At 42.0% G+C, this 72,089-nt stretch overlaps 2 protein-coding genes across 2 annotated transcripts; both read left to right on the top strand.

The window, feature by feature from the left end:
- Nucleotides 1-42,825: 42,825 nt before the first annotated feature.
- On the top strand, nt 42,826-47,255 carry LOC128357751 (L-rhamnose-binding lectin CSL3-like). Its single transcript, XM_053318120.1, has 7 exons — nt 42,826-42,919; nt 46,218-46,262; nt 46,364-46,493; nt 46,581-46,690; nt 46,774-46,821; nt 46,924-47,056; nt 47,144-47,255. The coding sequence occupies exons 1-7, from the start codon at nt 42,826-42,828 to the stop codon at nt 47,253-47,255; spliced, it is 672 nt and encodes a 223-aa protein (XP_053174095.1).
- Nucleotides 47,256-48,299: 1,044 nt separating this feature from the next.
- Nucleotides 48,300-62,739, top strand: LOC128357750 (rhamnose-binding lectin-like). Its single transcript, XM_053318119.1, has 20 exons — nt 48,300-48,345; nt 48,949-48,981; nt 49,072-49,134; nt 49,677-49,812; nt 50,182-50,291; nt 50,693-50,737; nt 50,874-51,006; nt 51,141-51,244; nt 51,525-51,531; nt 53,543-53,574; nt 54,189-54,221; nt 55,535-55,633; nt 55,775-55,910; nt 56,428-56,537; nt 56,624-56,668; nt 56,771-56,903; nt 56,991-57,092; nt 61,594-61,691; nt 62,251-62,488; nt 62,607-62,739. The coding sequence occupies exons 1-20, from the start codon at nt 48,315-48,317 to the stop codon at nt 62,737-62,739; spliced, it is 1,821 nt and encodes a 606-aa protein (XP_053174094.1). The 5' UTR covers nt 48,300-48,314.
- The last annotated feature ends 9,350 nt before the right edge of the window (nt 62,740-72,089 follow it).

Below are 72,089 nucleotides of genomic sequence, written 5' to 3'. Positions count from 1 at the left end.
GTGTGTCTATAAATGACATCACCATAGTCCAGGACTGACTAAAACTGGGAGAGATAATTACTGTATGTTTCTGTAGAGATAACCAACTTTTTGATTCATTAGGTACACAAGGTTATCTATGTGGAAGTTTTTCATCTATCGAGGTACTGACATATTTATATTCTGTGACTCTCTCAATCATCGCTCATCATGCTGAAATCATTAAAGTCCATGTAAAGTAAGAATAAATATGTGTTCTGAGTTTGACATACCACAGAACAGTGTGTTGTTAACCACCCTGCCAAATTTGAATGATTTAAAAAAATCGCCAAATATATGAAATTAGGCTTCAAAGTTGTGTAAAAATCAGCCTCTTTCTCTGCTCCCAAACGCTGTGGGAGCGTAGCCTCCGAGTCCGCTGAAGCCCCGCCCCCTACCAAGTGTCACCTGTCAATCAAAGTCACCACCTCCACCAGAAACATGGACGCTACGTCTGAGAGCTTTCTGCTGCTAACTAAGCTGCTAGCTTTACGGCTAACTCGGCTGCTAATTCGGCTGCTAACTCGGCAGCTAACTCAGCTAACTGGCTAACTATAGACTGTGGTAGTAGTAGTGTGTGCTGAATGTATTTATACCACTACAGCAGCAGGGATGGGTTTATGCTAATGGTTGAAATGCTTTTTACACCTTTTTTAGAAATACATTTATGACCTATTTAATGTGGTTAGAAGAAAATGTCTGAATTCACTTTACACAGCCTTTAAAGACTATGGCTCTGGTTCTGGGAAATAACATGAACCTTGTTTGGCAGCATTAACCACAGGTTTTAGATCTTTAAAAGCATCTTGCAGAATATTAAATGAGCACTGTAGAAAATCAGAAATATAATACAATAACTGTGATCTGTGTACAGATGGGAATGACAGCTTGCCAAAGATGAAAAAATGTTATAAAAAGTGAAGAGAACTGGACCTAAAATTGAACCTTGTGGAACATCTTTTGTTACTGGTAAAAACTCAGATTTGACCCCACTGATCATCACATTCTGTTACAGAGGGAACATTTAATTGTATGAAAGGAACTGCATTAAACTGGTTTAAGTCCTATTTATTAGGTGGATTTCAGTTTGTAGATGTTAATGATAAATCTTCCATGCAGTGTCGAGGCAGATGGCTCTCCACCTAGAGCCTTGTTCTGCTTCAGGTTTCTTCCCATTAAAAAGAAACAGTTGACTCAAATTGTAGACAGTTTAGAAGACAGAATGAACATTTCACTATAAGAAAGAAATAAGTTTTTGAACATTCTCAGAAACATTAATAGATGTGTATCATCAGCATAGAAGTGAAGAATAGCAAGTTTATAGTTAATATCTGCTGATTAAACAAAGAATAAAGAAATAAAGTGGAACAAACTGGAACCTTGTAGCACATGTTAACCTGCTCAGTACAGAATCCAGATCCAGATCCAAACACCATCACATGTTTGCTGTCTCTGTGACTGAAGAGTAGATGTGGTCCAGATCCATGTCGGCTGCATCCAGACTCTGGTAGATGTCGTTGTAGACCATGTATTCACTCATGGAGTCTGAAGGACGGTCCTCATAGTGGACAGGAGGACGGTCCTCATAGTGGACAGGAGGATGGTTCTCATAGAAGACAGCTAACTGAAAATAAAACAGGAATAACATCAAACCTAAAACACAGCAGTGAGCAGTGATATTTTAGTTTGCATTCATTTCAATGACCCACTTTATGCAAAACAGTTTCTGGTTCCCTTTTCTTCCACTCACCACTTAAGACACACTGTACAGCTCTTTATCTCAGTACCTGCTGTCTCAAAGACCATATAAAAAAAACCTTTATGTTTAAAGCTCCATCTTACTGGAGGGCCTGATTTACTAAGATCCCAAATAAAGGCGTGCACAGTGCAATAGATAACACGTTTAGTTATTATGTGTTTTGCAGCTGATCTACTGAGAATAACTGCTTAATGAAAACAGGAGCAACAGGAGCAGACAGCAGGATTTAAATGAGGGTTTTGTGTCTTAATGGAGAGTTTGGACGAGTAGAAATGTGATCAGGTTCTAGTGGAGAGGTTAACTCCCTGAGCTACTACCCCCTCCCTGAGCTACTACCTTACCGTGGTGGAGGGGTTTGCGTGTCCCAATGACCCCAGGAGCTCAGTTGTCGGGGGCTTTATGCCCCTGGTAGGGTCTCCCATGGCAAACAGGTCCGGGGGGAGGGGCCAGACAAAAGGTAGCTCAGAAAACCCCGATGAAGAATACAATATTTGGTTTTACGTGTCCCTTGCCCAGACGCGGGCCACCGGGGCCCCCCGCTGGAGCCAGGCCTGGGGGTGGGGCTCGGAGGCGAGCGCTTGGTGGCCGGGCCTTCGCCCATGGGGCCCGGCCGGGCACAGCCCGAAAAAGGGACATGGGACCCCACTCCCACAGACCCACCACCAGTGAGAGGGGCCAAAGGGGTCGGGTGCAGTGTGAGCTGGGCAGCGGCCGAAGGCGGGGACCTTGGCGGTCCGATCCTCGGCTGCAGAAGCTAGCTCTAGGGACGTGGAACGTCACCTCTCTGGTGGGGAAGGAGCCTGAGCTGGTGCGTGAGGTTGAGAAGTTCCGGCTAGATATAGTCGGCCTCACCTTGACGCACAGCAAGGGCTCTGGAACCAGCCTCCTCGAGAGGGGTTGGACTCTCGTCCACTCTGGAGTTGCCACTGGTGAGAGGCGCCGGGCAGGGGTGGCAATACTTATTGCCCCCCGGCTTGGTGCCTGTATGTTGGAGTTTACCCCGGTAGACGAGAGGGTGGCCTCCCTCCGCCTTCGGGTGGGGGGACGGATCCTGACTGTTGTTTGTGCCTATGGTCCGAACAGCAGCTCAGAGTATCCAGCCTTTTTGGACTCCTTGGAGGGGGTGCTGGAAAACGCGGTTTTCCAGCCGCAGTTCGATGATTGACTTTGTAGTCGTGTCGTCGGACTTGAGGCCGCATGTCTTGGACACTCGGGTGAAGAGAGGGGCAGAGCTGTCAACTGATCACCACCTGGTGGTGAGTTGGCTCCGATGGTGGGGGAGGATGCCGGGCAGACCTGGCAGACCCAAACGTATTGTGAGGGTCTGCTGGGAACGTCTGGCAGAGTCTCCTGTCAGAGAGAGTTTCAACTCACACCTCCGGGAGAGCTTCGATCATGTACCGGGGGAGGTGGGGGACATTGAGTTCGAGTGGGCCATGTTCCGTGCCTCCATTGTTAAGGCGGCTGACCAGAGCTGTGGCCGCAAGGTGGTCGGTACCTGTCGGGGCGGCAATCCCCGAACCCGCTGGTGGACACCGGCGGTGAGGGATGCCGTCAAGCTAAAGAAAAAGTCCTATAGGTCCTTTTTGGCCTGTAGGACTCCGGAGGAAGCAGACAGGTACCGGCAGACCAAGCGGAGCAGCTAGGGCAGTCGCTGAGGCAAAAACCCGGACATGGGAGGAGTTCGGTGAGGCCATGGAAAAAGACTTCTGGACGGCTTCGAAGAGGTTCTGGACCACCATCCGGCGTCTCAGGAGGGGGAAGCAGTGCGCCGTAAACACTGTGTACGGTAGGGACGGTGTGCTGCTGACCTCGACTCGGGACGTTGTGGATCGGTGGAAGGAATACTTCGAAGACCTCCTCAATCCCACCGACATGCCTTCCGGTAAGGAAGCAGGGCCGGGGGACTCGGATGTGGGCTCTCCTATCTCTGGGGCGGAGGTCGCCGAGGTGGTTAAAAAGCTCCTCGGTGGCAGGGCCCCGGGGGTGGATGAGATCCGCCCCGAGTTCCTCAAAGCCCTGGATGCTGTGGGGCTGTCATGGTTGACACGACTCTGCAGCATCGCGTGGACATCGGGGGCAGTGCCTCTGGATTGGCAGACTGGGGTGGTGGTCCCTCTTTTTAAGAAGGGGGACCAGAGGGTGTGTTCCAATTACAGGGGAATCACACTCCTCAGCCTCCCTGGTAAGGTCTATTCGGGGGTGCTGGAGAGGAGGGTCCGTCGGGTAGTCGAACCTCGGATTCAGGAGGAGCAGTGTGGTTTTCGTCCAGGCCGTGGAACAGTGGACCAGCTCTATACCCTCTGCAGGATCCTCGAGGGTACATGGGAGTTTGCCCAACCAGTCCACATGTGTTTTGTGGACTTGGAGAAGGCATTCGACCGTGTCCCTCGGGGAATCCTGTGGGGGGTTCTCCGGGAATACGGGGTATCGGACTCCCTGATAAGGGCCGTCTGTTCCCTGTATGACCGGTGTCAGAGCTTGGTCCGCATTTCCGGCAATAAGTCGGATTTGTTTCCGGTGAGGGTTGGACTCCGCCAGGGCTGCCCTTTGTCACCGATCCTGTTCATAATTTTTATGGACAGGATTTCTAGGCGCATCCAGGGTGTGGAGGGGGTCCGGTTCGGTGACCTCAGGATTGGGTCACTGCTTTTTGCAGATGATGTGGTCCTGTTGGCTTCATCAGACCGTGACCTCCAACTCTCACTGGATCGGTTCGCAGCCGAGTGTGAAGCGGCCGGGGTGAGAATCAGCACCTCCAAATCCGAGGCCATGGTCCTCAACCGGAAAAGGGTGGAGTGCACTCTTCGGGTCGGGGATGAGATTCTGCCTCAAGTGGAAGAGTTCAAGTACCTCGGGGTCTTGTTCACGAGTGAGGGAAGGATGGAGCGTGAGACCGACAGGCGGATCGGTGCGGCGTCTGCAGTAATGCGGACTCTGCACAGATCCGTCGTGGTGAAGAGAGAGCTGAGCCGAAAGGCGAAGCTCTCGATTTACCAGTCGATCTTCGTTCCTACCCTCACCTATGGTCATGAGCTTTGGGTCGTGACCCAAAGAACAAGATCGCGGGTACAAGAGGCCGAAATGAGCTTCCTCCGTAGGGTGGCTGGGCTCTCCCTTAGAGATAGGGTGAGAAGCTCGGTCATCCGGAGGGAGCTCGGAGTAGACCCGCTGCTCCTCCGCGTTGAGAGGAGCCAGATGAGGTGGTTCGGGCATCTAATCAGGATGCCTCCCGGACGCCTCCCTGGTGAGGTGTTCAGGGCACGTCCCACCGGTAGGAGACCCCGGGGAAGACCCAGGACACGCTGAAGAGACTATGTCTCTCGGCTGGCCTGGGAACGCCTATGGATCCCCCGGGAAGAGCTGGACGAAATGGCTGGGGAGAGGGAAGTCTGGGCTTCCCTGCTTAGGCTGCTGCCCCCGCGACCCGACCAGGATAAGCGGCAAGAAGATGGATGGATGGATGGAGGTTAACTAATATATTGATTATAAATGTGATCAGGTTCTAGTGAAGAGGTTAACTAATATACTGAGTTATAGCAGTTGTATTTTGTCTTTTTGTATTTCTTGAATGTTTTCTGTTTGTTCTGATGATGGTACTGTTTACTTGTTTTGACAGTTTTCTTGTTAACTGTGTTGTATTTTGTTGTTAAGGACCCTCTCGAAAACTAAATGATTCATGTCAATCCTAACAAAGAATTTCAGTGAAATGAGTCAAATGAAGACAAAGGACTTATTTATGAATTGAATTAGATAAACAGAGTTAAAGAAAGTCACCTCCTTGTTTCTGCTGTCTGAAGTTTCTCTGGTGTTCAAACCAGAGTTTCTCATCATCTCCAGTTTGTAGACGAACATCAGAACAACAGCAACCAGCACAACAGTCACAAGCACACATAAAACCAGAGGCCAGTTTGATTTTTCAGTGGTTGGAGCTGTGACCAATGGAAACAAAATAAAACAATCAGCCCAAATGTTTAGATACGTTTAAGAAAAATCAACATATAAAAATATTATTGTCAGCTGTTATCTCTAATAACTCTGACCTTAGTGCTCCTCTCACTGCCATTAATTATATCACACAAATCAAATACTAGCTGGGACTTTGATTGTTTGTTTAAAAACTCATATGCACTTACCAGAAGGTACATAAATTAAGAATAATAATTTTCATAATTTTCATTATAAAACTCACCATCTGCAACAAAGATCGGGAATGAGTAGGATGAATCTGGAGACGAAGGTCTGCCGTAACCACACCTGTACCGTCCTGAGTCCGACTTATTCAGCTGTGTGATGGTCACATACAGTCCAGATCTTTTTGTATATTTAATACTGTATCTGCCACTCTGATCTATGTTCTCTTCTGTTTCAACCAGGATGTCTTCTTCTTTTTCACATTCACCCTTACAGAAGAACTTCCTGCTTCCATTGACAGCAGCATTGCACCAGCGTGTGACACTTCCTCCCTCAGTTTCTGCACGGATGAAACCAGTCTTTACCCCCAACGTTGCTTCTGAAAAGATGAACAATCAACAGTTAGTGTCTGTACTTCCTGTAAGATGCTGCACTTCCTGTAAGATGCTGCAGTCTGATCACAATATTTCCTGCTTCACATTGACACAGATTCCACAGAGTCACACTGGGAGCTGCCCAGTTCAACCACAGTCTGACTGCTGGATACACTGAGTCAATATATCATAAACATCTCTTCACACAGTTTAATTACATTCTATCTGACTTCATTTATTCTTATGCTTCACAATCATTAAATGGGATGAACATAGTAAATATATCAGGTTTTGTGACTTTCAGTAGAAACTCACCATCTGTAACTATGAGGTCAACGTCACGGTAATCGTCTGGAACCAAAGATCGACCCAAACCAAATCTGTACCGTCCAGAATCCGACTCGATCAGCTGTTTGATGGCCACAGTCACACTTCTTCCAAAGGATTCGTCTTCAGATGTGATGCTGTATCTGTCGTTCTGAGCTGTGACATCATCTGTTTTAATGAGAATGTTGTCTCCTTCACATTCTCCTTTACAGAAGAACTTGGTGTTTCCAGACGAAGTGAAGGGTAAACTTAATGAACCATTTCCTCCTTCAGCTCCAACATAAAGGTTTACTGCATTAATGAGTCCAGTGTTTCCATCCTGCAGTGCTGTTGGAAAGATGAACAGTTGTTACATCCACTGACATTACTCTCTCTCTCTTTTTCTTTTTTTCTGTTTCATCACACCTGACTCCCATCTCATCAGTGGCACTATATAAACCCCTTGGAACCAGAGCTTCCTCCTATTTGGCCACAGAACTGCATGTTGGGCTGGTTTGCTAGTATTGCTGCTAAAGCTAACTCCTAGTGCTAATTGATACTTTGACCTTTTGTATTGTTTTGGCCTTGGAGACGCCAAAGTCCCAGCAGGCTTCAGGTTTTCCTAACATCACTTTTTGATTGATATTTATCAATAAACACAACACTGAACTATTGAAGGTGTTTCAGCTCCCATTTTTTCTTAAAGTCATTTTCCTCCTGTGGATCTACCCAATTTTACTCTGGTATGTTTCTTCCTGTGACCCCTCGACAGCAAAATTTGTAACACAAGTGGGGGCTGGTCCAGGATATGGCTCTGTTTAGTTTGAAAAGTTTTGTGAATAATCCTACAACAGTTTGATAGTTGTAAGAAGGATGACCTATGTGACACACATCATACACATTATGATATTCCTGTGTCTAATTCATTAGTTAAGCGGGAGTTAAAGTAGCTGTATGTAACAAATATATTCCAAGTAATCATAAAATTGCCCTAAATGACACCAGACATTAAGGAATCATGTTAATTTCAAACACTGATATCACTGACAGTAGTAGTCTAGCCAGAATATTCACATTTGAAAAGCTCAGTTGCCGCCCTCAAGTAATGTTTATGTTGTCATTCTGTGTTTTGGCCTGATGCTCCACCCACCACCTAGCTACCAATCACCAAGTCAGTACTGATGCTCCACCCACCACCTAGCTACTAATCACCAAGTCAGTACTGATGCTCCACCCTCCACCTAGCTACCAAACACCAAGTCAGTACTGATGCTCCACCCACCACCTAGCTACCAATCACCAAGTCAGTAGTATTTCAGCAGCCAGGTTGCCAGTTGCCACTGAGCTGCAGCTAGGAACACTGCAGATAATGTCTGATGTTACAAAACCAAAAAAACATTATGACTCAAATACGTTGTGACAATTTGAGAAACAAAACCAGGGGATGTATAGGAGATGCCTTTGAAACATGGAGAGGGTTACAGCATCATACAGCACTCAGCTGCAACCGCTGATACGGAGGAGGATATGCAGGATCACGTCCAACAACTGGCAACCTGCGTGAAGTAGACTCTGGCAGGGAGGGGGCGAGGAGTAACAGCTCTCTCCAGAGTTTTGAATGTGGGCCACAGTACCATTTCTAAACGCTTGGTGTCAGAGTTACATACTTCAACTTTAACGTCTGTTGTTTTGAATGGCTTAATTGGTAAAGGTGTGTTCCCTCTAGCAGGTTCAGAGCAGCGGCTCCAGCGGATGACTCTGAGAATGGCTCTGAAGCTGTTGCAGTGGTGACTCTGGATGCTTGTTACCCTGAAGATGTATTGAGTCCAGCCGCTGCTGCTCAGCCACATAAAGCAACATCATCCCCCCTTGCTGCCACAATTTGAGCCATTCTCTATTGACTCTTCTCCCTTGTCTAAAGTGGGTGCCTGTTTAAAGGTGCGCCTAGCCCATCTTGAACTCGAAGCAAAAGAAAAAGCTCTTAAAGAGGAGCAAGAGGTCCAGTTGCTGCTGTACTCTTTAGGCTGAAACTGCTATAAAATGTGTCAGTTTGAGTTACAGTCTCCAAAGAATACTAACAAACCTTCCATCATCTAAAACTAAAACTTTCCTTTTTGATAAAGCTTATAGTTAGGACTTTTAGAGCTCTTAGCTTATGCTGCTATAGGCTTAGACTGCCGGGGGACTCCCATGATGCACTGGGCTCCTCTCCCCTCCTCCCTCTCTCTATCCATCCATCTATATCCATTAACATTCATGTTCTATTAATGCATTCAATAAGCTAAACTTCTTCCCCGGAGTTGTCTCTGCTTTCTGGTCTCACAGGTAATCTGGGCCTGTAGACGTCCGGATGACAGATTCCAGTCCCGGACCTTCAATGTGCTTCTCTCTCCTCTCCTTCCTCTCTCTCCTCTCCTTCCTCTTTCTCCTCTTCCTCTCTCTCCTCTTCTTCTCTCTTCTCTCTCCTCTCTACTCAAACCGGTCCAGGCAGATGTTCTCCCACTCTGAGTCTGGTTCTGAGGGTTCTTCCTGTTAAAAGATGTTCTCCCACTCTGAGTCTGGTTCTGAGGGTTCTTCCTGTTAAAAGATGTTCTCCCACTCTGAGGCTGTGTCCCAATTTGGTCCAAATTGCGAGGCTGCATCCTCGAAGTGCGCATTTCGAGGCCGATTACGTCACAACGCCGCGCGAAGGCTGTCCCAATTCGAAGACTCCTTCAAATGCAGCCTTGAAATGCGGCCTTCTTTTCCCTCTTTTTCGAGGATGCATCGCTACTATCCTTCGCGGCCTCCCAAATCCCAAGATCCTTTGCGCGGCGCTGTTCAGTGCCGCGAAAACACAACAATGGCGACGCCAACAGGTGAAGACTTTTCATTCAAGTGTAAGTATTGGTTTGTTTTATTTAATTATTTTTACTTATTACTACTTATACTTTTACTAATTACTTATATTTTATTACTTGACTTATATCTTATATATATATATATATATATATATATATATATATATAAATATAAATAAATGGACTAAGATGAACAAATTTAGATTTTAATAAAGAGCTACGTTTGGGATTATCACTATTATATGTTATACTTCATTATTATCATTATTATGATAATTTTTTGCTATATTAGAACCCTTTTGTCTGTTGACATAGTAAAAAAAAAATGTTTTACATTACATTTTGTTTTATTTTTGTTTTAGGGAAACCGAGCTCCTGATTAAACAAAGAGGGGAAAATGACCATCTATTCACGGGGGCCAAAAACTCCGCCACGGCGGGATGGAGGTAAGGCTGATGTCCATTTTTGTACATCTTTGCATCCCTGTGTTGATGTGATCTTGTGTTTACCTTTTCTCTTGCTTCCCTCTGTGTTTAGAGCAATACTGGAAAAGATTGGGCTGGAGGGGAAGGTCCAGCCCTACCAGGCCAAAAAAAATGGCACAATTTAAAAATATATATATAAAGTAGGTACAGGTTTGGATTAGTTTTACTGTTACTAAATACTTTTGCTGAAAATTGCTGACATGATTGATTTCCACTGCCTTAGGATTGCAAATATCCAGGGACAGGGGAGGGGGCCAGCGGCAAGTCCACTGCTGGCACTTGGCCGTGGTTTGTCCTCATGGATGAGGTACTGGGGCAGAGGCCATCTATTGCCCCCCCTGTCCTCATTGCCTCCATCCGTGAGGACACATCAGGGCCAAGTGCCGCAGTGGGTGAGCAGGAGAGTGAAGAGGAGGAGGAGGAGGAGTACGACCAGCCAGGGCCCAGGAGGAAGAGGAGGAGGGAGGATGACCTCCTTGACCTCCTTGACCTCATAAAGGAGGACATGAGAAGGCAAAATGAGGCAGAGGAGAGGAGGGAGCAGGAGGGGAAAGACAGGATGGAGAGGTTCTTCTCTCTCCTGGAAAAAGTAATAGAAAAATAAATATACATCTATATAGATGTGTTTAATTTGATTTTATTTATGAACTGTGTTTATTTATGATTTTTCTTTATTTTTTATTTGATTGTGAAGATTTTGATGTTTTATGTTGTTATTAAATAAAAAATATTGTTCATTGTTACACGTCTATTCCATTTAGTATTTACAACTTCAGTACAATTTATAACAGGGTTGCATAAAGTGCTACTGTTCAGGAAGAACAAGGGATTAAATATTTTCTTTCATTATCAAGTGATGAAACACTATTTACAAAAATTACATCAGAAATAACTATTTACAGATTATTATTATTTTATTATTCTTTCTCTTGTGTGTTTTCCTTCTTTCTTTCTTTCTTTCTTGTGTGTTTTCCTTATTTCTTTCTTTCTTGTGTGTTTTCCTTCTTTCTTCTCCTTTCCTTTATTCTTCTCCTTTCTTCTCTCTTATAATTTTGTCAGCTTTCTCACCGTCTTTTCGGTCGTGGCGTCTTTCTCGTCTTATGGGCGGGAACAGCTGGTGACGCAACCAGGAAATGCCTCGAAGGCTAGACCGTCTCATTTAACAACGGTTGATGCGTCCTTCGGAGGTTCCTCAAGGCTGCATCCTTCGAAGGCCGCAAAGGCCGCGTCCTTCGAGGATGCAGCCTCGCAGTTGGGTCCAAATTGAGACACAGCCTGAGTCTGGTTCTGAGGGTTCTTCCTGTTAAAGGGAGTTTTTTCTCTCCACTGTCACCAAGTGCTGCTCATGTGGGAATGTTGGGTCTCTTTAAATGAAACCTGAAGAGTTCGGTTTAGACCTGCTCTATGTGGAAAGTGCTCTTCTGTGTCTTATAATTAAACATCATCCTAACACCTTATATGAAAGCTTTGCTTCACAGTTAGATGTGTCTGGGTTTTCTTTACTGTATATGGTGATAATGATTCTCTGGTTTCTTCCTCATCTGAAAACATGAGTTGAGACATAAGGGGAGGCGTCAAGATATGAGGAACATGTTGCTGTTTCCTGTGTGTGTGGTTGTAGACTGCTGTATACAACCAGGAACTAAGTGTTATGGCCTGACTCAAGTGGCCACAACAAAAGGGAGACACACCATGGCAGTCGGTTAACTAAATATATTTAATCCGAAACCAAATAAAATTATGCCAAATTAGATTACTTAAATGATGAAGTGTGAACATCAGTGGCATCAGTAATGTATGAGCTGGGTGAGATCACATTTAGTTTAGTTCAATTCAAAGATTAGATTATAGAGATGTTGCATCAGCAAATAGTAACAGAATCATTTAGAGAACAACAGAATAACTAATTAACATGACAGCAACATAAAAACTAAAGTGATAGAAATGTGACATCAGTTAAAATGTCCACAATGAATGTCCAGAAGCAGTGTGTGCTGCAGCTTTACAGACACAGTCAGGTAATCAGTCCTCACCTGATAAGAAGCAGAAGAACAGAACCTGGTGGATATTCATTCTGAGTTTGATCCTGATGCAGAAAATCATCAAACTGTCAGAGAACTGCCTCAAAGTGTCTGTCTGATCAATCAGGAAGATGGAGACGCTTTAAGTTAACATTACTTCCTCTTCCTCTACTTCTCCTTTTCTCTGTAAACAACATGATGATGTTGACGATGGTGGAAATTAGCTGAGCTGGAGTGAGTTGACTGATCACCATCTCTTTGTCTCTGTCATGTCCAAGAAGAAATGTTAAGTTGTTTAGTTTTGTCTGTCTTGCGACTTCCTGTTTTATTTTGAAATTTTACTCTCCTCTTGTGTGTTCCCCACTGTCTGATTGTCTCCCTGATTGTTTCCACCTGTTTCCCATAACCTTGTGTGTGTGTTTCCCTTTGTCCTATGCCAGTTTGTCTTGTCATCAGAGAACCAATTACATTGATCTGTACTTCTCGTTTTCTCTGTTAGCAACATGATGATGATGACGATGGCCTCATACAATCTTTACATACTGTATAATATCCCAGGAGATAAACACACAGCATCAACTATATGAACACAATAAGTGTAATATTAGTGTGTATCAGTGGTTTCATGATGAGGCTGCTGTGAAGGCTGTTTGACTGTTATAATGTATGAAGCCATTTTATTAATGCTCAATATCTATAATAAAGTCTTGTATGAAGACATATTACTAGTACTAGTTCATCATATTTATATGTATTATTTTTTACGGTCATAGACACCTTTATTCACCAATAGACAGACAGGGACATGGGAGAGAGAAGACCTCCGGCCGGGATTCGAACCGGGGTCGGCTGCGTACGTGGCATGCACTCTAACCACTTCAATCAATCAATCAATCTTTATTTGTATAGCGCCAAATCACAACAAAGTTATCTCAAGGCACTTTACACATAGAGCAGGTTCTAAACCGAACTCTTCAGGTTTTAACTTTAAAGAGACCCAACATTCCCACATGAGCAACAGTGGCGAGAAAAAACTCCCTTTTAACAGGAAGAACCCTCAGAACCAGACTCAGAGTGGGAGAATATCTGCCTCGACCGGTTGGGGTAGAGAGGAGAGAGAGGAAGGAGAGGAGAGAAGCACAATGAAAATCATCATTGTGCATCAACAATGAAGCTAGAAGGCCCGGGACTGGAATCTGTCATCCAGACGTCTACAGGCCCAGATTACCTGTGAGACCAGAAAGCACAGACAACTCCAGGGAAGAAGTTTAGCTTTTTGAATGCATTAATAGAACATGAATGTTAATGGAAATAGATGGATGGATAGAGAGAGAGAGGGAGGAGGAGAGAGGAGCCCAGTGCATCATGGGAGTCCCCCAGCAGTCTAAGCCTATAGCAGCATAAACTAGGAGCTGGAACCCCTAACCCGAACTATAAGCTTTATCAAAAAGGAAAGTTTGAAGCCTACTCTTAAACGTAGAGAGGGTTCTGCCCCCCGGACCAGATCTGGAAGATGGTTCCACTGGAGAGGAACCTGAGAACTGAAGGCTCTGCCTCCTGTTCTACTTTTAGAGATACTAGAAACCACAAATAGACCTGCATGCTGGGAGCGCAGTGTTCTAGTAGGTTCATAACTTGACCACTTGACCACCTGTGGGCCGAAACCGTTTATTAAAAATCCATATATTCCTTAAAAATGTTAAATATTGAGGACGTTTTAAAGTCTAGCGCTAACAATATATTTTAAAATTAGAAATCTAACAAGTTGAAGCACACAATAAAAAATGTGAAGTAAAGCTTTATTCAGGAAGAGAATAACAGAACAGTGATCTTGACTTTCTCAGACCCTTGGTTCCTCTTTTTGTAATAGTAATGCAATCATTGCTGAGTGCAAACTTCCTTTTTTATAAATTGCATCAGACAAGCTTCAGAAGAAAAGGGTAGTTGTGGTTAACACATTGTTTACTTCACTTAAAAATGTGTCAAACAGGAAAAGGTAGGAGCGGCCTGATGGTCAGGTGGTTAGAGCGCAACACATAATCGCAGCGTCACTGGTTTGAATCCTCTCTCTCTCTCCGTTTCCTGACGGCACATCGGCCAGTTTCTATGTAAAAAAAAAGCCCCAAAATAAATCAAACAGGAAAAGGTAAAAAGATGAGCAGGTCAACCAGCTGCATTGTTCAAATTATTTGAATCAAATGTTGAAGCTGTCTGTGTGTAAGTGTCTTTTTCAATTCTACCACTAGGAGGCACCAGAGGACATTTAATGTTTACTGCCTATGACTGTCGTACCATACACAAATTCAACAATGATGTTTGATTCATGGCCGGGTTGTGATTTTAGATCCAACTCTATCCCCAGAACACCTAGTACACAGTACACCCCACTTCCCCAAGACCCTTCCCACTAGCACAAACAAAACAGGTGATAATGTATTAGTAACAAAAGAGGAGATATGAGCCCACACACATAAAACAGCAGTAACACAGCTTTAACAAAATAAATCATGAAATAAATAAATATAGATATTATGGCATGGCGTTTAGGAAATTAACCAAAGAATATGGAACGAAACCTGAATTCAAACATTCACTCCATTTCTTTTTCCTTTTTAATTATAGGGGTTAATTATCATTTTACTACTTACACTTCATTATCCTGGGGTACTGTCTCTGCTGCTGTATTTAATGTGTGTGTGTGTGTGTGTGTGTGTGTGTGTGTGTGTGTGTGTGTGTGTGTGTGTGTGTGTGTGTGTGTGTGTGTGTGTGTGTGTGTGTGTGTGTGTGTGTGTGTGTGTGTACTTCATGGCTTGATGTCTGCTCTGACATGAACAGTGGTACCTTATATAAACAGGCGTGTGCGTTTCCAAATCATGTCCAATCAAGTTGTAGAAAAATCTCAAGATACTTATTTGTAATAAATTTGCATAAATTTCTAATAAACCTTTTTGGCTTTGTCATTACGTGGTATTGTGTGTAGATTGATGAGAATAAATAAAGATTCTTATTATTGTTATTGTAATGGCTGGCAGTGAGTGAGGCTGAAAGGGTAACAGACAGATGAGGCAGAGATCCACAAGGTCTGGAGAGAAGGACCGGTGTTTTCTACTGCTGGGTTAATGCTGGCTACTGGAGGACTGGTGGACAAGGTGTGCAGCAGGGAGCAGGACCACGCCCACAACACACACACACACAGACACACACACACAGGGAGGGGCAAAGGGACACCAACATGGACGTGACAGTGCCAAGTTGAAATCTTCTGTGACTATAATACTGCAGCCAGTATGTATGAAATTGATATCCCAGATTCAGAACATCTGTTTTTGACACTGCACAGTCAACCTGATCATGGTGGTGGTTTTAATTTCATCACATTATGTTCCACCACCACATTAAGAGTCGATGGTCATTTCATGTATTTCTGAGATCAGCTGAGACAGATTCCACCTCACCTAAAAAGCAGTGTGAGTGTGTGAGCTTTGAGTCTAAGGGAGGACAGGACTGCTGGTATCATTAGTGATAGTTTATATCCCAGACTTGTCTGTGCTGTATAAAGGTTTGAGGTAAGGACAAAATAACTATTGGGACAGAAAGGGTTAAACTCATTTGGCCACTTCAGAATATCTGGGAAATCTGCCTTTCGCCTTTGTGACCTCACCTTTGAGTAGAGCTGATTAAACAGAACTCAACTCTCCATTACTGTAAACGCCCACAAATAAACATGTGCTCATTTGTCTGTGGACTTCCTGGTTCACACTGCAGCAGGGCCGGCCGGTGCCATAAACGGTGTTTGCGGTTGTTTAGGGCCACAACCACTAGGGGGAGCTACACGATCAGTGGGACTTTATATTTTGCCAGCTCTTCACACTGCATAAATGATAAACCATTACATTTAAGCCCTTCCCAAACGAGTTAACGCAATACCAATTACGCCTATCACTGCCATATAAATCTCTGTAGTTCACATTATCTTCAGTCTGTGGAACTTTCCTCTCTCCTGAACTGGCTGGATGAATGCCTGCCAGTTGAGAAGCTAACTTCATAAATCACTTTTAAATCCAAATGAAGAAGAGAGGAGAGCCTCTGCTGTCCAGGAGGGAGAGTGTGTGTTTCTATCAGCAGCTGCTCTGAACATTTAGAGGCACTGAAGGGAGAAAGAAGAGAAAACTGGAGATGGAAAACTATCACAGTATAAAGGTTTGTTATTGTTTACTGAATCTGATATAAATTAAATTCATTTTATTATTTTAATTCACCTACCTATCTAACCTTGTGTGTCCAAAATGCCCCAAATAGTTTCAGGCTAACCATTAGCTTTCTAGTTATCTTGTTATGTAAATTGTATTTCCTTAGATCATATTTGGACATATTTAGATAACTGGATCATTTGAATATTTTGATAAAATTGTATTTGTTGTGTGGTTAATATAAAGGTCTGGAAGATACATGTAATGCACCTGTAATGTCTTCCAGCCTATATTTAAATATGAATAATAATGTAATGTATAATCTTTTCTTTGCATTATTTAAATATTTTGGAGCAACTTGTAGTGCAGCAGGAGCATCTAGCTCATCAGCTGACTGCTGCAGAGGGAACATGGTCAGAGACTTCAGGCTGACCTCAGTCTGCCAATCCAGAGGCACTGCCCCCGAAATTAAAATATAATTTAATACAGTTATGACCAAACATTTAACTCCTGAGCTTAGTTTGGAGTACGACCAAGTGTCTTATCTCTTACTGTAACTCTACTCTGAGAGACTCTTTCAAACAGTCACAGGACAACAACATGACTTTGCCAGAATTTATTCAGAGAAATCCTCCAACAAGAGTCTTTGGCGCCTGGATAGCAGGGGCTTTGAGTGGTGAACCAATGATAGTAGAGCTGGTTTTATTACAGCTACATAGTTAAGGAAACATGAAACTGACTCAAAAAAATAAAAGATGTCAAATTAATTCCACAAAGATTCATAGTTCAGACAGTTGCAATAAAAATCCAGCAATGATCAGATAGAAGTATTATAATCCACTCAGGGTTCAACACCTCATGAGTAGATCATCTTACAGAACAGCTGAGATACAGAAGCAACACAAGATATATGGATCATGTAAATTAAAGGGACAGGATGATAAACTGGATTTAGGAGTTACTAGTTATATTAATTATATAAATCACAATACTTTCTTAAAGTCTTAATCAAGTCTTGGTAAAAATAAAGAAACATTTCAAAACCCAAAATATTATGAACCTCTCATTCCTACACTGTGAAAGGTGTGAATATCATTCTGTCAGTTCAGTTCATTAAATCCAAACTGATATTTTTATAGCACTTTTCACACAAGAAATGCAACTCAATGTGCTTTAAAATAAAGAGATTACACATGCCAAATGAAAAAATACATAATGAGGATTAAAATGCATAAAAGCACAAAGGCTGCGTTCAGTTTTTAGTAAGTGTCCAAATCGGATTTGGCTCTGTTCAGACTGGGCCACATTAATGACAAGTGGCAACGTTGTCAGAGCAAAGGCGCCATCTAGCATGTATTGTGTGATGTCATATAATTGCGACAGCAACAGCAACAACAAACCCTCGAGCTTCACTTGAACGGAGCCATCTCCCCAAAGATTAAGAATTCGGTTTGGTCCATGGACTGATGTTTACGTCCTCCAGTGATATCACCTAGCAACAACAGCTGGAATAAGTCCTCCAGTGATATCACCTAGCAACAACAACTGGAATAAGTCCTCTAGTGATATCACCTAGCAACAACAACTGGAATAAGTCCTCTAGTGATATCACCTAGCAACAACAACTGGAATAAGTCCTCTAGTGATATCACCTAGCAACAACAACTGGAATAAGTATCTGGTGTCTCATAGAGTGATGTACCATAGAGACGTAGAGAGACATCACAGACAGTCAAATCCGATATGAGTGTTTGGAGCTGTTCAGACTCTGACACATTTGTCCAACTCCAGACTTCATAAGACATCTGGTTCCAATCTAGATTGGCTAAAAATCATATTTTGGCTTGCAGTGTGAACACAGCCAAAATGAATCCTACTTGATAATAATCAAAATAACATAAAATAGAGTGAAAACACATAGAATGCACAACATGAATAGTAAAAAACAAAAAACAAAGTTAAAAAACAACAACAAAATACATAGAATGTATAAAATCAAGTAAAATACAACATTTTAAAAGAAGCACAGCAGTGTCTAAGTGCAGAGTGCTTCATGAGAAGCTATCATGCTGTAACCCTCCTGGCCACATTATGTAACATAGGGGTCAAATGTCTGACTTTTTAAAATCTGACTCCAGCTGTTACAAAGTAGCCTAAAACTGCTAGAGTGGTCTGCAGTTTTTCTAATCAAAAAGATGCTACGTGTGAACATATCCTAAATTACCCATAAGTAACTTGTTTATCTGTGATTATATAACAACAATGAGAACAGAATTGTTTATGTTTGACCCATTTTTAAAATAAAAAGCTACAGTGCTATTATGGCAGCACAAAAAACAACAAAAAACCCCAAAAAACAAACTGAAAGGTAATCAGAACAATCATATTTTACCACCACCACTTCTATTGGCCTACATTCTGAATGGCCTCCGTCTTCTTCCTGTCACTAACAGTGATACAGTATATGTTAAGGCACAAGAAGCTGTCAAAGTACTAAAATATAACTTCAACCAGAATATGAATCCAAATACATTATTATCACAATAACCATTGAGCAGGTGTCTACTCTCTCTCTCTTTTTCTACTAGTTTTCCTGTCCTTCAATGAATCCTTGATACTCATGTACTCAGGAGTGTTTATATCTTCATGTTTGTCTTGATTCACCCACTCCATCAACCGTCCCTTCTGATTCTGATTGATGAGTCCCTGCCGGCTGTACGCTGTCACAAGATTGGTGTAACCGGCCTTGTAGTAGCCCCTGGTACCTTCCTGCGACATGAGGTTATGAGATGGTCTTCTGTCTTCACCTGGAAGTAGAATAATGTGTGAAATAAACAGTAAGAAATGTTTAAACACTGCATGGTTATGGTTGTTCATCCCAAGTGAACTCTATTATTAAGTGTAGACTCCAAAATACCGTTTTATTAGTTTAATGCCACTTTACTTCAGTAGGATTTCAGAGTCTGAGTGGCTGGTGTAACTTATAACAGAGTAACATAATGATAGGATGGTTATCAAGTTCCAAAACCGTAACTTGAAAGGCAACGATTAGGAAAGTGATGAGCCTCCTAATTTGATGAAAGAGTATATTTTATCCTTATTTCTCTTCACTGAAGCATTAGTGAGTTAATTAGTCAGAAACCATGTCAGCTAGGTCTTACCTAAATCAGCCAGCAGTTCCTGTGAGGTTACAGGATGAGACAGAATCATAGACCTTTTCAGCACTCTCTCCACATCTCCACTGACGAGGCTTTCTGCTATCAGCTGCCTGTGAGATAAGAAGAACACAAAAACACCACCTACAGGTCAAGTTCCAGATCATCAAATTAATCTGGTTGAATAACTTTCAGAGTCAAATCTAATGCTTACCGGCTCTTCTTGGCATAGTGGCTTGAGGCAGTGGTGAGAGCACATTGGTGATCTACAGCCAACACCTCCATGGCAACAAGATTACGCCCATTATTATCATCCTTAGTGCCCTCTATCATTTCATAAAGTTTTGGATTTCTCTTTTTGAACTGCTCCCGTAGCGCAGGTTTGTCTTTTATCCTGCTCCAAGCTTGGTCAATGGAGTTCTTGGGAGGAATGTGGTCTGCATTCACTGTTGGACTGTTGTTATTCACTGTTTGACTGCTGTTCTTCTTTTTATCAGATCTTCGATCACCTGTTAAACTGGAAAATAAAAATATATTTAATCCCTTACTGAATCTTAACTTTATGGACAACAAATATTTGAATATCAGTTATACTCGGACAAGTTAAACACCATTTCTACTTGTTTATGAGACCAGTTCAGAACACAAAGATTTTAAAGTATTCTTAAAGTTATTATATTAACTTACTGTTTGTATTCTCCAACATGTCCAAGTTTATAACCTCTGATAGTATCACATTCATCAGTTTTGACTGATCTGATACTATTTGAATATTCCTCAACGGTAATAATGCGAGGCTCTTTTGGCTTTGCTCCTCCAGTGATGGCGTATTTTCCAGGGTTTCCGTGGGTCTCATCATAGCCTTTCTGAAGCTTAAGAGTCGGTGCGTACGCAGGAAGGTTTTTCTGAACCTGATCAAAAAAGTGTCTCAATATGTTGATTTATTCACATGTTCAGTCAGAGCGGTGTTGCTCTCTGAATAATATCCCATCATGATTCATCTGCTGCAACATCTAACCAGTAAACAGTAAAATTTTACATTTCCCAGTAACAAATTATTGCTATTATCACTATCATTGTTGTTGTTGCTGTACTGTATGTTCCACTCAGACATAAAAACCTGTCAAAAACCTAGCTCAAACTAGCTTAAACCAGCTAGTAGCTCAGAGCTGGTAGCTGGTTTGAGCTAGTTTTTTTTACCAGCCCTGACTCAGTAACAAGTTTACCTCCTCAGACCTTAAACCAGCTTCACATAACTGGTCTATGAACAGATCACCAATTAAACCAGCTTGACCAAACTTGCTCAGTAGGTAAATCCAGTAAGACCAGCTAATGACTAAAGAAGGTTTATCAATGGATGGATACTCACTTCATTTTTCACTCTCTCACGAAGTTCCACAGCAGCTCCTTTAAGATCACTTGGGTCACTTCTAGTTGCTTGTACAACTGCATGATAGAAACAATTCTGGTTCTCTGACTTCACTTTGACCACTGTGCCATCATCTTGAATAATGTCAAAATGGCCGCTGTAAGCTTGAGACTGTGGGTTGATCTTTCCTTTGATCCATGAGGAGAAACTGCTTTTCCTGAGAAGAACAAGTGAAATATCTGAATGTAAACATTTGAATCCACAAATATCACAATACTATAGAATAATGTTTTTGCACTATATAATCTGAGAACTGCATTTAACATAAAATTTAAAAAATAAATAAATGGAAATGATCAATGAGACTTTCTCAGTGAACTTACTCTGGTTGCTGCAGTTCTTTTGCTTGTTTTGTCAGCTGTAGTGTGATGTTTCCAGCAGACTCATCTGTTCCTTTGTAATGTTCCTCTGAGAGTTTGTTTCCATGCTTATCAGTGACGATGAGGCGAATCCCTTTACCTTTGAGTAAGTCACTTTTTGTGAGCACAATAATGTCAAAACCTGTAGCAGGGTGATCTACATTGCTTATGTTTTTCGTGTAATTCATTAAATCCTTCTGTTCCTCCTCTGTAAGTGACTTCTCAGTTTTGTGACTGGCTGCTCTCATGTTGTGTTTCTGTCTCTGGTCATCAAAAAAACTTTGAGTTTTTTGTCTGCCCATTATGTTGCCAACAGCTTTACTAGTAGCTTTGTTCAACTTGCCTTTAAATGTCTTTGTCAGAAAGGAGTTCATATGTCCAGAGCAAGCCTTGATAAATGATTGGGAAACACTGTCTGCAACTGTGCACAGAATTTTGTCTTTAACACGTTGCACATCTGGTAGATTATGTCGTCCATCTTGGTCGTATTTCACTGCGTCTTTCTGAAGCTCCTTCATGTCTTTCAGTAACTTAGGAACAAAACTTTCATCAATTACCTTCTTTGTAGGAACAGATTCCAACATTTCAATGTAATGTGTACTGTAATCTGCAACTTTCAAACATAATGTGGCACTCTCTGCAACACCAGAAAATTTTGCTTTGTTCATAAGTTCTGTTGCTCCATTACACACCTGAGTGAGTTTACCAATAACGTCATGCACTGTTGTGCAGTCCATCATGAGGTCAGGAATAACTTGTTCAGTTATTAAAGCAATTATTTTTTTCATTTCTTCCTCATCCAGATTGCTAATCTTGTAGTTATCTTGCTTCAAGGCTGCTTTTGGGACTTGTGAGCAGATGAAATCATTGATGGCTTTCACCAAATCAGAGTTCTGCTTCACTGCTGAAGTAACAACATCCTTAAAGGCTGAACTCAATATCTTTTCAAAGATCGCCTTCAAGCTTGCATCCATTGCGTAGTTCAAACCAGTGACCACAGCTTGCTTCCCTACTTCCTGTGCAGTGTACTTGGCAGCATGTTTGAAGTTCTGCTTTAAAGCTGTTGAAGATGTCATCTTTTTCATTGCACTTCCAAAGGCTTCTTTACCAATGGAGGAGATGGCAGACTGAGTGGTTCCTTTGATAGATGAAAACACATGTTTTCCTGACTTGATGATATCTGTGGCCACAGATCCAAAGGTCTTAGTACCATTAAGCAGCGATTTTGATACCTTGTGCACTGATTTAACAGCTTTCTTGATGGTGCTGAACCCGGCAGTAAGCAAAGACATACCAATGCTGATACTCTTGGATATTGCCCATTCCACCCAGTCAAATGTACCTGTTACCATGCCCACTACTCCATTGATCATGTCTGATATTCCCTCATTTATCAGGCCAAGTCCAAACTGGGTTGCAGTGCCCAATGAAAAGGCACAAACGAGAACTCCAGCCAACACCTGGAGTGCACCGATGAAGAAGCAAATGAGAGCATCAAAACAAAACTTGGGTTTCTTTTTCACCTCAAAAACAATACCAAGGCCATGCTCATAGAGTTCCAATAACTCATTTGAGATGATGAAGTCTTTTTCCTCCAACAACATGTAGACTGAACAGTCCTCTGTGATTGCATCACTGTTGTCTTTTTCCAGCTCCTCAAGTTTCTTCAAAGCATTATCAATGTATGTTAGCCACGATTTGAAGATGTTCATTCTGGCCTCCATCTGACTCTGAAAGTTGTTGCTAGTTTCACTGTGTGGTTTTTGTCTGTCAGTAACAGACATCTGAGAAGCAACCATTGTGTTTGATGTTTCTGCAATATGAACATCTACAGACTTCTTAGCCTGCTCCAGCAGTAGTCTGGCCTCTGCTTTATAGTCACCCTCAGCCAGGTTGATGGTGATATATGCCTGGTTATAGAATGCCACAGCTTTGTACAATGGGTCAGCATTTACTACTTTCTGCCAATAGGTCTTAGCTCCATAGTCACTGTTGGATTTGTTTCTGCAGTGTAAGGTCGTCCTGAGAACGGCCTGCTTAATGAGATCATAGAAATTATCACTTCTACCCTGTAGGAAATTTCCCTTAGTTTCATTCAGTGTCTTGATGAGGTCTGCCTGAAGGCCATGGATGTCATCATGTCTGTTGATATGCTCCTCATGAAGAGTCAGCCACAATGCCCATGCTTCTTTCAGAGCATTCAGGGCTGGCTGATAATCAAGCTTAGCCTGATAGCAGCTGAGATGATCAGGTATATTACTGAGCTTCCATTGTGATGGATCTTTTCTTTCTTCCTCCGTGTAATTCTGGTCAAAGTCCTTGAGGGATTCACAAAATGTGGAAAAAAGTTCTTCCTTCAAGTTTATTTCTACCAGTTCATCACTTTCCATGTCTTGTATACGCTTTACTTCGTACTCTTCTCTGAGTTGTCGCATTATCTCAACGGACTGACCTTGGTAAGCTGGTGCAAGATGATCCTGGTTCAGAACCATCTGGACCATGCCGGGGTTTCCTTTCCGAGCAGTACGACCACAGATTTGTTTGTCCACTCTTCGATTGCGTGGGAAGTGTGTGAGAAGCACAAAAAGGCCACCGCATTCATTTACTTTTTCTTCAACCTTTATGTCTGTTCCTCTCCCTCCCAGATTTGTGGCAATGATAATCCTCCCTCCACTGAATTTATCTTTCTCAATGTTGTGTCTCTCACTGATTGTGTACATTGTGATCTGGTGTGGCTTAAATCTCTCTTCACCTTGCATTTTCACATGTAGTTCATTTGCTGTCTTCACATCTTCACATATCACCAGGACAACTTGTCCTCTACTTGCTGCTTTCCAGGCAGTCTCACATACAGTCTGGACCCACTGTCCCCCAATCACCTGCATGGCTGGCAACTCAACCACTTTTTTATGACGATGAGCTGGAATAGTATAGCTCTTTGTTCTGTAATGCCTTTCCAGAAAGTCTTTGTCTGCATCACCACCCAATGTGCCAGAAACACCAAATATGCCATTTCCATCAATGTAGTGTTTAAAGTAATGGAAGTTAGACATGTAGTTGGTCACACTGGATAAAGGTGAAACTGCAAGCTGATGCTTCATCTCCAAGAACTGCTGGAGTCCATTACCCCACTTCTTGTTTTTTTCCAACACTCCGCTTGCTTTGAAGTCCACTGGAATGATGGCATCATACTGATGCTTGTCCATATCACTGGCAACTTCTTTGTCAGCAGCTGGTGAAGTATCTATCATGTACTCTCTGCCCTGAGACATCTCAATGGCCCTCAAGGCATTCTCAACAAACACCGGTAACTGATTTTCAACATATTCCCCCAAGAAATGAGGGATAGTAATGAAGTCACCCTGTTTTTTTCTTTCTTTTGAGTACTTAATACAGGACTTTACTGCACTCACAGTCGCTTCAATGAGAGATGTCTCTGACATGATTTCACATGCTAATCCATTTTCAAGGAGTAACATTTTGACTATTAAGTCAGCATGTTTTTCCTCAGCTCTGTAACGCTTGGCTTTGTTGTTTTCTTCTGAATAACACTCAAAAGCCACACTGTTCTCCATTACTTCCTGAAATATGGTTAGAAGATCATACTGTTGTGAAACTCCTATTTTCTTCATGACTTGTTCAATCGCTCTCCAGCTGGCATCCTGGAAGTCATCAGCTGTATTTTCTGTTTCTGTCTCACTCCCAGCTTGCTTCAACTTTTCAATATCCTCTTCTGAAACGAATCCCAAATCCACACCTGGTTGCAAAATGTCAAAAGCTGAGAAGTTGTCAGATGCTTCCAGTCCCATAACAGCAGATGCTGCTGCCTTATAGAAGTGTTGGATCCTCGTTGCCCATTTTATCTCACCTGTGTCCTGCATTTCAATTGGTTGACAACTGGATGTCATTGTCCAAATGTTGGCAAGAATTTGTTCTATATGCCTCAAACCGGTGGCTTCATGAGACAGGAATGTCACTTGAACTCCATTATCCAAGGTCATGTAGTCCACTTCATCTACTATCACGAGCTCAAATCCTCTTGTTCCACGGGTAGTTCTCCTCTCAAACTCTTGTTTTAATATATCTGCTGCGAAAGCATCAACAGTGCCATACACAACTTGTTTTTTATAAGCATTTTCTAACAACTTGTCTCGTTTGTCAGGGGAGCATGCTTTTGAGAGGTCTGGTGGTACTACAGATGATGTGACACCAAACATTACAAGGAATTTCTTCCACTCCTCCTGGTCTCGTCGTGCAAGAACTGGAGAGCTTGTCACAATGTCCACCTTCACTCCTCGAATAGCCTGGATTGTAGCGAACATTGCCAAGATACAAGATTTCCCTTCACCTGTACCAATCTCAAGGAGACAGCCTTTATTTTCCAGTAGGAGCAAAAGTAATGATGTCAACTGGGTCAGTCTTGGAAAATAACCTGGAATCTCTTCTCCATCTTTATTTTTGATTGTTGTGCTGTCTTGCACAGCTACAGACATTCCAATCAACACTTCCTTCAGAGTATTGATATCTGGGTTTGCCAAATCAAGGGATCTGATCTTCACCTTGAGATCCTTTATAACCTTCTTGGTACGTTTGATTTGTTTTGACTGATATTTTGGAAGTTCTGTTTCCATGTGTCTGAGCACATCATCGATCACTGTCAGAACATTCTCTGGGCACTGGGAGTCAGCGAGTTCTCTCAAAATGGTGTCAGCATCTTTGTCCCTGTCTTCTTCTACTTGCTGTTGTAGAAACTTTAGTGGCTCTTGCTTCTTCAGAGCAGAGAGAGTGAGGAGGCAGCTGAGCCTGTAGGTCTGTACCATGTGGAGGACTTGGGCAGTTTGATTGCGGTCTATTGACGAAGCTTTGCGAATGAAGAGCATCATCTCTGTTGGGGTCCAGATGTTATTGAACAGTATTTGACCCAGAATCTCCCTACTCTGTGGTAAAAGCTCTGAAACTGTATCAAGAATTCTCAAGAAGATTTTCTCAGCCAGAGTTGGATTTGAGACGTAAAGTTCCTCAACCAAACAGAAAAGGAACTGGTACTTCTTCTCCCAGTCAAGTGAAAGAACATTTTCATTTTTGGTCTCAGTGATGCTCTGAAGAGTCACCTGCAGAACTGCCTCAAGTATGGTGAGTTTCTCAGTCAGAGAAAGTTCCTCATATCCCACAGCTTGGTCAAATGTAAACTGAGACCACACTGAAAGCTTGTTTTCTCTGCAATATTGGACCGTCAGTTCATTATGAAGTGTTTTAATCCGGTCCTCAAGCTCGCAGTCCTGTAAATCTTCACTTTCTGTGATTTTGTTTATTGACAAACATTCTCTGAATTTCTGCTCTACATCTGCAAGCTACATTGGAACAAAAAAGAAACATACAGAAGAGTGAATGCACTTGATTTAAAATTTACAGTAACATCTCAAATGCTATATTTGCAAAACAATTCCCTTCAGTTGTATAGACCAAGGGTCAGAACACTAAATAGTGTTACGTAGATAAGCACTTGAAGATATAAAAATCAACAGCAACAAAAATGATGATGTGGAAAACAAAGATTAGCTTATTACAATATATTATTCATTTCAACTGACTGGATAGTCATATTTTTGAATTTGGAGAAATCAGGGTAAAAAAAAAACTTTGATTCTGATTTTTATGTTTTTACCCTCTATTACATCATTTTTCAGGACATCATTTGCAATTTATGTTAATGATTTGGCTCATGATATCAAAGGATCGAGTTTGGGTACACATATGGATAATTCATTCTGGGAATATTGTGGTATGCAGATGATATTGCACTCCTTGCTGAATCTGGGGATGATATACAGAATATGTTGAATTGTTACAGATATGGTATCATAAGTGGAGATTATCAATAAATCAAAGTAAAACATACATCATTAATTTTAGAAAAAAATGGTATCCAAGAAGAAGAAAACACGAGTTTTGGGGGTGTAATACTGGGATATACATCCGAATATAAATATTTAGGGCGCGCAGGTGGTCAAGTGGTTAAGAGCGCATGCCATGGGGGTTCACGTGATGGCAAGCTAGAGAACAATAAACGATTTTTGCGTACTGATAGCCGAAAATAAAAGCTTAAACCGCTTACTAAATGCAAAAGGGACCGATTCATATCCTCATACAATGTCTAAAAGTAAGAGGACGACAGTGAGAAAACCCAGCGATGCAGCAACGACAACAGCTGGTAAAAAGGCGATGCTATTAGCCATGTCTGCCCAGGAGGAAGGTGCAGAACAGGAGTACAGCTCAGCCAAATAATGGCTGCTGTCAAGGAGGGAAACAAGATAGTAACAAGTTACTCATTACCTCTCCCAAAAAGTAACTGAGTTAGTAACTGAGTTACATCAATGTCAAAGTAATTAATTACTAGGAAAAGTAACTATTACGTTACTTTTTAAAAAATTGTTCAAATATGTCAAACTACTTAGCTGCCCCAAACAACTGGCCCAAAACACGTTCAAAATTAGATTATGCTAAAGAAATCTACTAAAAAAAACCTCTATAATATAATTGTACATGTAGCATATGTGAAGCAATTGAATTTTATTTCTCAAAAAGCAACAACAATATAAACTTCTTTTAATATAACTATGAAAAATTGTACTGGAAATGAATAAATGAATAAAAAGGTCCAGTGAGGGGAGGAGTGCGATTGGTCTAATAAGCACAGAGCTATCAGGACGCTTTGCTCTCACACGCGCTGCATTGATAGTCACACACACACACATGCAGTCAGCCTCTACATTGCACTCTTGCTCTCTCGCTCCAGATTCGGGTTAGGGTTAGATTGGGTCTTATTTGCGACCTACACTGTCTTTGGTTATGGTTAGGGCAGAGAGAGAGAGAAGCGCCTGTTGGGGTGAAAACCGCTTCAGTGAGGTCTGAAGAGGTAACAAGCTGCACCAAAACCGGCTTTGCTTTGCTTCAGGTTTTGCTTTGTCCATCTTTTCTTCTCTTCACCTCACACATTCTTACTTTTGTCACCTTATCTTATTCTTTTAATCGTACAGAGGAAAGGCCCTTGAAGTAAACACGTCATTAAGTTTTGCATTCAGCCTGTTTTTGACATTTGGTTCAGTGAACAAGTTAAATTGGACTTTTTCCTCCATCTTTATCAACCTGCAAGAGCTTTTGGGCAGATAAACGTCTGTCAACCCTACGACTCGTCATAATCGAGAGAGACAACTGTCACCAGTAGAGTCAGGTTTTGTATGGGGGTGGGAGAAGGTGACATTATGAACTTCTATCTGTGTCATCCATGACAGAATGACTGTTTAGTGTATGTACAGACTGTGACTTCATTGATTCAGTCATAAAATAGATGAACTGTCGGGAATGTGGGCGGGGTTGTGTGTAACCTCCTGTCATTCTCAGCTGATGTGAATGAGCGGCAAGATTGGGACCGGCTGTGAGTGGGTCTGCTGCGTGCCAAGCCTTGCAGGGGGCTTGGCAGTGCGCGGCAGGCTCACCTGAGGAGAATCAAGACGTCACATACGGAGACAGCGGGGGAGGAGCCAAGGGTCCGATGTAGGCGATCTGCAGAGCAGCACCAGGACAGGGGGAATGAGGAACTTCATACAATGCTCTCTATTTCCTGTATGAAGGAAAGTGAGACGCCAGCGGAAATCGGAGTGAGAATGACCCCAGACGGGAGACAAGTTTGTTGCTGAACCCTGTCTGTTGTTTGTGCCAGTTACAGGACCGAAGATGGACGCAGTAGGCTGAAGGATAAGGTGGCCATATTGATTTATCAGCTTTAGTAGTAATTAGGGACCAGTGGAGCGCAATTGTACATTGTAATTGTTTTTTTAACTGAATTTTTAAGGTTTATTTTTTATACTTGATTTCACCTATTGTTTGTGTGATTTTGGGGGATCTAAGAACGTAGTCTGTGAGTGCCTGTGGTAAATCGGGCACTTGTGACACAACCAGCGGACCAGGCAGTCTGACATCATCCTCAAAGCACCGAACCTGCGACGCTCTCTGAGATCTTCCACTTGGTGTGCGTACGTGCGGTTCTGAAGGACGGACAGCTGAGGCCCTCCATGGATGAAAGTAGGATCCAAATATTACATTAATCAAGGGTTGGTCAGATTGAGTAATTTTCTTTAAAGATAAAACTTATTTTTCTTTGTTTTCTTCGTTTCCACATAATTACATATTCTTCATTTAAATCCATCAGTCACCATCATCTTTCATTCATGCCGATATATCGAGTAACAGTCTGTTGAATTCACGTTGTATTGTTTATCATTACATTATTTATACATCATTTATTAGTAGTGTGTAGTTAAAAGAATCCATAAAATCCAATCAGTTGTGTGTCTATTCTTTGAAGTGATACAGGGATCTATAGAACCGTAAAGCCACAAATTCAAAAATTTGACTGATTTATCAAAATGTATTGATTTATTAATTGGTTAATCAATTCACCAATTAAGAAAAATACAATCTTTCCTTTGAAAGACAAAGATGGTGCCCCTGATAACCAGAGCTTATAAAAACAGAAAATCCAAAATTGCTACAAAGTGTTTACCCATGATTAGTTAACCATCAGTGAAACATGGACAATTGTGTTTCTAGCAATGTCCAACTGGCTGCAGCTATTTTAATTCTTTAGGTTAAAATGTTCCTGACCCCTGGTATAGACGTTGACTTTTGAACTTGTCCATATAAACAATAAATGCCATACCTCATTCCTCTCGATTGCAGCTGCATCATCCTCTATTTGCTGATGGAGAACATGTGTGCGCTCTTGATGATGCGCCTGACCTCTGAGTCTCAGTTTCTCACGAAGTTTCTCCCTCGACCGAGACAGTTTCTCTCTGGAGGTCTCACTCTCTCTGTCAATCTCCTCCTGAATCCTTCGCTCCCGTTCCAGGCGCTCCTGTCGTCTTCTCTCCTCCTGTCGTCTCCTCTCCTCCTCCTGTCGTCTTCTCTGCTCCTCCTGTCGTCTTCTCTCCTCCTGTCGTCTTCTCTCCTCCTGTCGTTTTCTCTCCTCCTCCTGTCGTCTTCTCTCCTCCTGTCGTTTTCTCTCCTCCTCCTGTCGTCTTCTCTGCTCCTCTTGTCGTTTTCTCTGCTCCTCCTGTCGTCTTCTCTCCTCCTGTCGTTTTCTCTCCTCCTCCTGTCGTCTTCTCTGCTCCTCCTGTCGTTTTCTCTCCTCCTCCTGTCGTCTTCTCTCCTCCTGTCGTTTTCTCTGCTCCTCCTGTCGTTTTCTCTCCTCCTCCTGTCGTCTTCTCTCCTCCTGTCGTTTTCTCTCCTCCTCTTGTCGTCTTCTCTGCTCCTCCTGTCGTCTCCTCTCCTCCTCCTGTCGTCTTCTCTCCTGTTCTTGTTGTCGCTGGTCATCTTCCTGTTTTCCTGTTGAAGAGATGCATTAAGGATTTTTTATATCTAATCTTCATTTAACCAGGAGAGTCTGATTTGAGATTAAGAATCTCTTTCCAGGAAGGCCTAGCTAGGACAGGCCACATGGATTACAGAGGTATTTAACCATATAGAGTGCAAATCCAAATCTGTGGAGGTATTGTTCTCTCACTTCCAAAGAGTTAAGTGACAAGTGTTTAATGAAGTTTTAGTTATTAATTCATAGAGGTCACAGACAATATCATTATTTTTGCCAGATATCATGTTGGTGTCCCATGAGACACCTTGGGCACGTATTGTAAATAAAAAAACCAAAGAAGCGCCTGGAAAGTTTATTAATCTTATTGACGGAGTTCTTGTTGTCATTACAAATCCTAGAAAATTATACCACACAGTAAATATGATCATTTTTATTCAAAAGGGAGCCATAACATAATTTCTGGATTCAGTCGTGCAGTAAGTGGACGCAGAGTAAAACACCATGAGTACCATTTGAAATTCAGGAAGTTGATGCCTCTTGATGATTTATGTCTCTGCTGAGTAGAGGCTTTGATTCTGTATTTCCTGCTTTGCTTGAGTGCAGACGCTTTGCTCTTTGCTCTCCGCTTTACTTTCTTTTTTTCCATTGCAATCCTATCCTTTTGCTACAGAATTTATGGAAAGCGGGTCCTGGATACTTCTATATCACTGGGAATTTAATTTATGAAAATAAGGCTACCACTATTATTTAAACTCTTTTACTTAGTGAGTGTGGCCTATCAGCAGCACAAGCCTGCACTATAGTGACTGTGATTGAGAAGCTCAGCTAAGCTAAGTTAATTAGCAGCAAGATGCCTCCCTTTTCCACGGATGATTACCACAAACTTCTCCAGAAGATAGCAGTACTGGAGACAAAAATTCATCAGTTCAAAGTGAACGTGGAGGTAAATGGACAATATGGGAATGAAACCACTCTACTGATGACCCAAATCAGTGGACAGGAGCAGGCTAACAGACAGCTAATTAGCACCACCAAGAAGCAGGAGGCTGGTGGTTACGGCAGTAAATCAACCAGTAGTCCTCCGTGGAACTGTCTTGGTGCAAAGCCAAAGCATAAATCATGTACAGATAAATCGCTTCCCTCAGATATGGGAAGACGGTTAACAGGCAGAACCCAGCACCCAGAGACTCGTGATGAAACTGGGTGGCCTGCACTGCCATCGCACAGGAGGGTCTCTTCAACCCCAGTACCAAGGAGAAAACAGCCGTGGACTGTGGCAAAAACAAAAAGTAAGAGCAAACCGACCCAAGAGGCAAGGCAAGGCAGTTTTATTTATTTAGCGCATTTCATACACAATGGCAACTCAATGTGCTTTACATAAAACAGAAAGACATGCAATTTGAGAGACATTAAAACATACAATTAACCCCCCCACCCCCCACCCCCTACCCCACTAATAATAAAAACAAAGTACAGAAAAATAGAAATAGAGAAATAAAATACTAGAATAGAGCATTAAATATAAGATTGCAGCAAAAAATAACAGGGCTTCTACTAGAGAACAGATTTGCTCCGCTTTTACAAAACCCTGACCCCCCAAAAGAAAGGTCATCTTCCAGCACCAGAGAAAGGTATGTGGCTAACTCAAATACTAAAAGGCTACAGAAAGAGCTAACCACTGGGCCTCAGACGCTGATAGTGGGTGATGGAGCTGTGAATAAGATAAATCACTTTTTCATCAAAAACACCAAAGTACCCTGTTTTACCAATGACATGGTGTCCGATATCTCAGAGAAACTTCTGGAAATCACTGCTGAGCATCCGACAGTGAAGTCTCTCGTCATACACACAGGAGCGCTTGATGTTATCAAGCAACAATCAGAGGTATTGAAACGGGATTTTAATGATCTGCTGAACAAAGTTCGATTTGTGAATACTGAGGTGTTTATCAGTGGACCTATACCGACAGTTCGGCGAGGAGACGAGAGATTCAGCAGGCTGATGATGCTCAACAGATGGCTCAAAGATACGTGTGCCGCTCAATCAGTGAATTTTATTGACAATTTCAACATTTTTTGGGAATGCAGACACCTCTTTAAGGCAGATGGATTTTGCCTTAACAAGTCAGGAGTACAGCTGTTAAGCTACAACATTTTTTATTTTGTGCGTCAGTCACCAGCAGTCCCTGCCAAGGACAAGAGGCGAGACAATCCAAAACAACAGATAAGACAGCGTTCTGGAGAAGAATTGCTACCGCCTGAGATAAGGACTGACCATGAAAGTCAGCACACCCAGAGAGAGGATTTAACGTCATCATCCTTACCCCAACACAAGGAGTCTCCCCCAGCCCCAACAGCCCAACAAGTGGAGTCTCCCCCAGCCCCACCAGGAGACTCCCAACTTTCACCCACCAGGACTCCATCCAGCCTTTCTTTCTCCCCACTCAGTCTGGACTCCCCACTTCTGGATTTCACCGACAGGATGAATGACCTTCTCAATGTTGGAATCCAACTCTTTTCTAAAGTTATTAATAAAAACATCAATAACACTCGTACTCTGTTTGCTACGGTTGATAAGCTTACAAACCCCCCTCAACAGATAGCTCCAGAACTCCTTTCCACAGAAAAATGCAATGAATTTGCTTTTTCAGTGAAACATCCAGTCCATCAGGTTAAATATCAACACAAATCAACAAAACAATAAAATGATGCAATCCCTCAGACCTCCCAGGAATAACTCAACTGCAATGTCAGAATTTAAAAGAGGAAACAGTTCAGCATCTAAAACCATCAACATGCTGTCTTGACACAATGCCATCAGATTTCTTTAAAACTATTGTGAACTCTGTCCAAACAGATTTGAGACAAGTAATAAATAGCTCACTTAAATCAGGTGTGTTTCCTAAACTCCTAAAAGTAGCTGCCATTAAGCCACTCTTAAAAAAGAGAACGCTGGATGCTTCCATGTTAACCAACTACAGACCTATCTCAAATCTTCCTTTTATCGCCAAGATTGTTGAGAAAGTGGTTTTTAATCAACTCAGCAATTTCTTGAACTCCAGTGGCCTTTTTGACAAATTTCAATCAGGCTTCCGACCTAACCACAGTACAGAAACAGCTCTTATTAGAGTGTTATATGACATAAGGTTGAACACTGACTCAGGCAAGTCAGTTCTGGTCCTGTTGGATCTCAGTGCTGCGTTTGACACTGTCAATCAATCAATCAATCAATCTTTATTTGTATAGCGCCAAATCACAACAAAGTCATCTCAAGGCACTTTACACATAGAGCATGTTCTAAACCAAACTCTTCAGGTTTTAACTTTAAAGAGACCCAACATTCCCACATGAGCAACAGTGGCGAGAAAAAACTCCCTTTTAACAGGAAGAAACCTCAGGCAGAACCAGACTCAGAAGTGGGCGGACATCTGCCTCGACTGGTTGGGGTTGAGAGGAGAGAAAGGAAGGATAGAGGAGAGAAGCACAATGAAAATCAACAATGGAGCCAGATGGTCCGGGACTGGAATCCGTCATCCGGACGTCTACAGGCCCAGATTACCTGTGAGACCAGAAAGCAGAACCAGAAACCAGAAACCAGAAAGACAACTCCGGGGAAGAAGTTTAGGTTATTGAATGCATTAATAGAACATAAGTGTTAATGGATATAGATGGATGGAGAGAGAGAGAGAGGAAGGAGGAGAGAGGAGCTCAGTGCATCATGGGAGTCCCCCGGCAATCTAAGCCTATGGCAGCATAAGTTAAGAGCTCAAAGAGCCCTAACTATAAGCTTTATCAAAAAGAAAAGTTTGAAGCCTACTCTTAAACGTAGAGAGGGTTCTGCCCCCCGGACCAAATCTGGAAGATGGTTCCACAGGAGAGGAGCCTGATAGCTGAAGGCTCTACCTCCTGTTCTACTTTTAGAGATACTAGGAACCACAAGTAGACCTGCATGCTGGGAGCGCAGTCTTCTAGTAGGTACATAAGGTACTATCAGTTCTTTGAGATATGATGGGGCCTGACCATTAAGAGCTTTGAAGGTGAGGAGGAGGATTTTGAATTCTATTCTGAATTTTACGGGAAGCCAATGCAGTGAAGCCAAGATGGGAGTAATATGATCTCTCTTTCTAGTTTTTGTCAGAACACGGGCAGCTGCATTCTGGACCAGCTGGAGAGTCTTTAGAGACTTGTTAGGACAGCCTGATAATAATGAATTGCAGTAGTCCAGCCTAGAAGTAACAAATGCATGGACTAGTTTTTCAGCATCATTTTGAGACAGGAAGTGTCTAATTTTTGCAATATTACGCAGATGAAAGAAGGCAGTCCTTGAAATGTGTTTTATGTGGGAATTAAAGGACAGATCCTGATCAAAGATAACTCCTAGGTTCCTTACAGTGGAGCTGGAGGCCAGAGTAATGCCATCCAGAGTAATTATGTCGTTTGATAGTGAATTTCTAAGGTGTTTAGAGCCAAGCACAATAATTTCAGTTTTTTCTGAGTTTAATAACAGGAAGTTGCAGGTCATCCAGGCCTTTATGTCCTTAATGCATTTTTGTAGTTTAGTTAATTGGTTAGTTTCATTTGGCTTTATTGATAGGTATAATTGAGTATCATCTGCATAACAATGAAAATGTATTGAGTGATTCCGGATAATGTTTCCTAAAGGAAGCATATATAAGGAGAATAGTATTGGTCCAAGCACTGAGCCTTGAGGAACACCATGTCTAACTTTTGTTTGCATGGAGGATTTATCGTGAACATTTACAAACTGAAATCAGTGGAATCTGTGGATCACAGTATACTGTTGAACAGGTTGAAAACTTGGGCAGGACTCAGGAGTACAGTCCTAGACTGGTTCAGGTCCTACATGGAGGACTCAGCGGAACAGTCCTAGACTGGTTCAGGTCCTACTTGCAGGACTCAGAGGAACAGTCCTAGACTGGTTCAGGTCCTACTTGGAGGACTCAGCGGAACAGTCCTAGACTGGTTCAGGTCCTACTTGCAGGACTCAGAGGAACAGTCCTAGACTGGTTCAGGTCCTACTTGGAGGACTCAGCGGAACAGTCCTAGATTGGTTCAGGTCCTACTTGGAGGACAACAGTCCTAGACTGGTTCAAGTCCTACTTGGAAGAGCGGAGATATTTTGTGACCATTGGAAGTTATGAATCTGATCGAGTGGCTATGACATGTGGAGTTCCTCAGGGGTCAGTTCTTGGACCCCTTCTGTTCAGTCTATATATGCTGCCCTTGGGTCAAATTCTGCAGACCTCTAATGTAGACTATCACAGTTATGCAGATGACACACAGATATACCTAGCACTGTCCCCAGATGACTACAGTCCAATACAGTCATTGTGTCACTGTTTAGAGCAAGTAACTAATTGGATGAACCAAAATGTCCTTCAATTAAATCAGGACAAAACTGAGGTCATTGTTTTTGGCAATAAAGAGAAGAGGATTGCTGTCAGTAAACATCTCGAGTCACTCTCTCTAAAAACTAGGGACCAAGTCCGAAACCTTGGCGTGCTGATAGACTCAGATTTGACTTTCAGCAGTCACATCAAATCATCACAATTGTATATTTTAATGTTTCTCAAATTACATGTCTTTCTGTTTTATGTAAAGCACATTGAGTTGCCATTGTGTATGAAATGCTCTATATAAATATTATTTCTTTGAGTAGGCACTTGGTGGAACTAAAGGTATCATACAACTAAATAAATTAATAGGAGGCAAAATATTAAGGTGGCAGGGAGGATGCCCCATCTGTTTAGGTTTTTTCATCAATATAATTTAGAACTTTGTTGAAAAAATGTATTGTTAGTGTGTCAAGGCAAGAGTAGATAAAAATCTCACATGTTAAAATGCCGACAATATGAATATGAAAAGATATTTGTCCACCCAATTCACCAAATGTCATCAATGCTGATTTTGCCCGTTTCATTTTATACCCTGAGTTATGTGAGAGGGATTTAGAACAAAGTTTAATCATGGTGGACCAAATGGTAGAGAGGTACCTTCTCTCCCTGTCTTCCCCTCAGAGAAGAGCTCATGATTATTAGTCTGGTAAAGAAAATCAAGGAACAGAAAACAAACAATAACAGAATGATTGACATTCTGAGGTATGATCTTCTTTATTGTTTTAAAAGTCGTTGGAAACAAACTAGTAATTAATGTCAATGAAAAATTGTGATAACTCACCATAGTTGGGACGCCTATGGACTTGAACTTCTGTGTCGCAACTCAACTCAACTGATGAGCGGTCCCAGTTCTCTCTTATGATGAACGTGGGGCTGCCTTTGTGAGTATTGAATTCATATTGAAAACAATTCGCACTGTTATTCCTGAATCTCAGATAAATGTAGCAGTGGACTGCCAGACTCTCTCCATACGATTCCTGACCCCCACTGTGGAGAGGAACAAATCCCTAAAAGACAAAAAAGATTATTTTGATGTGTGTCAAGTGTTAATGATATAGAACACTGAAGATGGTTACTGTGGCATTTTTAAATTAAAAGTTTAAGTGTATTATGATTTCTTGGTTTTGCTGTCATTCCTGTAACAATAAACTTAGTTTTTCATGTGGACCTGATACACCTTCACACACTCCATAGTGGACCATAGAAATCTGTTTATTATTATCTGTATGATGAATCTCTGTTTTACAATATGATTAACAACTCACAATAAGATAAGTAACATGATTTAATGTTTCATCATCTTTATCATGTTGTCAATGTTTAGCCTATTGTTAATCTTTATTGTTGCTCGTACTGTTGGTTTCATCATCACCAAATCTGACACTAGAGAGCATCACTGTGCAGAGATGTGACATGAACAGCTGTATTCAACCAGTGGGGAAATGAGAATGTGTCAGTCCTAAATGATGAAGGTAAGAAAGTAAACCTTGTGACTTTAAACAGCAGCAACACCTGTAATATTTAGTAATAGACTGTAATACACCTCCCTAATGCAGTCAGGTAAAAGAGAACAGCACTAACATGTTTATCTGTTACAGACTGTTTACTGATTATCTGACTCAAACAAATAAGCAACACAAAAGGTACAAAAAGTCAAGGACATACATGATCAGAGAGACAAAAGCATTAACAGTTAATCATACATAAGCTAAATGTATTATATAAATTCAAACTGATGAGTGTATGATATTATGAACAAACAAACTCACCTCTGAGGGTAATCTGGAGTAGTACCAGGTGTAAGGAGTCTCATTCCTCACTGAAACTGTAGCACCCATGGTTCAGCATCTGATAAAGAAACATGACTTTTACATTAATTCAGCAATACTTGCTTTTGTCAGTCGAGGTCTGTAAACACCTAAGTGCAGAGTTAGAGGAGCAGCTGTAAGCAGGAAGTACTGGTAAGTTCTACTGTCGATGTCAGTCGACAGTAGAACTCAGAGTTAGTTGTGTCTCAATAAAATAGTGTCAGGAAGCCTAAGTACTGCTGATGGGAATAGAGAGATGAATCCCTTAAATTGAACCAGAGAGGAAAACTTAAAAGGTTTTCATTTGACAGCAGTGATGTCAGCATGATTCTGGTCTCAACTAACACTGGAAACACACATCCTCTTCAACCCTCAAATCTCTTAATTCTGTTCATCACTCAGTCTTAAGATTTATTTCAGGAGATGTTTATGTACACATTGTTGTATTCTTTACAATAATGTTGGATGGTCCTCTCTACAAGAGAGACGAGATACAGCTCTTTAGGAAACTTACTCTGGCTTTTATGTCATGATCCACAAGTTCAGTCTGAACTTGGAAACACTGCTTTTAGCTTTAGTGCACCTGACTCATGGAGCAAAATGCAGCACCTCCTTAGATCTATTTATCTATTTTATTTTATTTTGTTGTTGTTTTTCTCTTCTATCTTTGTAATTGTCTTGATTGTCATTGTAAATGAGCATCACCCTCAATGATCTCTTGAGTATAACTAAAGGTTAAGACTACTAGTACTTGATTCATCCATAGGAGTTTAAATTGACTAAAATATTGCTCATATATATGAAATATATAATTATTTCTCTAAATAAACTGATTATCAAGACAAGTGAAAGAAACCACAAGATACAATTGCTAATAAATAGTTAAAAAATAAACTGTAATAGAAAGAAAGCACAAACCTGCTTGTACTCTTGCTGTGATTTGTCAATGGCTGAAAACGATCCAATTCTCTATGTGAAGTCAAACAGTTCTTATATATAAAGTAGTACTTATATCACACCTTATCTGCTCCTCCCCCTCTGTCTCGGTTTTCACACCCCTCCCTCCAAAATCCCTAATCCCTAACCCTAATTTGTGAAGTGGAGGATCACTTGTACCACAAAACTTGTACAGCTAGTTGTACAAGTTTTGTACAATGTGTGTGTGTGTGTGTGTGTGTGTGTGTGTGTGTGTGTGTGTGTGTGTGTGTGTGTGTGTGTGTGTGTAATCCTCAACTGGGTGCTAATTTATGACACAAGCATGATGCGAAAGAGTTACTAAATTTAACGTTGTGCTTTCATAAGAAGCTGTGACTCAGGAGGTAGAGCAGTCATCCATTAATTGGAAGATTAGCGATTCTGTCATCAGTGTATGAATGTGTGTGAATGTGTTGACAGATGATAAGACTTCTGTGCAGTGTGTCTGTGTGTCACTGACAGATGATATTGACTTCAAAATGCCGCTTTTGATAGGAGTCACTGTGTGACACTTTGCAGCCAAAGGTGACATTCTGGTCCTCATGGGAAGAGTAGAAAGTTAGGTTGTCCACAGTCCTGTAGTACCCATCTGCAGTCTGTCCACTGTCAACTCAGTAGGCAGGCTGATTTTTTCATCTCTGTACAGGACAAAAAGACAGGAAGGGGGATAGAAACCATCTGTATGACATGTAAGCTGGCTGTCTGTCTCTGACATCACCCACCGGGGAGGCCAAAGATGGTGAGAAGCTGGCTGTGTACCTGTTTCTTAGGTCCAGCCGAGTACTTAGAACTCAAATCAAATCACAACCAATTAAAAACATACTGAGGACAGCTGGAGTGTGTGTGTAGATTCATGAGGAAAAAAAGGAATTTAATCCATTTTGGAATAAGGCTATAACATAACAAAATGTGGGGAAAGTGAAGGGGTGTGGATACTTTCTGGATGCACTGTATACACACACACACACACACACACACACATATATATATATATATATATATATGTGTGTGTGTGTGTGTGTGTGTGTGTGTGTGTGTGTGTGTGTATATATATGTATATATATTAGGGCTGTTAGCTTTAACGCGTTAATTGCGATTAGATTAATGCAATCCATAACGTGTTAATTTTTTTTAATGTTGCAAGCCTTTTTGTCCCTTCTACTCACCCATAGACGGCTCCTCTAGCTGTAGCGCTATGCTATGAAGGACAGGACTGCTGGTATCATTAGTGATAGTTTATATCCCAGACTTGTCTGTGCTGTATAAAGGTTTGAGGTAAGGACAAAATAACTATTGGGACAGAAAGGGTTAAACTCATTTGGCCACTTCAGGATATCTGGGAAATCTGCCTTTCGCCTTTGTGACCTCACCTTTGAGGAGAGCTGATTAAACAGAACCCAGCTCTCCATTACTGTAAACATCCACATAGATAAACATGTGCTCATTTTTCTGTGGACTTCCTGGTTCACACTGCAGCACCTGTTGTTTATTTGTCTGTGAACTTCCTGGATCCGCAACAGGCAAACATTGAATCTGATAACCAGAGTAGTGTACACATGAGCTCCGCCAACAATGATTTATAGTTGTGTCTACATTTACTTTATTTTTTATTTTGCTCCATCATCAGATCTACATTAGTCCAAAACGTTTCTGCAAACTAACAAGGTTCCCATCATCCTCAGCTGTGAGACATTGATTTTAACAGAGTGGTCATGTGATCGACTCGACTCTACATTAGTTTACACACAGAGAAGAAATCTACTGAATATCAGACGACTTTGAACATAAAACATGAAATACTTCCAAACCTGTGAGTCACTTCCTGTCTCAGGAGTCAGAAGCTGTCCAAATGAATTTCTCCTCATCCTCTCTCATCATGTGACAGCTTCATGCTCGGCTGTTTGACAGGTGATTCGGTCCTCGCTGTGTTTCTGCCGCTGACATCATGAGATGCTTTCAACTTGTTTTCACTCATCAGGAATTTATTTCCTTGTTGGCAGAGAAACATGTTACAGCCTTCGGAAAGTCCCACTGGTTGAACTGGTCTTCCTGTACACTGTTAGGACTGACTTGTTCTGAAACTCACTATAAACCGGAAGCAACTTGCTCATGTCGTAGATTCTTTGGGTAAATCTACACGATGCTGTATTTAAGCCACAGAAAAAGAGACTGACTAGACACTCAAATCCATCTTTGTAAGCAAGATACAAGTTACATATGCCAAAACACATCACTGGTTACAGATGTTTCCTATTTTTTAGCCTACACGTCTAACCCTAACCCTAAATCTGTCCTTGATTTCCTTCAATCCCACACTACGCCTGCATGATATCCTGCTCTTAGGTGTATCTCTGCACACACTCATTGTTCTTTAACTTTCCACGAGAATTAAACCTTTGCAACACCATATAATCCCCCCTCTGTGGGTCTTCATACCCATTATTAACCAACCATTGCACATGAGAGTGAAAACTCAATCAGATCATCAATTGTCAATCTGCTGGGAAAGAACCTCACAGCCTTTACTTATGACTTTCTTCTCTCATTGAGTTAACATATAATACCTGAAAACAGTTACAAATGTAATGTAAGCATGGCAAAACTCAACTCAGACCTTGTCTTCGTTGTGCAGTCATGTATAAATCAAACATGAATAAATTCAGATAACATGGTGCATTTTACTACATCAAAAATATAAATCAACCTTTACTCAAAATATACTTGAAGCAAAATCTGTAGGAATATGAGTTACGAACTGAAACTTAGCCGAAGATTTAAGACTCATGACATCTATAGGAAATATAACCCTCTTGACCTCTTGCAAATATTTCAGAAAATCAGAAGTCTTAACACATCCATTCGACATCGTGAGATGCTTTCAACTCAGAAACTCAACTGGTTGAACTGGACTTCCTTGATACTTTTAGGACTGACTTATTCTGAAACTCACTATAAACTTGCAAACCTAGCCACAGTAAGACTACAAACAACAACACTTTGTAGATTTCCATTGAAAAATAAAGATTATATGATGTTGTGAGCTACTACCTTATCGTGGTGGAGGGGTTTGCGTGTCCCAATGACTTCAGGAGCTCAGTTGTCAGGGGCTTTATGCCCCTGGTAGGGTCTCCCATGGCAAACAGGTCCAGGGGGAGGGGCCAGACAAAGACAAAACCCCTATGGTGATTAAGATAAATGGTTTTCCGTGTCCCTCGCCTGGACGTGGGTCACCGGGACCCCCCATGGAGCCAGGCCTGAGGTGGGGCTCGGTGGCGAGCGCCTGGCGGCCCGAAGGAGGGACATGGGAACCCCCTCCCACAGACTCACCACTGGTAGGAGGAGCCAAAGGGAGTGGGTGTGCAGTGCGCTGGGCGGCAGCCGAAGGCGGGGACCTTGGCGGTCCGACCCTCGGCTACAAAAACTAGCTCTAGGGACGTGAAACATCACCTCTCTGGTGGGGAAGGAGCCTGAGCTGGTGCGCGAGGTCGAGAAGTTCCGGCGGTGTTCATGAGTGGTGTTCTGTTATTGGACTTCTGTGCTCATCACAGGTTGTCCATAACGAACACCATGTTCAAGCATAAGCGTGTCTATATGTGGACTTGGCACCAGGACACCTTAGGCCGCAGTTCGATGATTGACTTTGTAGTCATGCTACAAAGTCAAGCGGTCAACTTGCGGCCGCATGTCTTGGACACTCCGGTGAAGAGAGGGGCGGAGCTGCCAACTGATCACCACCTGGTGGTGAGTTGGCTCCGATGGTGGGGGAGGATGCCGGTCAGACCTGGCAGACCCAAACGTTTTGTGAGGGTCTGCTGGGAACATCTGGCAGAGTCTCCTGTCAGAGAGAGTTTCAACTCCCACCTCCGGGAGAGCTTTGACCACGTACCGGGGGAGGAGGAGAAGGCTGGGTGGCCCCGAGTGGGCCATGTTCCGTGCCTGCATTGTTAAGGCGGCTGACCGGAGCTGTGGCTGCAAGGTGGTCGATGCCCGCCGTGGCGGAAATCCCCAAACCCGCTGGTGGACATCAGTGGTGAGGGATGCCGTCAAGCTGAAGAAGGAGTCCTATAAGGCTTTTTTGGCCAGTGGGACTCCGGAGGCAGCTGGCAGGTACCGGCAGGCCAAGCGGAGTGCAGCTACGGTGGTCGCTGAGGCAAAAACCCAGACATGGGAGGAGTTTGGCAAGGCCATGGAGAACGACTTCCGGACGTCTTCGAAGAGGTTCTGGACCACCATCCAGCGTCTCAGGAGAGGGAAGCAGTGCATCATAAACATTGTGTACGGTGGGGATGACGCACTGCTGACCTGACTCAGGACATTGTAGATCAGTGGAAGGAATACTTCAAAGACCTCCTCAATCAAGGAAGCAGGGCCTGGGGACTCGGGTGTGGGAAATCCTATCTCTGGGGCTGAGGTCGCCGAGGTGGTCAAAAAGCTCCTTGGTGGCAGGGCCCCGGGGGTGGATGAGATCCGCCCTGAGTTCCTCAAGGCCCTGGATGTTGTGGGGCTGTCATGGTTGACACGACTCTGCAGCATCGCGTGGACATCGGGGGCAGTGCCTCTGGATTGGCAGACTGGGGTGGTGGTCCCTCTTTTTAAGACGGGGGACCGGAGGGTGTGTTCCAACTATAGGGGGATCACACTCCTCAGCCTCCCTGGTAAGGTCTATTCGGGGGTGCTGGAGAGGAGGGTCCGTCGGATAGTCGAACCTCGGATTCAGGAGGAGCAGTGTGGTTTTCGTCCAGGCCGTGGAACTGTGGACCAGCTCTACACCCTCTGCAGGATCCTTGAGGGTGCATGGGAGTTTGCCCAACCAGTCCACATGTGTTTTGTGGACTTGGAGAAGGCATTCGACCATGTCCCTCGGTGAGTCCTGTGGGGGGTTCTCCGGGAGTACGGGGTATCGTACCCCCCCCCTATCAAAGCTTGGTACGCATTGCCGGACTGCCCTTTGTCACTGATCCTGTTCATAATCTTTATGGACAGGATTTCTAGGGGCAGCCAGGACGTTGAGGGGGTCCGGTTTGGTGACCTCAGGATTGGGTCACTACTTTTTGCAGATGATGTGGTCCTGTTGGCCTCATCAGACCGTGACCTCCAACTCTCACTGGCCGCCGCCGAGTGAAGCGGCCGGGATGAGAATCAGCACCTCCAAATCCGAGGCCATGGTCCTCAACCGGAAAAGGGTGGAATGCACTCTCCGGGTCGGGGATGAGATCCTGCCCCAAGTGGAGGAGTTCAAGTACCTCGGGGTCTTGTTCACGAGTGAGGGAAGGATGGAGCGTGAGATCGACAGGCGGATCGGTGCTGCGTCTGCAGTAATGCAGACTCTGCACAGATCCGTCGTGGTGAAGAGAGAGCTGAGCCGAAAGGCAAAGCTCTCGATTTACCAGTCGATCTTGGTTCCTACCCTCACCTCTGGTCATGAGCTTTGGGTTCCTACCCTCACCTCTGGTCATGAGCTTTGGGTTCCTACCCTCACCTCTGGTCATGAGCTTTGGGTCGTGACCGAAAGAACAAGATGGCGGGTACAAGCGGCTGAAATGAGCTTCCTCCGTAGGGTGGCTGGGCTCTCCCTTAGAGATAGGGTGAGAAGCTCGGTCATCCGGGAGGAGCTCGGAGTAGACCCGCTGCTCCTCCGCGTTGAGAGGAGCCAGATGAGGTGGCTCGGGCATCTAATTAGGATGCCTCCCGGACGCCTCCCTGGTGAGGTGTTCAGGGTACATCCCACCGGTAGGAGACCCAGGACACGCTGGAGAGACTATGTCTCTCGGCTGGCCTGGGAAGAGCTGGACAAAGTGGCTGGGGAGAGGGAAGGTACGGTACAGTGATGTTGTGAATAACCTGTACAGTAACTGTCTAATCATCGTACAGACTAACGAATGTTAAGATTTTCATCTTTTATATTTTTTTTTTGCCACGTGTGCATGCTAAGTGTTTAGTGTTAATGATGCTAACAGACAAAGGAGTACTTGTTTAAAGAAACACAGCTGCTCTGTATATACATCTTTTGACTTCTGTGGAAAACTTTTTCTGTTTGATCAACAGTAATATAGTAGCTTTACTACAGTCTGCTCCACCCAATAAATACATAGATTTAGGTTCTACAGAACCGGACGTGCTGGGAAGGAGCCAGGGTCTAGTTGGATTTTTTACATGAAACAAATCCGACCCGTCAGAATAAATACAGGTGTGTTTGTGACATCAGTCAGACTGTTCACCTGGACCTGCTAACATGCTCTGCTTCGGCCTCAGCAGCACTCTGTGTGAGTACACCAACTGGAATATTACAACTTTGATTCGGTTACATTTCTGCTTTGTTAGATCTAATTGCAGTTTTAGAGTGTTGGATGGGACAATGAGTTTACATCTAAAACTTTTTCATCCTCTCGATTATCTCTTAACTGAAGTCAGATTCCTTCAGAGTTATGAGTAGGTTTGTGTGTTCAGGTTCAGATTTCCTCTAAGACACCTTCAGAAGTCACATGATTTATATATTGTCATTAAAGCTGTTACTCTGCTGTTATTTGTCACACTTTATATTTATATTTATATGTTGTGTTCATGTGCTTTATGGGCTTTCGTTCCAGTTTTAAAGTGACTGACTGTTTGATTGATTGATTGAGACATGGTCTCCATAGTAACTTGGCCAAATTAATTGTGCAAGCTGTATGTTTATACAACTTGATTTCATATGAAGGACCTCTGCATTGATTTGAGTTGACATTTTTATGCTTAAAGTGATGAATACATCCTGAATGAATTCATGTTCCAGCCTGTAATGCATGGGATGCTTGTTGGCTTTACACAAAAGCAAAAGATAATAACTGTTCTCATGTGTGACAGTAATGACAGTAATGTGTCTTTTTCAGTGCTGGCAGCAACCTGTTTGTTCACAGCAGCAGGTAAATATCTGAGTGAATGAGATCTATATTATTACACATGTACCGTCAACACACTTCAACTAATCCCTTCATATGTGTACAATCTGTTAGTTACATCCACAGAGGGAGCTATCACCTGTGATGGACACAACTGCGGTAAGACTGAACTCTGTTTTAAGAGAGAAAGCTGTAAAAAGCCACTGTACACTACCTGTTCACTTTAGCAGAACAGTGACCAGTGACAATGATCAAATTTGCAGAGGCTGATTGGTATCACTTGTTTCAGTAATGTGCAGCATCACACGTTCCTTCATCAGATGACCAGCAACATCCAATCATATTCATGCAGGTATACATCATAGTTAGTCTGAGTATTAAAGGACAGGTTCACAACATTTCAAGTACATCTTCAGTATATCAGACACTTTAAACTTTTAAATGTCCAAATAATAATTCATAGATAGTGTCCATACTCACTCGTCTCTATTATCCCAGCTACTGCTCCAAACACAGCATACACTCCCATTTTACAGGTTTCACACTAGTATAAAACTTTCATGAACAAACAGCAAATTAAACATTTTTAACTTCACCTCCGTGTGTTTGCCACCAGGTCAGTTACGTTTCTGCTTCTGACTCACAGTGAATGAAAGCTGCAATTATGTTTTTATAATATGATTTATGTTTACTCTGACAGTCCGCACCGTTGTATGTGAGCACTCCGTGGCAAATCTGCAGTGTGGTAAGATACAGTCTCATTTATGTAGATGTATGATTGATTCATGTGACAAGCAGAATTATAGTTTTCTGTCTGAATTGATTCCTTTCTCTTCTTTCTGTCAGATGAAGGGAAGGTCTTATTTATCTATGGAGCCGATTATGGACGCCATGATAAGACCACATGTGCTTTACGACCCGCACGTTGGCTCCAAAACGTCCATTGTTCAAGACCCACAACCAAAGTTGCTGAAAGGTACATTTCATAACCTTTACTGAACAAGGCAGTTGGATACCGAACTCAGTTTCATTTAATTTCACTCACATCTCTCTGCATCCACAGCTGTAATGGGAAAAGAAGCTGTACAGTCAAAGCCAGCAACTCAGTGTTTGGAGACCCCTGTTACGGCACCTATAAATACCTGGATGTCACTTTTGCCTGCTTGCCACCAGGTCAGTTACATTTCTGCTTCTGACTCGAAATGAATCAGAGCTGAAAATATGTTTTATAACGTGATTTATGTTTACTCTGACAGTCCGCCGCACCGTTGCATGTGAGGGTTCTGTGGCAAATCTGCAGTGTGGTAAGATACAGTCTCATTTATGTAGATGTATGATTGATTCATGTGACAAGCAAGATTATAGTCTTCGACCTGTATTTATTTCTTTTCTCCTCTTTCTGTCAGGTGAAGGAAAGGTGATATCTGTCCTTGGAGCTGATTATGGACGCCCTGATAAAACCACATGCTCTCTCCATGGACCTGCATCTCAGATCCAAAACGTCCATTGTTCTAGACCCACAAGCAAAGTTGCTGAAAGGTACATTTCATAATCTTTACTGAACAAGGCAGTTGGATACCAAACTCAGTTTTATACAGTTTCACTCACATCTCTCTGCATCCACAGCTGTAATGGGAAAAGAAACTGTACAGTCAATGCCAACAACTCAGTGTTTGGAGACCCCTGTTACGGCACCTACAAGTATCTGGAGGTGGCTTATAGATGTCAATGTGAGTGACCGAAGATGATTCGCCTCATTTAGTTTAAAAAGTGGGAAGAAGGCCCCTTAAACAAAAAAACAAACAAAGAAATAACACAGTGATAAATTCATTTAACTCAAGATCCCCTTACTAGTTCCTTTGGGGATTCTTTATAGTCTTCAGCAGTGGATGGAGTTCACTTAGTTGTCATGGAGATGGCACAGTAGTCATAACTTGACCTAAGTTTGGAGCCAAAACACCACCTACTGTTCATCTTGATGAATCAATTCCAATATTTGTATAAAGGCGGGGGGTGGAAATAAGCATTAATTTCAGCGTAGTTGTAACATTCATTCAGTCTAAAGTCAATATTTCATGTGTTCTTTTTCAGAGTCTTCCTGCAAATAATTGACATCAATCAGACATCTCAACATACATGCTGGGAGACAGAAGTAATGAAGAAGATTCCAGGTACACCATGTGGCCAAAAATGAGTGGACACCTGAACACTGGTGACCATCTCATACCCGCGCTGTCAAGTGATGCCATGTTCAAAACAAATATTGATTGATTTGATTGATTTATTTTCTCTACTGCAACTTATTTCCTTTTCTGTTGACTATGGGTTAGGGTTAGGGTCATTTCATTCTGTAATTGTTTCCTTCTCACTTTTACTGCACAAATAAACTTGCATGATGAAATGACATTGTGTGGTGTATGTTATATATATATTTAGATTTCAATGTAGTTAGCGCTGATGACACCAGGTCATGTAGTTGATTAAACTTATTTTCTTACTATAACACCATGTTTTTTCACATTATAAAACACTAACCCTAACCCTAACCCTGTAATAACATAATATTCAAATAGTGTTTGAAAGTGTTTGAAACCTTCTGTTTGATCAACAGTAATATAGTAGCTTTACTACAGTCTGCTCCACCCAATAAATACATAGATTCAGGCTCTATGAAGTGAACCTGCTGGGAAGGAGCCAGGGTCAAGTGTGATTGTTTAAATCAAACAAATCCGACCCAGCAGAATAAATACAGGTGTGTTTGTGACATCAGTCACACTGTTCACCTGGACCTGCTAACATGCTCCGCTTCAGCCTCAGCAGCACTCTGTGTGAGTACACCAACTGGAATAATGTTCATTCAGAAATATTACAACTTTGATTCGGTTACATTTCTGCTTTGTTAGATCTAATTGCAGTTTTAGAGTGTTGGATGGGACAATGAGTTTACATCTAAAACTTTTTCATCCTCTCGATGATCTCTTAACTGAAGTCAGATTCCTTCGGAGTTATGAGTAGGTTTGTGTGTTCAGGTTCAGATTTCCTCTAAGACACCTTCAGAAGTCACATGATTTATATATTGTCATTAAAGCTGTTACTCTGCTGTTATTTGTCACACTTTATATGTATATGTTGTGTTCATGTCCTTTATGAGTTTTCATTCCAGTTTTAAAGTGACTGACTGTTTGATTCAAATATGCTGACATGGTCTCCATAGTAACTTGGCCAAATTAACTGTGCAAGAGGTCAAGCTGTATATTTATACAACTTGATTTCATATGAAGGAACTCTGCATTGATTTGAGTTGACATACGTACTGAATGAATTCATGTTCCAGCCTGTAATGCATGGGATGCTTGTTGGCTTTACTGAAAAGAAATAGATAATAACTGTTCTCATGTGTGACAGTAATGACAGTAATGTGTCTTTTTCAGTGCTGGCAGCAACCTGTTTGTTCACAGCAGCAGGTAAATATCTGAGTGAATGAGATCTATATTATTACACATGTACCGTCAACACACTTCAACTAATCCCTTCATATGTGTACAATCTGTTAGTTACATCCACAGAGAGAATTATCACCTGTGACGATGGCCACAGTGTCCAACGCCTGAGCTGTGGTAAGACTGAAGAGCAAACACACACATCTGTAGACTAGCTGGTGAACATAGGGAAGCATTTAGAGATTTCCCTCAGGAGTTGGTATAGAGTAAAAACAGCTAACAGAGAGAAAATATTGGACTTATATTCAGCAGGTTGACAGAAACATGACTCCTAATGAATGATGATGTTGATCAGTAACAACTCACAACTACTTCAGTGCCATCATGGTCCAGTGTTCATCTTACACAAGTGGATTATGTGGAAACTTGAAGCCTGCAGTGCACAAGCACTGACAGTAGCAGACACATTAATAAAAACATAGTATTATTCATAACAGTTTGTCTTAAATCATGTCTGGGTTTTTTTTTTTTAAGTCAGTGATTCATCCTCTGCAGCATTGGGGTCAAAGCTGAGGGACACAAAACTACAATTAGAATACATTTCTAAGTGGGCAGAACAAACATGTATTGATATATCAATAATGTGCTTATCCTGGATCACAAGAAGCATAGTAGTGTAGTCTCTCTGATAATGTGCCTGTCTCTCTGTGATGTTACAGAGATCGGAGTGATCAGTGTGGAGGCATCTCTATATGGACGAGCAGACAGCAAGACCTGCAGTGAGGGCAGACCTGCACACCAGCTCGCTAATACAAAGTGCTCCCAGCCTGGAACTGTAGACATCCTCAAGAAAAGGTACAAACATAGAGCGGCCGCTAGCTGAGAGGTTACAGCACATGCAACATACCCGTTACGTCCCTTTGTTGCATGTCATACCCATATCTCTCTCTCCTGTCACACTCTGTGCCAACTGTCCACTAATAAAAGCAAAAAATAATGTTTAAAAAGAAAAGGTACAGACCCAACAAAATCTAAATGTTTCATCTGTTCTGAATGATGCAGCTGCAGGAAATCAGGTCAAGCTTTAAAAACATGTAAATTATCTTTGATCAATGAATGTAATCTCCAACAAAACAAGAAGTCATGACCCATGATCCCGTGCACTTCAACAATGTTAGGTAAAATCGAATTTACAATATTTCCTTTTTCTTCTCTTGCCCACAGGTGTGACGGCAAGAAGGTTTGTGAACTAAACACAGGGGCCGTCCGTATCTCTGATCCCTGTTATGGCATCTTTAAATATCTAGAGACCAACTACACCTGCTTCCCAGCCAGTAAGTCTGGACAAGATGCAATATTCAATCACCTGAAAAACAGTCATTGCTTGCACAGCAGTGGTACAACACAGGATACACAGCACCAAACATAAAAAACATACAATACAACTACAACAATTCCTTTATACTGTGGTTAGGATTAGGGTTAGGGTTGGATTTGGGTTAATTTAGGATTAGGGTTAGGGAGTCTTGATGGAACCTTTTTTAGGATCCCCATTAGCATCATAATTTATAAATAAATGATCAATATAAGTTGTCCTAACCCCAACCCTAACCCTTAGCATTGGTACATTCTTGACTGGGCTAGCGTGTTAGCAATGAGCTCTCCAGCTTTGTATATCAACCGTGACCAGTTCCTCATAGTGTGACATCTAATCTGACTCCTGTTGCTTTGACAGTTCACCTGGTTGTATGCGAGAACTCTTTGGCACAACTTTACTGTGGTAAGATCACTCTCTTTTGCATATGGTGCGTTAAACATGAGCAAAATTATATTCACATTAAATTGTAACTCATCTCAATATGCGACTATATTTCTTTCGTCTCTGCTTGTCCAACCATCCCTTGTGTTTCTGTCAGATGGAGGTCAGGTCATATTGGTTTACGGTGCTGATTACGGACGCCACGACTCCACCACATGTTCTTACCAACGACCTCCCGCTCAGGTCCGAAATACCTACTGCTCAAATCCTGGGACCAAAGTGGCTGAAAGGTACTGTCCGATTTTAACTTCAGGTTCAGGAAATCCAGACTGTGTATAAAGTTTAAAAACGCAGAACATTGAAAGATGTTGGACTTCAGTGCACATTCACACCTGTTTTCACTCATATCGCTTTGCACCTGCAGCTGTAACGGGAAAAGCAGCTGTACCATCAGAGCCAGCAACTCGGTGTTTGGGGATCCATGTGTCGGCACCTACAAGTACCTGGAGGTGGCTTACACCTGTCAATGTGAGTATCTACAGATCCGTCTGGACTGAAGCTCATTATAGGACCCACATGTGGAAGAGATAGATGACAGAGATTACTATAAATAAAGTAAACAGCTTATAGGTTGAAGTGGAAAGAAAACACTGCTGCTAAATAAAAATCAGACAATCACAACTTTACAGCTTTATGAAGGCTTTAAATTATTTAGTGACGCCACTTTTTTGGAACAAACATTTGAATCATTAATGATAATAAGTAATATTAATGATCTAACATGGATGTGTTATCTGTTCTCTTGCAGATCCTCAGTGAACACGTTGAAATTACAGTAATAACACTCAATATTCTCTTAAATGATTAACATTTGTTATCAATAAGCAAACTGTGTCATCATCATGGTCACAGACCTCCACACACATTTAAAATAAAAACTTTTTATTGCACTATTTTACACGTTTCACTACATTAATTATACTGTGACTGATTTTATTTCCCATTAAGTTGTTTTAACCCTTTCCTGAGCACTTTGAAATGTGTCTGAAACATGACAAATAAACATACAAATAAACTTGCTTCCTATAATTGCACCAACATTATTATAATAAGACGACCATGGGAACACTTTATGCATGTATGATTTCAACCATCGGCCCATCTCTGTTTAACCTGCAGCATCCTCAGCCAACGCTACTGTCTGTCTCTGCAGCCACAAGGTTAAATAACACTCCACAGTTACAATCTACTGACTGAACCTGTGATGTAAATGAATGTAGTTTAATTAAAGTGAATTCTTTGTGAATCTTCTGGACGTTGTTATTATTTCAACTTTATCTACGATATCAGTCATCAGAAAGGACAGCTGAGGACTCGTCAGTGTTTTAGGTTTAACAAAAGTACATCCTGTTGTTTGACAAGGAGAGAGAGGGTGTGTGTGTGTGTGTGTGTGTGTGTGTGTGTGTCTGTGTGTGTCTGTGTGTGTGTGTGTGTATTCTCAGCAGGAAACATAATTACGTTTCCTTCCCAGCAGAATTCAACCAAGTACAACAACATACCTGACATTCCTCACAGGTGTGTTCAGCTGTCCTGAGCCTTTCTGTCCTTTGTGTGTCTCCATCGTGTGTGTGTGTGTGTGTGTGTGTGTGTGTGTTGGTGAGTTTGTTGTGCACAGGTTAACAGTTATCTTTTAACCAAATGGTCACTTTAATGATTGATTCTATTTGTTCTTATTTATTTCAATGAGCCGATGAAAGCTGTCAGACTTCAGGGGAGAAATGTCACAAAGGAGGTCTCACTTCCTGTTCTTCACTGTCAAGAGACAACAAGGATGTTTACATTTTGTCATTTGACGAACGATAAGAAAGGACTCGAAGTTCATGAATAAGAAACACTGTAAATGAGAGAGAAGTGCAACAATCAACAGAGAGCTAAAAGGTTAAAGGGTCAGTAAACTGAACTTTATTTTGAATTATTAAAATGTATCAGAGCAGTGTGATCAGGTGGTTAGAGCGTATGCCATATACACAGCCAACCCCGTTCGAATCCCAATCAGAGGTCCTTTGCTGTATGTCACCCCCCCCCCCCACACACCACACTCTACTGTTAAATAAAGGCGTCTATGCCAACAAAATCTTTAAAAAAAAAAATGTATCAGAGCAGTGTGATTTATGTGTCTCCATCAGCGTGTGTGAGGGTTAAGTTCATTTTTGGACTCAAAAGCAGGACTCAGACACACAGCTTGCAAAAGTTCAACTGAACTGAAGTGTATTCAGAAGTGTAGAGACGGAGGTTTAGAGAGCTGAGCTGTCAGCTGAAAAGCCCACAACACCTGGCGAAGACTGGAATGTAGAGCTGAAGTACAAACACTGCAGGAGCTTGATGAGTGAATTGTAGGTGTGCATGTTGATTGACAGCAGGAGGAAACAAAGAGCATGAATGAGGAAGAGGCACGGCTGGACCATGTGACACCCTGAAAGCTTGAAACCTGTTGGACTGCTGATGATTTGATCACAAACCGTGTAAAACAAGTTTAGTTTAGACGCTTATTTATTGATAGCAACACCTTTTAAATGAGTGTCTTTTCAGTTTGTATTATATTGACATGTGTTGCTTAACTGCAGCTCTGTGAAACACTTTTGCCCAAGACAAATCTCCGTCAGGTTATTACAGTTTATCTTCTCTTGTCTTCTCTGTCAATCTTTGACCCGGAAGACGTTTTCATTGGTTACTTGTTTGGTATATAAACAGATAGTTGTTGGTCTGACAGAGTAAATCACTGCTGTGTCTGTTTTAAGTCTTCACCTGAACCTGGATCCTCTGAAACATGCTCTGCTTCAGACTCAGCAGCAGCCTGTGTGAGTAAACGCCTGACTGATCATCATTGTTCTGTGCTTTCATTTAACGTCACAACATTTTATAATATTCCTGCTTTATTGTTTCCAGAATTCCTAAATGAAAGCTCAAACTAATATCCTCAATAAATCTTATAAAGCAGCAACGGTTAAATCTGCATTAACAATGTCAATAAAGTCATTTCTAAAGGTTTAAATGCTTCCTACTAATGTTAGTGACTCATGCATTTATGAATGTTAACAACTCAGGGTTCTTACAATAATCCAAAAACAGTAATCTGCAGTTTTAAAAGTGAATAACTTGCTAAGTGAACTAAAAAGAAGAAACAAAGACAACAACCTGGCAACACAATAATCTTATTAATGATTCAAAATGGATTTCTGAAGATATTAAATTATGAACCATTAATAAAGCCATGGGTTACAACTTTAAACCCATTTATCATCGTGCCTTTTACCAGAACGTTAACCTGTTTATACCGTTATGTAAAATACATTTTATTACTGCAGACTGAAGCATCTGTATATGAACTGATAAGATCATGTTGTGAAGTATTGTACTGATTTAAAGACATGAAGAAATAAATAAATGTGTGTAAATGATGTTTGTGTTTCAGTGCTGGCAGCAGCGTGTTTGCTTGTGACAGCAGGTAAATGTTTTAACCCTTGTGTCGTCCTCCCGGGTCAAATTGACCCCGTCCGTTTTGACTGTTCCCTCTTTCCCTCCTTTGCTCTTTCTTTCCTCTCTCCTTTCCTTCTTCCCTTCCTTCTTTCCTCCCTCCTTTCCTTATTCCTTCCTCCCTCCTTCTCTCTTTCTTTCCTCCCGCCTTCCCTCCTTATCTCTTTCTTTCCTCTCTCCTTTCCTTCTTCCCTTCCTTATTCCTTCCGTCCATCCTCCTTTCCTTCCTCCCTCCTTTCTCCTTTCCTTCCTCCCTCCTTTCTTCCCTCCGTCCTTCCTCCTTTCCTCCCTTCTTTCTTTCCTTCTTTCCTCCCTCCTTTCCTTATTCCTTCCTCACTCCTCTCTTTCTTTCCTCCCTCCTTTCCTTATTTCCCTCCTTCTCTCTTTCTTTCCTCTCTCCTTTCCTTCTTCCCTTCCTTATTCCTTCCTCCCTCCTTCTCTTTCTTTCCTCCCTCCTTCCCTTATTTCCCTCCTTCTCTCTTTCTTTCCTCTCTCCTTTCCTTCCTCCCTCCTTCCTCCTTCCCTCCCTCCTTTCCTTCCCTCCTTCCCTCCTTTCCTTCCTCCCTTCCTTCCTTCCTTGACTCAAGGACAACAGGAGGGTTAATCAATATTAAACCAAAGCTGGTGAGCATAGGTGAGGGTTAGTACGTAGACACCCACATCACTGTCTCCCTCTTCTGGATGAGATTCTCCCTTTCTCATCAGTTCATAACAAAACAAAACCCAACTTTCATTATTTCTCTGCTCTCTTCCCTTCCATCGTTCTGTTCTTACAAGGATACAAGAAAACTACATACAGTACGATGCTTGAAATAAATAAATGAAGCTTTAGTTTCCTTTCAGCAGAACACTGAAGTCAAACTGACTGGTGTCATTTCTTTGTGGAGCATCATATGCTCCTTCATCAGATGACCAGCAACATCCAATCATATTCATGCAGATGTACATCATAGTTGGTCTACACTTTAAACTTCACAATGTCCACATAATTAAATCACAGATAGTGTTAATACTGACTGTCTCTGATGTCTAACTACCAACAGTTAACATGTGGTCAGTTTGCATCACTTCAACAGAATTACAAACTGCTCCAAACATGGCTCTTGTTTCCCATTTCACAGTTTTTAACAAATCTTTCCTTTCACCCCCCCCCCCCAAATGTGCCACATTACTGCTAAACATTTATATCTACATTTATGATATTATTAACAGCATGATTAATATTATTTGTTCCTTCTCTTATTTTTAACGAACATTCATCATAAATCAAACTTTCCATTTCAGGCTTTTCTGCAGCGCAGCCCATGTTGCCCCTCCGTGCAGTGTCCACAGAGAGAGTCGTCACCTGTGATGACCTGAACAACGTCCAGCGCCTGAGCTGTGGTACGACTGAAAACTCAAACACATATTACAAATGTTGGTTTCGTGAGGCTTATTCTGATGTAGTTATTGTCTCAATGTCTCTAACCCTAACCCTTCTTTCTGGCTTTCTGTCCCTTAATGCGTCTGTCTGTGATGTCACAGAGACCGGCGTGATCATTGTGCAGACAGCTCTGTATGGACGAGTAGACAAGGAAACCTGCAGTGAGCACAGACCTGCACACCAACTCACTAACACAAAGTGCTCCCAGCGTGGCACTCTGCAGGTCATCAAACAAAGGTAGGAAGGAAATTAGGCTTCAAAGTTGTGTGAAAATCAGCCTCTTTCTCTGCTCCCAAACGCTGTGGGCGTGGCCGCCGAGTCCGCTGAAACCCCGCCCCCTACCAAGTGTCACCTGTCAATCAAAGTCACGACCTCTACCAGAAACATGGACGCTACGTCTGAGAGCTTTCTGCTGCTAACTCAGCTGCTAGCTCAGCGGCTAACTCAGCTAACTGGCTAACTATAGACTGTGGTAGTAGTAGTGTGTGCTGAATGTATTTCTACCTCTACAGCAGCAGGGGCGGGTTTATGCTAATCACTAAATCCTGAACACAGAAATCTTGAAACACAGTTTCTGAAGCCTAGCTCCACACTTCAAATCTAAATGGTTGAAATGCTTTTTACACCTTTTTTAGAAATATATTTATGACCTATATAATGTGTTTAAAAGAAAATGTCTGAATTCACTTTACACGGTTTTTAAGGTCTGACTGAAACAGAAATCAGACTCATTTTCTCTATTGTCTCCCTGCAGATGTGATGGCAAGAAGGATTGTGAAATTAACACAAATGTGGTTCGAACCTCTGATCCCTGCTATGGCATCTATAAATACCTGGATGTCACTTTTGCCTGCTTGCCAGCAGGTCAGTTACATTTCTGCTTCTGACTCACAGTGAATAAAAAAGCTGCAAATATGTTTTTATGATATGATTTATGTTTACTTTGACAGTCCGCACCGTTGCATGTGAGCACTCTGTGGCAAATCTGCAGTGTGGTAAGATACAATCTCATTTATGTAGATGTATGATTGATTCATGTGACAAGCAGAATTATAGTTTTCTATCTGAATTGATTCCTTTTTTCTTCTTTCTGTCAGATGAAGGACAGGTCTTATTTGTCCTTGGAGCTGATTATGGACGCCGTGATAAAACCACATGCTCTTTCCAACGACCTGCATCTCAGATCCAAAACGTCCATTGTTCTAAACCCACAAGCAAAGTTGCTGAAAGGTACATTTCATAATCTTTACTGAACAAGGCAGTTGGATACCAAACTTAGTTTTATACAGTTTCACTCACATCTCTCTGCATCCACAGCTGTAATGGGAAAAGCAGCTGTACAGTCAAAGCCAGCAACTCAGTGTTTGGAGACCCCTGTGTCGGCACCTACAAGTATCTGGAGGTGGCTTATAGATGTCAATGTGAGTAAACAAAGATGATTTGCCTCAAATAGCTCACGAATTGGATGGAAATAAGCCTTAATATACTTTTTTTTTGTTGATTTTCTGAAGATGAGCACTACATTTGGATGGAAAACTCACTCGTACGGAATGCTGGTTCATAAACAGAGTATTACTGCACTCTCAGTGACTTCATTCATCAGTCTAAAGTCAATATTTCATGTGTTCTTTTGCAGATGCTTCCTCCAAATAATTGATATCAGTAAGACATCTCATCATACATGCTGGGAACAACCTGCATTCAGTTTGTGATCAGACTGAAGTAATGAAGAAGATTGTTTTTCCAGGTACACCATGTGGCCAAAAGTGTGTTAACACCTGAACACTGGTGACCATCTCATACCAGCAACTTATTTCCTTTTCTGTTGACTATGGGTTAGGGTTAGGGTCATTTCATTCTGTAATTGTTTCCTTCTCACTTTTACTGCACAAATAAACTTGCCTGATGAAATGACATTGTGTGGTGTATTTCTATATATATTTAGATTTCAATGTAGTTAGTGCTGATGACACCAGGTCATGTAGTTGATTAAACTTCTTACATTTTTATAAAACACTTTTCCTGTAATAACACATCATATTAAAATAGTGTTTGAAAGTCATTATGTGGTTATAAGATCAGACACTGACTTTGTGAATTGAAGAAAACATTTTATGATACACAATAAACTGATTTGATGTTAGTGAAGAAAAGTTTACCTGTAAGACAGAATAATGGACGTGCCTGGAACACCTCCAGAGGGGGGCGTCCAAGAGGCATCCTGATCAGATGCCTGAACCACCTCAGCTGACTCCTTTCGATGCGGAGGAGCAGCAGCTCTACACTGAGCCTCCCCCTGGTGTCCGAGCTCCTAACCCTATCTCTAAGGCTGAGCCCAGACACATATCGTAAGAAACTCATTTCAGTTGCTTGTATCCGCAATCTCATTCTTTCAGTCACTACCCAAAGCTCGTGACCATAGGTGAGAGTTGGAATGTAGACTGACCGGTAAATTGAGAGCTTTGTCTTCAGACTCAGCTCCTTCTTCACCAGGACAGTCCGGTGCAGAGCCCACATCACTGCTGACACCGCATGATCGGCCTGTCGATCTCCCGCTCCATCCTACCCTCACTTCTGAACAAGACCCCGAGATACTTAAACTCCTCCATTTGGGGCAGTGACTCCCTCCCAACCCTAAGGGGGCAATGCACCTTTTTCCGGCAGAGCACCATGTCCTCCGATTTGGAGGTGCTGACTCTCATCCCGACCACTTCACGTGTAGAGTCCAACAGAACAACATCAACCACAAAAAGGTGATTGTGAGGTCCCCAAACTGGACTCTCTCCTCCCCCCGGCTGTGCCATGAGACCCTGTCCATGAAAATCATGAATAGGATCGGGGACAAGGGGCAGCCCTGGCGGAGCCCTACACCCACTGAGAACAGGTCTGACTTTGTGCCGAGGATGAGGACACAGCTCTCATAGCGGTCATACAGGGACCGAATTGCTTGCAGCAGCAACCCTGGTGCCCCATACTCTGGCAACACCTCCCACAAGGTCCCCCGAGAGACACAGTAGTAAGCCTTCTCCAAGTCTACAAAGCACATGTAGACTGGATGAGCAAACTCCCATGCCCCCTCCAGTAACCCTGCAAGGGTGAAGAGCTGGTCCACTGGTCCACGGCCAGGACAGAATCCGAATTGTTCCTCCTGAATCAGAGGTTCGACAATCGGCTGGAGTAGTGTGATCCCCTGATTGTTAGAACATACCCTCTGGTCCCCTTTTTTAAAAATGGGGACCACCATCCCAGTCTGCCAGTCCATGGGCACTGTCCCTGACCTCCATGCGACGTTGAAGAGGCGTGCCAACTATGACAGCCCACAACGTCCAGAGTCTTCAGCATCTCAGGACAAATCTCATCCGTCCCCGGTGTCTTGCCACTGAGGAGCTGTTTAACTACCTCAGTGACCTCTGCCAGGGATATGAATGAAGATCCCCCGGATCATCCAGCCCTGCCTCTCCTACAGAGGACATGTTGGCCAGGTTCAAGAGTTCCTCGAAGTCCTCCCTCCACTGCCCGACAATATCCCCAGTCGAGGTCAGCAGTTGTCTGCTCCTGTTAAGAACAGCCTGAGTTAAGCCCTGTTTCCCCCTCCTGAGTCGCCTGATGGTTTGCCAGAACTTCTTCGAGGCCGTCCAATAGTCCTTCTCCATGGTCTCAACAAACTCCTCCCACACTCGGGCGTTTGCTTCCGCAACTGCCCGAGCCACGGCCCTCCTGGCCGTCCAGTACCTGTCTGCTGCCCAAAGACCCCAAAGGCCTCCTTTTCAGCTTGAGGCCCTCCTTTACCACTGGTGTCCACCAGCGGGTTCTCTGGTTGCTGCCCCGACAGGCACCGACGACTTTCAGACCGCAATTATGATCAGCCGCCTCCACAACTTACTACAATAAGTTCACCCTCACTACTTGTTTAGGCATCCCAGATTTGTCCGGCAGTCTTCCCCGCCACCTGATCCAACTCACCACCAGGTGGTGATCAGTTTGCAGCTCCGCTCCTCTCTTCACCCAATTGTCCAAAATATATGGCTGCAGTTCCGATGATACAACTACAAAGTCAATCATCGATCTTTGGTCTAGAGTGCTCTGGTACCAGGTACACTTATGAACACCCTTATGTTTGAACATGGTGTTTGTTATGGCCCATCTGTGACTAGCACAGAAGTCCAACAACAACTCACCACTCAGGTTCAGATTGGACAGGCCGTTCCTCCCAATCACCCCCTTCCAGGTTTCTCCATTATTGCCCACGAGGGCGTTGAAAGCCCGGCCACCAGGCGCTCACGGGCGAGCTCCCCTCCCAGCACTGCACCAGGAAGGAGCCCCGGTGTCCTTCTTCCGGGCGAGGTTCCTGTACCCCTGTGCTGCTGCTTCATCTAGGGTTGTTTGAATCATTTTTAGTCTGGACCCTCACCTGGGACCAATTTGCCTTATGAGACCCTATCAGGGGCTAATGCTCCCGACAACACAGCTCCCAGGATCACTGGGACGCGCAAACCCCTCCAACACGATAAGGTGACAATTTCCTGCACTATGACATGGTTTATTATGAGTTTCTGTGTTTCTGTCGTTGACATCATGAGACGCTTTAGACTCAGAAACTCCAATTGGTTGAACTGACTAACAGTTTTAGGACTGACTTATTCTGAAACTCACTATAAATTTGCAAGCCTAGCCACAGTAAGACTTCAAACAACCCATAATGTAACACTTTGTAGATTTTCATTGAAAAATAAAGAATATCTGATGTTGTGAATAACGTGTACAATAACTGTCTAATCATCGTATACACTATATAATGTTAAGATGTTTGGACCCCAAAGTATAGATATTTTTTCCACTTGTACAAGATTACTGATCTTATCTGTATCTGATATGACTCAAACCCATCCCTAGTTTTCAGAGTTAATTGCCACAAGCTAACATGCTAAACTAAGATATGAATATGGTAAACATTGTACTGTTAGCGTGTGGACGTTTTGGTATGCTGACATATTCTGGATCACACAGAGCTCTGAGGAGGTTAAAGACGTTGGAGAGATAATAACATTATAACTCTGAGGTTTATGAACACCTCCAGGACAAAGGAGCAGTTGTTTAAAGAAACACTGAGCAGTCGCAATGTAAATATCCTTCAGGTGAGGATCTTACATTTTGTGACTTCTGTGGAAACGTTTTCTGTTTGATAATCAGTAATATAGTATCTACAGTCTGCTCCACCCAATAAATACATAGATTCAGGCTCTATGAACTGAAGCTGCAGGGTCAAGTTGCATTTTGTACATGAAACAAATCCGACCCGTCAGAATAAATACAGGTGTGTTTGTGACATCAGTCAGACTGTTCACCTGGACCTGCTAACATGCTCCGCTTCGGCCTCAGCAGCACTCTGTGTGAGTACACCAACTGGAATAATGTTCATTCAGAAATATTACAACTTTGATTCGGTTACATTTCTGCTTTGTTAGATCTAATTGCAGTTTTAGAGTGTTGGATGGGACAATGAGTTTACATCTAAAACTTTTTCATCCTCTCGATTATCTCTTAACTGAAGTCAGATTCCTTCGGAGTCCTGAGTAGGTTTGTGTGTTCATGTTCAGATTTCCTCTAAGACACCTTCAGAAGTCACATGATTTATATATTGTCATTAAAGCTGTTACTCTGCTGTTATTTGTCACACTTTATATTTATATGTTGTGTTCATGTCCTTTATGAGTTTTCTTTCCAGTTTTAAAGTGACTGACTGTTTGATTCACATATAATGACATGGTCTCCATAGTCACTTGGCCAAATTAACTGTTCAAGCTGTATATTTATACAACTTGATTTCATATTAAGGACCTCTGTACTGATTTGAGTTGACATACATACTGAATGAATTCATGTTCCAGCCTGTAATGCATGTGATGCTTGTTGGCTTTACACAAAAGCAAAAGATAATAACTGTTCTCATGTGTGACAGTAATGACAGTAATGTGTCTTTTTCAGTGCTGGCAGCAACCTGTTTGTTCACAGCAGCAGGTAAATATCTGAGTGAATGAGATCTATATTATTACACATGTACCGTCAACACACTTCAACTAATCCCTTCATATGTGTACAATCTGTTAGTTACATCCACAGAGGGAGCTATCACTTGTAATGACGGCTCAAGTGTTCAACACCTGAGCGACAGTACGACTGAAAAAAAGCCATAGTACAGTACCTGCTTAGTACCAAATGGCAAACAGTTAGCTGTAGACTAGCTGGTGAACATAATGGAGCATTTAGGAGCTAAAGAGCCAGATATTTCCCTCAGAAGTTGTTAGACAGCAAAAACAAAGCAAAAATTGGATGAATATTGGACTCACGTTCATCATGTGGACAGAAACACGACTCCAAATGAATGATAATATTTATGTTTGTTTGTCAGTTACTTCATTTTGGGTCACATCCTCAGAAACATAAAGACAAACCCTCTGTGGCTCCACATTTACCATATTATTACTAGTATGATCATTATTACTTGTTTTTTTCTGCTTTTTATTTGGCAGCTATATATTTAACAAACACCCATTTTAAATTAAACTTTCCATTTCAGGCTTTTCTAGAGCACAGTCCCTCCCGCCACGCACTGCTGAGTCCACAAAGAGAGTCATCACCTGTGATGACAACGACAACGTCCAGCGCCTGAGCTGTGCCAAATACAGCGTGATCAGTGTGCAGAAAGCTTTGTATGGACGAGAAGACAAGGTGACCTGCAGTCAAGGCAGACCTGCACATGAGCTTAGTGATACAGAATGCTGCCAGGAAGGCACTCTGGAGGTCATCCAAAAAAGGTACCTCCCACCCCCTCCTTATATGACCAGGGTTAAAGTCAAAGGCTCTGGAAGTCGTTTCCTTAAGGTCTGACTGAAACAGAACTCAGACTGTTTTTTCTTCATGGTCTCCCTGCAGATGTGATGGCAAGACGGACTGTGAAATAAACACAAATGTGGTTCATACCGGTGATCCCTGCTATGGCACCTATAAATACCTGGACATCACTTATACCTGCTTGCCACCAGGTCAGTTACGTTTCTGCTTCTGACTCACAGTGAATAAAAAAGCTGAAAATATGTTTTTATAATATGATTTATGTTTACTTTGACAGTCCGCACCACTGCATGTGAGCACGCTGTGGCAAATATGCAGTGTGGTAAGATACAGTCTCATTTATGTAGATGTATGATTGATTCATGTGACAAGCAGAATTATAGTTTTCTGTCTGAATTGATTCCTTTTCTTTTCTTTCTGTCAGATGAAGGGAAGACCTTACTTATCTATGGAGCCGATTATGGACGCCATGATAAGACCACATGTGCTTTACGATCCGCCCGTTATCTCCAAAACGTCCATTGTTCTAAACCCACAACCAAAGTTGCTGAAAGGTACATTTCATAATCTTTACTGAACAAGGCAGTTGGATACCAAACTCAGTTTCACTTAATTTCACTCACATCTCTCTGCATCCACAGCTGTAATGGGAAAAGAAGCTGTAAAGTCAAAGCCAGCAACTCAGTGTTTGGAGACCACTGTCGAGGCACCTTCAAGTATCTGGAGGTGGCTTATAGATGTCAATGTGAGTAACTGAAAATGATTCGTCTCATGTAGTTTAAAAAGTGGGAAACAGGGCACTGCTAACAAAAACATTAGATGATGATATAATCATTCTGTGTCAATTGTGCTAATAAAGTCAATATTTCATGTGTTCTTTTTCAGAGTCTTCCCCCAAATAATTGACATCAGTAAGACATCTCATCATACATGCTGGGAGACAGAAGTAATGAAGAAGATTATTTTTCCAGGTCCACCATGTGGCCAAAAGTGAGTGGACACCTGAACACTGGTGACCATCTCATACCAGCACTCTCAAGTGATGCCATGTTCAAAAATGACCCAACTGTGGCTTCAAAGCTGGAAGTGCAGTTTTATCTAAATGGTATTGTCTGTACTGTGTAGCTTTAATCAACATCATCATCAAAGTCAAAAACTACAAGTCCACACAGCTGTCCACATACTTTTTGCCATATAGTGTACGCACCAATATCTGAGGTAAAAATAAAAAATCTTTGCTTGATCTGATTCTCTCTCTCTCTCTCTCAGCTTCACGCTGGTCAGCACTCGTTGACTCGTTTAATTTATGTATCGCCTTTCACAAACCCAAGGACGCTTTATATACACATACGTTATAACAACACAGTCTGACAAAAATGTTATGATACACAACAAACTGATTTGATGTTAGGACATAAATATTTTCTTGTTAGGCAGAATCATTTGATATTTAGCAACAATAATAATAAAATGGTCAAGTTAAAAACCATGTAATACATAGTTAAAAAGTTTCTTGTCTTAACAAGAAAAAGACAAAATATTCTTTTGTAATGATAGTAGTGACGTTCTGCTGTATTGAACAAAATAAAATGAGCCACTATGAAGTATTATGACAAGGCTCTTACGAACAGCTCGTCTGGCTCAGTGACAGGCTGAGACACAGTAACATGGGGCTTATTAATGACTTTCTGTATCTCTGACTCAAACTCACTTATGGCTGTCTGAAATGTTCCAGTCCCAAACCCAACAGAAAGCCCAGTCTGTTCTTCTGGATAATACTCACCCACTTCACACAGATTTCCAAACTCTTCCCTCAGGTATCCGTTTTAGGGTAACACAGACCAGAACCAACAGGTTTAAATGTTCATTTGTGCCAGTTGCAATCAATCTATTATATAAGCTGCACTTTACTTAATGAAGATAGACACAATGCACCTTACACTCAATGCACTTTAATGCAAGTTTTACTTCCATACCATTACGTTTTAACATTGTTATGTCTGTATGTCTGTAAATCTTAATCTTAGTTATTATCTTCATTGTTGTCTTTGGCCTGCAAGACCATTTGCGCCCTTTGGTATCTTAATAAAATTGAAGTTAAAGTTGAAGGTGACCAACAACCTGTGCTCCTCTCACCCCAGTTCATTCTCTATTTTTAATAAATGTAATTTTTCATCAACTGAAAAACATAAAAATTCTATTTATGCATGCATGCAGTGATGGGAAGTAATTAAGGACGTTTACTCAAGTAGTGTACATAAGTACAATTCTGAAATATTTGTAGTTTACTTGAGTATTTCCCATAGAAAAGAAATGGACGTAATATCTGTGACGTCACCAATAACATCGAATCTGGGCAGCCTCATCTTAAAAAACACGGATTCTACTTATATGGGCATGAGGCGGGGCCATGGGCAGAGCGGGGAGGTTGCTATGGTTACGAGGGATGGATCTCGAGGACATTGGTCAATCAACCTGTCAATCAGGACGTAGCCACGCCCTAATGCATACCCTGCTTTATCGTCAAATATAAAATCAGGGAGGCCAAAATGTCCCAAATGAACATCATACTGCATTGAAGAAGGCTTTAAACTAGCGATTGAGACCATAAACACATTTTGAAAACGTTTACTGAGGTTAGAAATCAAGTGAGAAGTTGGTGAATTCTCCATTGACTTGTATAGAGACGGTCGCCCCCTGGTGGCCTTTTGATAGAATGCAGCTCTAAGTTACTTCCTGGTTGGCTTCATTTCAGAGGACCAGAACTCCCCGCCTGGTATTTCCAAGTGATGCTACTTTATACTTCTACTCCACTAGATCTCAGAGGCAAATACTACTACTTTTTGGTATGTACCTGCTGGAGGGACTACCACTGTGTACAGTCTAACCAGTACCATATTGAACATGTTTTTGAACAACACATGCAACTTCTGCTGTGTGCTGTCACATATGTGATCATTATGTCACATGCGTGTCTGACAATTAGCCTATTTCATCACTTGTGCGTGAGGTGGGTTTGAAGAAAAATGAGCCAAATACTGACCCACATGCAACTATAAAACTTCTCATTTCAAAACTCCCCTGTCACACTAAGCAGACTGGCGATCTCTATCCATACAGCCTTCTCTTTTTCTGCATCTCTATAACTGTACAGCGTGGTGTCATACAGAATGGTGTGTGAAGAAACCACCACAATAAGTTTATCATCCATTGCTGCTCCAGGTAACCACAACAAATGTTTCATGTGTTTTGGGGGGTAAGACATTAAATGAAACATAGATCCTACTTTATGCTGCTATAGGCTTAGACTGCTGGGGGACTCCCGTGATGCACTGGGCTCCTCTATCCTCCTCCCTCTCTCTCTCTCTATCCATCCATCTATATCCATTAACATTCATGTTCTATTAATGCATTCAATAAGCTAAACTTCTTCCCCAGAGTTGTCTGTGCTTTCTGGTCTAACAGGTAATCTGGGCCTGTAGACGTCCGGATGACAGATTCCAGTCCCGGACCTTCAATGTGCTTCTCTCTTCTAACCTTCCTCTCTCCTCTCTCCTCCTCCTCTCCTTCCTCTCTCTCTCTCCTCTCCTTCCTCTCTCTCTCTCTCTCTCTCCTCTCCTTCCTCTCTACTCCAACCGGTCCAGGCAGATGTTCTCCCACTCTGAGTCTGGTTCTGAGGGTTCTTCCTGTTAAAAGATGTTCTCCCACTCTGAGTCTGGTTCTGAGGGTCCTTCCTGTTAAAAGATGTTCTCCCACTCTGAGTCTGGCTCTGAGGGTTCTTCCTGTTAAAAGATGTTCTCCCACTCAGAGTCTGGTTCTGAGGGTTCTTCCTGTTAAAAGATGTTCTCCCACTCTGAGTCTGGTTCTGAGGGTTCTTCCTGTTAAAAGATGTTCTCCCACTCTGAGTCTGGTTCTGAGGGTTCTTCCTGTTAAAGGGAGTTTTTTCTCTCCACTGTCACCAAGTGCTGCTCATGTGGGAATGTTGGGTCTCTTTAAATGAAACCTGAAGAGTTCGGTTTAGACCTGCTCTATGTGGAAAGAGCCTTCACATGACTTTGTTGTGATTTGGCGCTATACAAATAAAGATTGATTGATTGATTGGCTGCCGGTTTTCTCTTGTTGCACTCTGCCATAAAAAGGTGAAGGATTCTCAACTTTTTTTTGGACGCACTTTGCTGCAGACGGCGGCAGCAGCTCTTCGGTGTGTTAATGGTGTGAGTCTCCAGATGTTATATTAGGTTCACTATGACACTGCACTATAATATGGTTTACTATGACCGATGACGTTTGACAGATGATTCAGTCCTCACCGTGTTTATGCCGTTGTCACTGTGAGACGCTTTACACAACTCCCCCTGGTTAACCTGCACTGTAATGCATTACTGTACATTTACACCAGCATCTAACTGTATTTCATAATTGTTGTAAAATACTGTTAAACAAACTCTGTAGCATGTCCAACATTAGCTAGCTGCCAGCGTCCACGGTCCCACAGGGCGGGAAGGAGCAGTGAGGACCAGCAATAAAACACAAAATTTTATTCAGTTTAGTGAATTTAACCTTAGCTAAAATGAGTAGTAGCTTATAATGCCAAATGCAAATGTACTGATTTTGCGTTTTCTTTGGTGTGTGATTTGGCACTTAACAAGAACATTTTATATTAGCAGAAATTTGAATAGAGTCTGGTTTGTCTGCTTCATTTTCCAGCACATTTATTGAACTGCACTGCAAATAAGGTGGCACCACGGTATCCTTAATGTGAAGATTTACTGCAGCTACTTGTGTTTACTTGTGCTGTTACAGAGCTGACCTGGAATCGACATTGTCTCAGCAGATGGAGAAGTGAGATGTGTTAATGTGTTTTTACCAGGACATTAAAACCAGATGAAACACTATTGTGTTCTCCATTGTTATAATGTCTGTCTTTCTGGTATTCTGATTTCTTAACTTCACTTAATCAGTTCATCACATAGGCTGTCAAGGCTGCGTGCCATGGATAACAAGAGCGGGACCCAAGGAGTAGTTGCAAAATAAAGTCTTTAATGATTGTGGATTGGCTGAGCGGGGCAGAGGTGGCCGTTTGATTCTGGGGGGAAGCAGGCAAAGGCAGGAACTGGAAACAGAGAACTCAATCAGGATTAGCCGGAAACAAAATAAGTAGCAAGTCAAACTCTACAGAGCCAATGTACATCAAACCACCACGGAGGTAAACTGACAATCTGGCGATGAATGGTGAACTGAACCAGGCTTATATCCAGGGGAGAGTGGAAGTGGCTGATTGTTGGCAGGTGTGTGGTTAACTCCAGCTCCACACACACACACACACACACACACACACACACACACACACACAAAAGGGAAGGGAAAACAAGGACAAACACCAGGATCGTGACAGTGTGATATTGTCCTAATATTGCCGTGTTACACGGCAATATACATTACTTTGCTGTTTCTAAATGCCACAAGTTTTCCTTTTATCACATTAAAGTTTAAAATACATCTTTGTTGTTGTGACAGACAGAAATGTAACTAGAGCAAGATGACTTGTGTGACATATGTGCCAAGACTTGCACTGATATGTTAATACAACCCCTGGCAAAAAGTATGGAATCACCAGTCTTGAAAGAGCACTCATTCAGACATTTTATTCTGTAGAACAAACTCAGATCAAAAACATGATACAATAATAAGGTCATTCCAAAGTGCAACTTGTTGGCTTTCAGAAACACTCAAAGAAATGAAGAAAAAACATTGTGGAAGTCAGTAAATGTTACTTTTATTGACCAAGCACAGGGGAAAAAATATGGAATCGCTCAATTCTGAGGAAAAAAATATGGAATCACTCAAATTGGAGGTAGAAAATAAGGACACACCCAGTCAATTTTCTTTCCCTAAATGGACACCTGCCTCAGATTGGATCTGCTCGTTAGTCTGCAGTTAAAAACAGTGCAGTCATCACACCTTGGAGGGCTGCTGGACCAAGTGGAGTGGCAAGAACCATGGCTCCAATAAGAGAAATGTCTCTTGAAACCAAAGAGAGGATTGTGAAACTTCTCGAAGAAGGTAACTCTTCACGCATGGTTGCTAAAGATGTGGGCTGTTCACAGTCAGCTGTATCCAAGATATGGACCAAATACAAACAGCATGGAATGGTTGTTAAAGTCAAGCGTACTGGTAGGCCAAGAAAGACATCAAAGCGTCAAGACAAAGAACTGAAGGCCATTTGTCTTGAAAACCGAAAAAGTACAACTAAACAGATGAAGCATAAATGGGAGGAAGCTGGAGCCAATGTGTGTGACCGAACCGTAAGAAATCGCCTGAAAGAAATGGGATTTTCTTACAGGAAAGCAAAAAGAAAACCATTATTGACACCTAAACAGAAAAGAACAAGACTGCAATGGGCTAAGGAGAGGCAATCATGGACTGTGGATGACTGGATGAAAGTAATCTTCAGTGATGAGTCAAGAATCTGCATTGGACACGGTGATGATGCTGGAACTTTAGTTTGGTGCCGTTCCAATGAAATTTATGAAGAGGACTGCCTGAAGAAAACAACCAAATTTCCACAGTCCTTGATGATATGGGGCTGCATGTCAGGCAAAGGCACTGGGGAGATCACTGTGGTTAAGTCTTCAATCAATGCACAAGTTTACATTGACATTTTGGACAGTTTTCTTATCCCTTCAATTGAACAGATATTTGGGGATGATGAAATCATTTTCCAAGATGACAATGCATCGTGCCATAGGGCAAAAACAGTGAAGGCATTCCTTGGAGAAAGACCCATTCAGTCGATGTCATGGCCTGCAAATAGTCCAGATCTCAACCCAATTGAAAAAAATGGTCCACATGAAGGCTCCGACCTGCAAAACTGATCTGGCAACTGCGATCAAAGAGAGTTGGCACCAAATTGATGAAGAATACTGTTTGTCACTCATCAAGTCCATGCCTCAGACTGCAAGCCGTTATAAAAGCCAAAGGTGGTGCAACTAAATACTAGTGATGTATTTGGAATGTTATTTTTTTGGTCTGTTTTTCATGATTCCATATTTTTTTCCTCAGAATTGAGCGATTCCATATTTTTTTCCCCCTGTGCTTGGTCAATAAAAGTAACATTTACTGACTTCCACAATGTTTTTTCTTCATTTTTTTGAGTGTTTCTGAAAGCCAACAAGTTGCATTTTGGAATGACCTTATTATTGTATCATGTTTTTGCTCTGAGTTTGTTCTACAGAATAAAATGTCTGAATGAGTGCTCTTTCAAGACTGGTGATTCCATACTTTTTGCCAGGGGTTGTATATGTGAGGGACATGAGGAACCACATCTGCACAACCAATTAAATCTCACAGCTATCACCACTGCTGTGGCCAGTCTAGGTCTACACTGTGTTGTGTCCTTGATTTAAAGTGTCATGTTGGTTTGTGCTGTACTAAATGTGTGAATACTGTGTGAGAAATGTCCCTTCAGAAATTGTGACAAGAGATTTGAAGTCCCAGGTAACATTAAAACGTCCACCGAAGAGGGTTTGATGGATTGCATAGTGAATCCGTCCAGTTCCAGAGATATCGGGGGGATAGTGATATGCAGTTTGATGATCAAGGGCAAGGGAATCATTTACAATCAGAGGTTTATGTTTTATATCAAGTTACAGGCCAAATTTCTCCTTCCAGCCTCTGTTATTCAGACTATCAGAGAGGACTATCAAAAGATGCATGGCACCAGTCAGTCACATCTATTTTATAAACTCAAGGAAAAATCTTGGACTTGCAGAAACCTTAAATGTTGAATGTTATATGTATATGAGTCAGGCAAGGAGTGTTTTGCCCCATATATTCCAATCAGAGACACTGCTGTATCTCCTCTGAAGTGTAATGTGCGTGAACTCTGGTATTCCAACACCACGTGTTCAGAGTGTGAGAAGCACAATCAATAAAAATAACTCCTTATGATTAATTCTTTATCAGGATGCCTTTGAGGTCATACATTCGCTGACTCAGTGACTCAGTTTTCAACGTGTTGGCTTTTTTCACGTATACCAACCTAGATTACCTCCCTACCTTGGCCATTACCTTTTTGAGGACATTGTTCCCTTTGATTTGGTACTCTACATGAAACACCAACAACATACATGAATCACTGCATAGCTCAGTTCAAATACCTTGGTAGTGATGCAAACAACAATCCCTGTGAGGTTAACCCATTAGCAGAAAAGCTGTCTGGACTGGTGTTGATCGGTGACAACATAGTAAAACCAGGTGACAGTGAGATATTGCAGCTAATTTTACAGCTCAGGGAGATTGGGGACCTTATCTGTGCTTCAGCTATTTCGGGGGGGTCAGGGGGTCAGGGTCTATTTAAGTGTCATAAATTGGTAAGTATTTGGATTCTGAACTACAAACCCTTTCTAGATCACCCTCTTAAGCCCGTGCACCACTATCTCCTCCATCGTCCTGAACTCATCCTTCACTTTAACCCTAACCCTAACCTTTCATCCGCTTGTGGACATTACGCAAAACATTGGATTCTTGTTTTGAGTTTCTTTGATATTGGCCAATATGGACTGAAAGCTCCTCCTCCTTCAGTCACCCGATGGGCTTCTAACCATCACCAAGTGTAACAAACAGTAGCACTGAGCTTGTTATATTATCTGTGTAATTTCACCTTTTCCTTTTTCTGATGAAGGTGCTTTTGGAAATTGGCTATTTAATGGAGTCTCTTGTAATATGTAAAGTAGGGAAAAGCACCAAAAAACATAATGAATAGTGATTCTGTGTCAGCTGTGCCAGTAATGAGTCAAATTACATTAACTCAAGATCCACTTACTCTCTCTTTCTGGGCTTTCAACCTCACCAACTCAAAGTCTTCAGCAAGTGGATGGGGATTGCTTAGCTGTCATGGAGATGTCACAGTAGTCATGACTAGACCTAAATATGGAACCAAAACACTCTGGTGGCACCGACTGGACAGTTAGCGCCACTTGCTGCTTATCTGGATGAAACAATTCCAGTATGCCTATAATGGCTGTGGATGAAAATAAGTATTAATTTAGGGTTTTTTGTTTTGACTTACTGTACTATGCCATGGTTTACTATGATATGGTTTAGTATGACATGTTTTCTTCTCATCCTGTGTGACGGCTTTGTTCTCAGCTGTTTGACAGATGATTTAGTCCCGCTGTGTCTCTGCTGTCAACATCGTGAGACGCTTTAGACTCAGAAACCCCAATTGGTTCAACTGACGTCCTTAACCGTTTTAGGACTGACTTATTCTGAAACTCACTATAAACTTGCAAACCTAGCCACAGTAAGACTTCAAACAACCCATACTGTAACACTTTGTAGATTTCCATTGAAAAATAAGGAATATCTGATGTGAATAACGTGTAACTGTCTAATCATCATATACACTATATAATGTTAAGATGTTTGGATGCCAAAGTATAGATATATTTTTTCCACCAACTATCAAAATAGACAGGATATCAAAGAGTGAAAACAAGATTACTAATCATTTTTGTACCTGATATGACTCAAACCTATCCCTAGTGTTTATTGTTAATGATG

The sequence above is a fragment of the Scomber japonicus genome, chromosome 4 (assembly GCF_027409825.1).
Source record: "Scomber japonicus isolate fScoJap1 chromosome 4, fScoJap1.pri, whole genome shotgun sequence".
Classification (NCBI taxonomy): Eukaryota; Metazoa; Chordata; class Actinopteri; order Scombriformes; family Scombridae; genus Scomber; species Scomber japonicus.
Note: the sequence above shows the minus strand (reverse complement) of the source record. Positions and strands in the feature narration are given on the sequence as shown.

Bases quoted from the DNA above. Each gene is read 5' to 3' on its own strand.
- LOC128357751 (XM_053318120.1), top strand. From the start codon at position 42,826: ATGGAGAACGACTTCCGGACGTCTTCGAAGAGGTTCTGGACCACCATC. The intron at 46,691-46,773 runs GTCAGTTACATT...TTACTCTGACAG, and splicing joins TTTTGCCTGCTTGCCACCAG to TCCGCCGCACCGTTGCATGT. The intron at 46,822-46,923 runs GTAAGATACAGT...TCTTTCTGTCAG, and splicing joins TGTGGCAAATCTGCAGTGTG to GTGAAGGAAAGGTGATATCT.
- LOC128357750 (XM_053318119.1), top strand. From the start codon at position 48,315: ATGCTCCGCTTCAGCCTCAGCAGCACTCTGT. The intron at 50,292-50,692 runs GTAAGTCTGGAC...TTGCTTTGACAG, and splicing joins CTACACCTGCTTCCCAGCCA to TTCACCTGGTTGTATGCGAG. The intron at 50,738-50,873 runs GTAAGATCACTC...TGTTTCTGTCAG, and splicing joins TTTGGCACAACTTTACTGTG to ATGGAGGTCAGGTCATATTG.